Below are 63,959 nucleotides of genomic sequence, written 5' to 3' on the forward strand. Positions count from 1 at the left end.
GGATGTTTGTCTCTCGACATCCGTAACACAATCTACAAACTTGCAAAGCTGGTGCAATGGATCTCACAAAAGGAGATCAACGTAGACTCCATACCATTCGCCAAACTAAATGCTGCGGAGCTTGTGTGCATGTTTGAGAAACATTTTCCTACTACAATGCTAACCATTCAGGTGCATCTTCTTGTTCACATAGTTGATGAGGTGGAAATAGCTAGCACAGTTCATTCCAGATGGATGTTCTTCTTAGAGCGTTTCATGAAAACGCTTAAGGGATATGTGCGTCAAAAGGCACGTCCGGAGGGTAGCATGGCAGAAGGTTGGTTGGTATCAGAGTCCCTAGTGTACATTGGAGAGTGGCTAGACGGATTTGATAAATCCCGGGACACGCTATGGAGAACCATAGATGATGAGCGCATATCTGGGATTGTCATGTGCAATCTCGGTGTTGAGAAGAAGATGACGGAAGATCTAGAGGCTAAAATCAACCGATTTTGCATGCTTCAGAATCCAGTGATGCAAAAGTGGATTTCACAATATGAGGATGCAAAGCAAGAGCGACAAAGGGCACGAATTGAGTGGAGACGGGGAAGACGACCACCGATGCACTATCCAGCGGTTCTGGAGAGCCTACCAACCTTCATGAGCTTAAGATGGTTGCACAACCAATTGAAAAGCGCACAACAATGCGGTGACGAAGTGACTGAAGAAGAGTGGGAGTACTCTCGGGGTTGCGCAACCAAGGTAAGTTTGCAATGTACGACTAGCAAGTGACTTTATTTATAAACGTTTGAACGGCCACTCATAATCTTTGTTCGTTGTAGTATAAATCATACACAGCAGCATGGTGTAAAGGTCGACATTTTAGGGTGGAACGAATCGACAAAAAGTGTTTTACTCAAGATTGTGGAATCATGGCAAAATTTGAATAGTTTAGTCGACGACGTTCCTCTGATGCAGATCCTGTGGTGGCGGAACTCACTTACTTCGGCACGCTGCAAGAGATTTTGAGGATCGATTACAGAGGATTTTTTGTCAACTTGTTCGACGTGCAATGGTTCAAGATAATCATGGAGGGTCGCAACGCTACTGTGCGTAGAGGAGAGTCTGGTTTTCTTGAGGTGGATTCTACTAAGAAATGGACTAACCTAAGAGACACTTTCGTACTACCCGAGCATTGTGAACAAGTAAGTATGTAAATAGTTAACATCCCCCTTTTACAAGTTATGTGCTTGAAAGCTCTCATGTAAGTTATGTGGCTCTGGCAGGTAATATTTCATCCTACAAAGTCTACATCAAATTGGTAGTACGTCATAGAGGTAGCCCCTCGTAGTGCAAGGACGTATGAAGGCTACCATGTGCCAATCACAACGACATCAATGGAGGAGATCAGAGAAGATGCTCAATCAAAAGCCGCTGCGGTGGTGCCAGACGAGCATCAAGATGCTACTACTCTATATGGGGTGCATGCAGAGGAGCTACAAAATGAAACAGAGGATATGTGTTTAAACGGAGAGCTCTATATAGATATAGGAAGTTATGCTGAGTTATGCGAGGATGAGAGAGAGATCTCTTAAAGCCACAAATATTGTATTTGAACAATTTTGCTCCGTGTTGTAAAAGCTCTGGCTCTCTAAGTACCTTCCATGGTGTATAACGCTCTTTTCTACTCGCGCTCACATCTTTTGATTGAAAATTCTGAGTTTTCGACTTTCCTCTTCTATCACTCAATTCATTGCGTCATTGTATTTATATGCGTCATTACGTCATTGTATTTAATGGTCTTTGCGTCATTGTCTACTCTATTCATTCAATATTAAGTTTAAATATTCGTGTCTTTAATGCAGGTATGGATGATGAGGAGTTTCTTTCTTCTTTGTCACCGCAGCAGAGACAGTGGTACGTGGAGTGTCATCGCTCTGGCGCATCATCGCGCGTTCCTACTCCATCCGCATCTCCCTCTCTTTCGGAGCATTCGGCGCGCTTCGAAGCTTCGGCGTCGACGAGACGAGCTTCACACTCGTCTAGACACGGGCACTCTAGTGGTGGCGGTGGTGGTTGTTGTGGGGATTCCGCCACCGATGCCTCCACACCGCCTCGTGCTCAACGAGGCTCTTTACCCTCCCCTTCTTTGCCCGCCCCCACACCAGCCATAGCATCGCCATCTACGCCAGGTTTTGCAGGGCTGACTGTTCCTAGAAGCTACACACCTCTACCTACTCCGCCAGGAGCCACCCCACTCGACACTCCTCGCTTCGGGGCCCAGACGCCGGTGGAGACACCTGACGTCCGTACCCCCATCGACACACCGCTAGAGACCCCTGCCGGGACACCCAGGTTCATGCGTCACCGGCCAGAGGGCTTGCCTTACTCTGTCGACATCAGCGGCGGCATCATCATGGATGATGACGGCAAGAAGGTGATCTCGCACATGCGTGGTCTTTGCTCTCAGCTGTTGAGACACTACATACTAAACAAATGGAGTGAAGTACCAAGTGATTTAAAAAACAGAGTCATCAGCATACTTCATGATGAGTTTCCCGTTCCAACACGGGATCAGCGCTTCAATGAAGACCTGATGAAGATTCGAATGCGTAAATACTGCAAACACAAGCGTTCCGAAGTGCAAAAAGCAATCAAGAATGGGTGGAACAGGCCAGATTGGCTGGCCAAAGAAGATTGGAAGAATGCGAAGAAAGCAGCGCGGGAGAATCCCGACAAGTGGAAGTAACAAAAGGATGCAGCCAGAGCGCGAGTAGAGGCAGGGAGCTCGCACCACTTGGGGAGCGGTGGATGGGCATCATTTGAGGCCGATTTTGTAAGTGTTTTCACATTGCTCTTTATGTTCGATAGTTTAGGGTTTATGAGTTTTTTAATTCTAACATAATGAAATCTTTGTATGTTTTGACAGTGGTCGATGACAGGACGTGATCCCACACCGTACGAGCGCGAGTACGCAGGCAGGAAGGGCTTAAACGCCCTGATGGACATTCTCAGTTCTCGCGGCGGCATGGTTAGTATTAGGGTTTACTCTTTTTTATTTTTTGTATTGTTTTATAAATGTCGTTATATGTTTATACTTACTGAAAGCTGTCTTATTGTCTTTTTTTACAGAATCCGACAGATACGCCGCTTGGACGCGATGAGACGTCTGACTAGACGACGTCAGTTTAGTCGTAGCTAGATAGCATTAGTTTAGGGTTTCTCATAGCTTATGTATCATGAGACGGATTTTATACATCTTTTTGAACCATGTATATTATTACATTTGTCACCGCAGTTCCTTTTGCCAATCAATTCTTTATGCCTATGATGTTGTACAATTCTCATTATTACATTTGCCAATCAATTCATTTTGCGTATGATGTGTACAATTGTCAATTTTGCAAACAATGCGTCTTGTGGGTGACTATTTTGGGTCTATTATCTACCCTTGCACTTTTTTTAAAAAGTGAATCAAGTACAATATGGTTGATGGGTGGCAGGGCATTCAATGCCCTGCCACCAAAAAAAAATTCTCTCGGGCGTCGCTATAAGCGTCGCTATTTATAGCTCTGTAGCGTCGCTATAGTCTTTTGTGTAAACGTCGCTATAAGCGTCGCTATGAGCGTCGCTATATAGCGATGCATATAGAGACGCCTATAGCGACGTATATAGCGACGCTCTCGTAGCGACGCTCGTAGCGACGGTTTTAGCGACGCCGGGGGTTATTAAAACCCAGTGTATTTCCGTCGCTAACAGCGTCACAAGAGCACACAACCTCTTGTAGTGTTCCAGGAGTCAACAAACTCTGATGCAAACATTGACTCTAATGGCTCAACTAACCTCGGATCCCAGACCAGTGACCCTTTTTATGGAAATGAAAGCACTCCATATTCTGAGAATTTCTATCCTTGCTTGGAGCCCTGTCTTTGCTGGACCTAAGTCTCAGAAAGGTCTTTCACTTCCTCCATTGTGCCATCAATTGAAGCAAGACACTTCACAAATGCTCTTTATCATCAATGAAGGAAAGTTGAAATTGACATAGAGGTTTTTTTTTTGCACTATATTAAGCTCACTCTTCAAATATAGCTTGCTTTGCTTTTTGTTGTTCTCATCCAGTGATAGCAAGGTATCCCAAACATCCTTAGTATTCCGAGCATGCCCAATTATAGTGTCATGTACGCTCACAAAAACCCAATACATAATTTTGCAAGCTTCGTGATTCCAATCCTCGCAATCCTTTATCTGCACAATTGTAGCACTAATTTTTGCTAGCGTTCTTGTTGCTCTCCATCTTTGTAGTCCCAATAATTTTTACCCATTAGGACATTGATCATTCTAAATTTTCAAGCGTAAAACTTGTTCTCGTTAAACTTCTCCTTTACAATTGTTGGACGTCATCTTAGCTCTGTATGAGAAGCTTGCCAAAAGTACTAGCTACCACCTATAATGGCAGTGTGTGTACATATACTCGTTTCACACTAGTAATTGATATCTGTGAACTACGTAGCCAATCTAGACCTTTCTTTTACACACAAAACAAAATATCTGCAAAAACCATAAAACTCAAATTGCCTTTCCATGTGGACACTTTCTCAAAAGCGAAGGTTGAAACACACACAAAATGCAAATTAGGCCGCACAAGTCTAGTACATAGTAGTAATGCAAAATGTTGAGACACACAAACTACCAAACGAAGCACCTCAATCAAAGGCCATTGCCACATTGCTCCTCCTTGCTGCTTCAAGCTATTCAAACACAACCCAACTTTGATTCCATGTTGAGAGATAAAGAAGGAGAGAGCTTGAACCCTTGCAAGCACACACCCACACACAACGGAGAGCACACATAAGATGCAGCTTGAACCTTCTTCTGCTTGTTCTTCTTCTTCACTAAAGATAAGAAGCATACAAAATCCATAAGAGAGAAATAGTACATTAGGGAAAACCTAATACGTCTTATGCGAACCATTGGTGATTGAGCCCTTGTCAAAGTACATTTTTCTTGCATTAGGTTTTAAGGGAGCCCGCTTATTTGATTGAGCTTAAATGTGAGATAAGTGTGCGTGTGCAGTCCGCCGACCACCCTCCGAATGTTGTTGTAGTGCCCGTGTTGGCCATCTACAGGAACGCCCTTGAGCAACGCCCTCAGCTACGCTCCTTGTCCACAGGCCGCCAAGCGTGAACCCTCTGGCCGCCCACGTCCAAGAGCAGCGCCCACCTGCAATCAACGAACAATACAAGGACACCGCAGCAGCGTTTCCCTTCAGTGGCTGTCCAGCCCATCACCGCCGTTCGGCCCTCCGTCAATCAGGGTACTAAACACTCGTCCTACCGCCTCCCGTCGACAACCTACCCGTCCGTGTTCGCGTGCTGCTCTGCAACAGTCCGCCCACTCCAGCCACAGCCCTCCTCGCTCTACCGTGCAGCAGTCCGCTCTACTCTACAGCAGCCCGTCGTTCCGCCGGCCACAGCCCTCAGCGCCCTGCGCCTCTCGTTGACAACCGTCCGCTCTCATCCTCTGCATCGCTTGACAACAGCAGCAGCAGCGCCGCAGAGCGCTGACCAGCACGACCAGGAGCTTACGACGGCGGTGCTATCGTGCACCCTCCACAGCCCGCCTCCTTTTTCCCTCCACAACCTGCCTCTGTGCGCCCTCTACAGCTCGCAAACGCTGTCCATCAAAGTCGAAGCATTCCGTACCCGTTTTCGGCACTTTTGAGTTTTTAGTGATGCCATTTGGGCTAACCAATGCTCCAGTGACATTTATGATGCTGATGGACAGTGTTTTACGTCCTTAGTTGGGAAAATTCGTTGTAGTTTTCCTAGACGATATACTTGTGTATAGTAAACACGAAAAGAACACCTCGAGCATTTGCATCTAGTATGCGATTTGCTGCAAGAACATAACTTATTTGCAAAAAAAAGCAATTGTGAATTTTTTGAAGAAGAAACTCATTACTTAGGGCACATTATATCCACCGATGGTACGCAGATGGAACCTGAGAAAGTAGAATCTATTCTCAAGTGGCCCGCACCAAAAAATCTCAAGGAACTCCATATTTTTCTTGGTTTGTCAGTTTTTACCGACAATATGTGAAGGATTACACGAAGATCGAAGTCCCGCGGACTAATCAGCTACGCACAAAAAGCAAGTTTATAAGTTGGGGGAATCCCAACAGAAAAGCTTTGATAAGCTTAAAGTGGCCGTAGCAGCTGCACCTATTTTAACGATCATTGATCCTAATGAGCCGTTTGTCTTAGAAACAGACGCTAGCAATGAGGCTATTGGAGCCGTGCTTATGCAGAGGGGACGCCCAATCGCATTTGAAAGTAAGAAACTTGATCGTGCTTAGCGTAACTACTCAGCTTATGAGCGAGAGTTACTGGCTATTATACACACACTTAAAAAGTGGAGACACTATTTGTATGGTGCAACTTTTGAGGTCCATACTGACCATGAAAGTCTAAAATGGCTTTCTACTCAAAATGAATTGAAGGGTAGGAAAGCTCGATGGGCAGAGATCCTCCAGGAGTTTGACCTTCAGATTCGTTACCAGAGGGGTAAGTTTATTGTAGTGGCAGATGCGCCGAGTCGCATGCCACAAATAAATGAACTTAGTTTCACAATTTTCAAGAATGAATTCTTGGAATCCTTCCGTGGTTTATGTGAGCATGATCCTTCATTTATTGAGGTCTAGCGCATTGTATGTGATCGCACTCTTTTACACACACGACCACCTTCGTCATCCACACGTAGAGCTAGTCCGAAGAGACTGGCCATAGATGCGATGACTAGCGGAGCGAGAGTTAGTCCGAAGAGACTAACCGAGACTTCGGTGTATAGTTTGGGACCGCGCAGAGTCCGGACGTAGACCCTTCATCACCTGTGAGAGATCTTCTTTCAGAGGGGGGTAATAAACTTCTTCGGGGGGAGAAGTTTGCGAACTACTTCATAGACAATGGGTACTTGCTTTACAAGGGTAGAGTTTGTGTACCATCTATTGGTGATTTTTGAGCATGCATTCTTAGAGAAAGTCACGATAGCCCGAGTGCAGGTCATCCCGAGATACAAAAGACCTATGCACTAGTGAAGAGACAGTTCTATTGGCCAAGTTTGTTTAAGGATATCTAGACTTATGTGCTAAAATGCAATAAGTGTCAGGTCAATAAACACGAATGTCTCAAAGTAGGAGGATTACTCCATCCGTTGGATATTCCTAAAGGGAAATGGGAAAGCATTTCCATGGATTTTATTACCGGATTGCCCAGGACTAGTCGAGGAAATGACTTAGTATGGGTGGTAGTGGATAGGTTAACCAAAATGGACAAATTTATTGCCACAAAAAAAAATAGTTAAAACGCCAGAGTTGGCAAAACTCTTTATTGAACATCTCTATAAACTATATGGCCTACTCGCGCAGATATAGTATCAGATAGAGATAGAAAGTTCAACAGTCATTTTTGGAGGGAAGTCTTCAAAAAGTTGGACACTACTCTGAGTATGAGTACAGTGGATCATCCGGAGTGTGATGGTCAAACTGAAAGGGTTAAACAAATTCTTGAAGATATGTTGTGTTCTTAAGTAAGTAAGAAGCAATCAAATTGGGAAGAGTACTTGACAATATTGGAGTTTGCTTATAACAGCTCCAAACACTCAGCAACTGGGTTTAGACCATTCATGTTGATGTATGGTTTCCAGTCGAGATCTCCTATGGCTTTAGGCCTTGAGAAGGAGAAGATTCAATCTGTCAAGGATTTCCTTGAAGATATGAATGATATGCTCAAAGCACCACGCGAGAGCATACGCAGCGCACATGACCGCATTAAATCCTATGGGGATAAAAAACGCAGAAACGTGACCTTTGTGGAAGGTGACTTTGTTTTTCTGAGGGTCCTTGTGCGTCAGAAACCATAAAAACGGGAAAGTGTAATAAACTTTCACCGAGATTTTGTGGTCCTTTCAAAATCCTTAAGAAGATTTTGGATGTAGCATATAGACTTGAGTTACCAGAGAGTTCTCAAGTTCACCTGAAAAAGTCAGTGCACAGGTTAGAGAACTTAGTTTCTCTAGACATTATGGTGTATCTAATTGAACCACCAAAGATACCGCATGAACCGAAAAGGATTCTTGGATATCGGGACATACATACCCGTCATAAAGTGTACCAAGAGGTACTAGTTAAGTGGACAGACATAGAGGATGAGGATGCTACTTGGGAATGCCGTAGCGCGATCGCCAAAAGATTTTGCTAGGTTGTCTTCGAGGACGAAAACTCTTCTTAAGGGGGGGGGGGGGGGGGATAATTTCACGTAGCCTGTAACGGTGGTGACCTAGGTCGACCGCCTCCTTGTTGTAGAGAGAGGAGGGCGGGGTTCACGGGGAGAACGCCCTGGGCCAGAGTGCCCGGGTGGCCGAACTCGTGTGGACAGGCAGGCCACACACATCTATATGAGTCCGGGTGATGAGCATAGACTCATCACTCTCATGGCTACTGGGTGGAGAGCTTACGACCTACCCCTCTTTTGTGGATGCCCGTAGAGGTATCTAGTGTGTCAGTAGACGCCCGTAGCGGTGTCGGGAGCCCGTGCTAGCCGTAGTGCTACACAGGCTCTAACATTGGGGTAATGTCATGTAGCCTATAATGGCGGTGACCTAGGTTGATCGCCTCCTTGCTGTAGAGCGAGGAGGGCGGAGTTCAGGGGGAGAACGCCTAGGGCCGGAGTGCCCGAGCGGTCGGACTCGTGTGGACAGGCAGGCCACACACATCTATATGAGTCTGGGTGATGAGCATAGACTCATCACTCTCATGGTTGGGTGGAGAGCTTACGACCTACCCCTCTTTTGTGGATGCCCGTAGAGGTATCTAGTGTGTGAGTAGACGCCCGTAGCGGTGTCGGGAGCACCGTGCTAGCCATAGGCCACACGGGCTTAGAGAGAGAGAGAGAGAGAGAGAGAGAGAGAGAGAGAGAGAGAGAGAGAGAGAGAGAGAGAGAGAGAGAGAGAGAGAGAGAGAGAGAGAGAGAGATCGCAAACCACTTCTATGTGTTGAAACACATTCAATACATGCACCCCTTGGACATAGTCTCTTTGCTTTTGGACCAACGTTTTAGGATGTATCAAAACCACCGAAGGGCTAATACCAAGCCATTTCTAGAATAGGGCAACAATTTTGGGGACAATAGGGCAGCAATTTTGGGGACTTTGAAACCTTGTATGCAAGACAAAGTGTGGAGTACGTTAGATTTTCAAAATTATTGTTCAGATGCTAGTAAAGGTGCCACCAAGTAGATGAGCTCCAAAGCAAGCTCCCTGCTACCCCTAGCGGAAACAAATTGAATGAGTATTAATGAGGTGCATTTTCAACCAGTATGTGACACCTTTCCAACCTTCTTTAGAAAGGCTACAAATGTAAGCCTTGCTATTAAGATTTCTAGCCTTGATTTTCTTCTGTGCATACTTTTGTTACATAGTAATTGCTTTCATGCTTTCATAGGGGCATTTCAGTGTGTGTGTGTGTGTGTGTGTGTGTGTGTGTGTGTGTGTGTGTGTGTGTGTGTGTGTGTGTGTGTGTGTGTGAGAGAGAGAGAGAGAGAGAGAGAGAGAGAGAGAGAGAGCTCTAGGTGAAGAGATAGAAGAAGAGGATGATGGGCAGCACGACCAAGAAGAAGAGAGGGGCAATGAGGCAGGCGTATACACAAGAGAAGACTGAGAGCAACGCGATGGCTAGCATGACAAAGCTCACTAGCAAAATTCCTGTCAGTAAGGCCATGAGAGAGAGAGAGAGAGAGAGAGAGAGAGAGAGAGAGAGCAAGCAATAAATACTAAACACTGGGAAATGAATAATCTCCATAAATTTGCATGCCTGTGATGTAAACAGGCGGCCTAATGTTGTGTGATGTGATGTCCTTCTTGTGTTCGCACTAACCTCCCATGTTACACGCAATCAGGACCCATGCTAAGCTCCTTGCATGCCATCTCATTAACCTTCTATACTCTTTATAATGGAGCTTAAAATTTTCAAGGAAGGAGAGACCCTCCACATGTCACACTCTGTTTCATTTCAAAGATAGCCTTTAAAAGAAATTAATTTGAAATCCAAAAGTGAAGGGTAAGTACTAAAATAGTAGAAAATGAAAAGACTTTTCAGTCCTGTCAATGTAAAGTCAAAAGAACTTATATACTATATATTAAAGAGATTAAATGATGATTGGACAATGGAGGTATCCACTTGTGGAAGCTAACCGTACTGAACCTGAATGTGACATGAAGAGAAAAAAGGTGGAATAGACAGAGCCAATTTTCCAAGGATCCCCAAAATATAGTATAGAAGAATAAAAGCAAGGTGACTCAATGACTCTGTCCGGCCGTAGGTGATGCACCAAGCAGGGATTCAAGGAAGAGGCAGCACTGTCGCTGTCTCCAAAAAGCAAGGTGGCATTGGACTTGCCAACAAGGACAGGATTGAGTGCTACGATCGTGAAATTTTGACTTCCGCAAGGACAGGATTCAAGACGATCGAGAGCGTTCATAGGCAGCACTCACAAAAAAAATGGGATTTAGTGAAATTTTAACAAGCTAAAATTATAAAATCTCCACCGCTAGATTCTGAGCTTACCTTTAAGAAAACTCGCAAAGTTTTACAAATTTTAGTGCAAGTATCGACAAATGCTTCAAATTTTGACCTAGCAATCGAAATATTCTATAGGTGTCCTTATTTTTTTCAATATGAAAAATTATTCTTGGCAAGCCCTCCTCATAGCCAGCACAAAGTTCGCTCTTCACCCTATTTCTCTGTATCTACAAACCAATGCTACATGCGACGGAATGGGACAGACCGACCGATAGTCCGGTTTAGAAATCTACTTTCTCATTTTGAAGGCCTTAACAAACTCCCCTTTTAATCATACCATGGGTTGTGCGAACTTTTCATCCTACCATGAATGGACAACATCCCTTCAATTCGAAGGGTGATAGCTATCTGAAGCAGATTTTGAAAACCCAAAACCTTCATGTCTTGGAAAGAACCATCATGGTAGCTCAATTCAATCATATTGTGCATGAAATTTAAAGCAGTGAGATTATATATTCAATAGGTTCAAGACTAGGGTCAACCGTACAAGTGGAAGAACGAAAACATGCACTAAGTTACATCAAATGCTTGGGTGGTACATTCTAGGGAGAAGCAAATCACCCATCTTTGGTTGGAATTTCTATATAAGGAACAATCAAGGTCTCTTGCTTGGGAATTGTACAACCCCATTTTGGAAATTATTTGTCCTCAAGGCACATGTAGTGTGTGAGGCTGATTGTACAACCTTTGCTAAGTTAATATAGCGTCTCCACTCACAATTGTGAGTATGGGGATAAAAAATATTATACTGTTTGAAAGTCTACTTTTCATTTTGAAGGCCTTAAAGACAGTCCCCCTTTTCATCCTACTTATTGATGTTGTTTTAAACAAAATGGGTAAAAGCATGTAATGGCGTCTACATAGCTGGTGTCCATGGACACCAGCTATAAAACATGTTGCCATGTTTTCTATACAAGGCTACATTGACTCTCCATCATCTTATATATAAATGGATAGGACTTTAAGAGCATAATGTAAAAATGAAAGCTTTAATAAATTTTATACATTTGTAGAAAAAATTATCATGCCTCCATTTTCATGCTATGCTATATGATAGCAGAAATAACTTTCCACCATTAGATGCTTTTACCCAAATATATTACATCTAAGACCCCCCCTTGCTTTTGACTTCCTTGCAACAACCATGTTGGGCATATCTTGCAATCAACACATTTCAAGAGCTAGCCTTTTGGACATACACACTTGCTATCTTGCTTGCTCATGGCATACACATATGCATAAGGCCACATGCCAACAAGGTGAAAGCAAATGTGATTGCATCTGCATAAAGGACTTCCATTTAGTTCATCTATGCACGAGAGAGAGAGAGAGAGAGAGAGAGAGAGAGAGAGAGAGAGAGAGAGAGAGAGAGAGATTTGGAGACAGGGGGGTATGGAGCATGTGCAACATGGGGAAAGCCACACTTGCAACTTGGATAGTTATGCGAAACATGGAATACAACATGCTTATAATAGAGGGGAAGGCAAGACAATAGAAGAAGAGGGTCATGGCCCAGGTGGAGGACCATGCAAGAAAGTGAAGATGTGAGAACAAGGCAAGAGAAAGACTTAATGAATAGCTATGTCTTTTAAAGGCATGTCGATTGACCCACACACACATATACACGCATACACATTAAAGAGAGAGAGAGAGAGAGAGAGAGAGAGAGAGAGAGTGCAAGTCAGTGTTCCATTGACAAAGGAGAGAAGAAGAAAAAGGGGGAATTATGACATTGTAAGAGCAATCCTAAGAGACCTCCAAGATTAAAAATGATCCTAGAGAGAGAAAGAGAGAGAGAGAGAGAGAGAGAGAGAGAGAGAGATTTTCATGCCTTGATTGGAAAGAGCGCGTTGTAGCTTGGCATGGAAAAGCGGGTACCTAGCATGGAAACCACAAAGGATGATTATATCTTGGTAGATTCAGGAGCAAGCAGAGAGTAGAATGAGAGTAGCTACATATCATGAGTTGGAAAATCATGCGAAAATCATGCCCTTAGGGGGTCTACTATGTAATCATGTTAATGTATAACTTGAGTTCGATAGGAGGGGTTTTAAAATGCAAAAATTTTAGGCAATTGAATAGATATACATTAAAATAAAGGGATTCTATATTTAATTCTAGAAAAAATCCTAAAATAAAGGGTCATTTCATTCATTCAAACATGTTAAAAGAGGGGTTTTTTTAATACCCCGTGAACGCACATTATATAGGGGGGTACTGAACGATGAACCCCCTGAAATCATGCGGGCTTAGAAAAAGTAGATAGAGTGCTAATCCAAAAAGAAGATTTACACTCAATTTGATTATAAGAATATGAGGAGTAGCTACATTGTATGAGTTGTTTGTCTCATCCATGGAGTAAGTAGCTAGCACAATGATTGATGCATGATGCATGTATCAAAAAGATCCAAAATCTCACAAGAGAATCACATATATTTACATGTCATTGTGAAATGAAACAGAGCGAGGCTACCATGATTGATGTGTTCCCATGATTGACGTGTTCCTTGACTGTGGCAACGCGTGGGTCACATACTAGTTTAACATCATTAGTCCCCTCAAACCATCACCTCTACAAGCCTTAATCTTTAAAAAACAATGGTTTTGTGCTTGCTTGCACTCCAAAAAGCCGTGTTCATTCACGAGGAATATTAAGTTCTTCCTGCCTTGTCACACAATGAACGTTTAAAGACCAATCCATCTAGACAAGGCCGTCGCTATGCCGACAGCGTAAGATCACTTTCACATGAGAAAAAGTGGGACATAAGAGGTCTCTAAATAGATCAAAAAATGTAGAATAGGGGGTTTTATAAACTGCCCCAAACACGAGGTCAAATTCATCACACTCTATCTGCATCTCATGGTTTTAAAAACTTTAGGAATTTGTGAGATGTTTTTGGCCTACATAAGGCCATAGAGGGAATCTTGGAAACTTGGAGTAAGTTTTAGTCCACTAAATCAACTCCACCGATGCTTGACAAGTGGATAGGACTCTGACACCTTTAACTAAGACCATTTTATGAAAGAATATTCCATAAAATATAGACTTACTTATATTGTTAATACCCATCATTCGCTTTTGTAACTTACTTGCGACCTTATGTAGGCCTTAGTGAGTCCTCACCTTGTTTCCAATGTGAACATTTTGGCAAGCCTTTGAGTCATTATTAGATCTAACACCCTCTACCCCTCCTATATATAGCTCTTACCTTCTACCTCTCAAACTGCTTGGGAGCATCTTCATTGTTTAGTATGAGCTTCTGTTGAAATCGCGACTTATATAATTTCTTTGCACCTTCTTGTAATAAGGCAAGTCTTTTTTGATATTCATGTACATCTGTGTGCACATCATATATACATAGGCAAGGGTCATCACTTAGGCATATTTATAGGTGAAGGAGTATGAGCGGAAGTGCGACGCGAGAGAGAGTGCGAGAAGAAGAGCACGACGATATGGTGAACTCGCTCTACTGTAATGTGTAGAGCATACTGAGTTCTTATTAGGTTTTTACAAAAGAATATGTGTACATACCTGGCAGCCCGCCCACTTACCTGGGCGACCACATTGGGATTTATACCCCAACAACCTCCCACTTAAAGTCCAATGTGGTACTTTAAGTGTGAGAGAAGCTACTATACAAGCTAATATACAAGAGATGTAGAGAAGTGATGTACTACCCTACACCTAACTGCTTGCGAAAATGTGCAAAGCTCTCTGAGGGAAGTCCTTTTGTAAGTAGATCAGCAGGATTTTCTGTGGTGTGAACTTTGACAAGCTGAAGTTGCTTATCCTCGAGCATTTCCCTGATGAAATGATACTTCACTTCCACATGCTTTGTCTTTGAGTGATAAACTGGATTGCGAGCCAATTGTATAGCACTTTGACTATCACAATATAACACAGGCATCTCTTCTTTGATTCCCAAATCTGTTACTAGTCGATTAAGCCAAATTGATTCTTTGCATGCCTCTGATGCTGCAACATATTCATCCTCTGTAGTAGACTGAGTAACACAATCTTGTAATCTAGAACGCCATGATACTGCTCCACCAGCCAATGTAAAGACATACCCTGACGTAGACCTTCGTTGTCTAAGTCACCTGCATAATCTGAGTCTGTAAAACCCTTTACACTTAGCTCCTGACTCCCATAGCATATACGCATACTCTTTGTAGCTTTCAGGTATCTCAATATTCCTTTCACTGCCTCCCAATGTTTCTTGCCTGGGTTTGACATGTATCGACTTACTACTCCCACTGCAAATGCAATGTCTGGGCGAGTAGCAATCATTGCATACATCAAACTACCCACTGCAGACGCATATGGAATCTTATCCATTTCAGCCTGTTCTTCCTCAGACACAGGACAATCTTGTTTGCTAAGTTTCACATATGGTGGCAATGGAACACTCAGTGCCTTTCCCTTCTCCATATTGAAACGTTGCAAAACCTTGTCAATATACTCTGTTTGAGATAACCAAATCAACTTCTTTGATCTGTCTCTCTCAATGCGCATACCAAGTATATGACTTGCCTCACCCATGTCTTTCATGTCAAACGATTTTGCCATCTTTGACTTCAAAGCTGAAATTTCTTCCAAGTGCTTGCCAGCAATCAACATGTCATCCACATACAAAATAAGGATCAGCCAACTACCATCCTTACCTTCTTTGTATATAGACAGTGATCGAACTCACTACGTTTGTAGCCTTGAGAAAGCATAAACTTGTGGAATTTATGGTACCATGCCCTCGGTGATTGTTTTAAGCCATAAAGACTCTTTAACAACTGGCATACCCAATCTTCCTTGCCTTTCTCAACAAACCCTTCTAGCTGCTGCATGTAAATTTCCACATCTAAATCACCATGCAAGAACGTTGTCTTGACATCCATTTGGTGCAACACCAAATCTAATATGGCAACCAATGCAAGAAAGCATCTCAATGTAGTCATCTTGACCACCGGAGAGAAGACTTCATCAAAGTCAATGCCTTGTTCTTGCTTAAAGCCCTTGGCAACAAGCCTTGCTTTGTACTTTGGCTGACTATCATGAGCGGTGATCTTATACCTGTAAACCCATTTACAAGGTAGAGCCTTTTTGCCCTGTGGTAATTTAACTAGCTTCCATGTCTTGTTTTTATGCAGAGTTGTCATCTCTGACTGCATGGCCAATTGCCAATTCCCGGAGTCCTTCATTTGCACTGCTTCCTTGTAACATGAAGGCTCATTGCAACCAGTCAACATGAAGGCTCATTGCAACCAGTCAACATGACATAGTTCATAGATGGAACAAACCTATCAGGAGGTCGCGTGACACGTCCAGATCTACGCACAATACGTGGCTCAAGCTCAGCCACAACCTGTGGTTCCACTCTATCCTGTCCTTGCTCCTCTTGAGCCCTCATATTTTGTCTTGCACGTGCAGGTCCATCTTCTTGGAAGACAACTCTTCTAATCTCCTCAACCCTCTCTGGTTTAGAATGATATTTGGATTCATTAAAGTGAACATCATTGCTGCGGACAACCTTTTTGGATTCGGGATCCCAAAGTCTGTACCCCATCTCACCAGAATTACCATAGCCTAGAAAGATGCACTTTCTACTCTTTGGCTCAAGTCTGTTCCTAAATTCCTTTGGAACGTGAGTATATGCCTCACAGCCAAAGACTCTGAGATGCTTGTATGAGGGCATTTTGCCTGACCATACCATCTCTGGCACGGAATCCTTCTGCAAAACCTTGCTAGGAGATCTATTTACAAGATGAACAGCTGTTGATACAACTTCAGCCCAAAACCCATTTGGCAGTTGTGCATTAGACAACATACTTCTGACCTTCTCTTGTATGGTCCTATTCATCCTCTCAGCAACACCATTTTGAGGAGGATTGTAAGGAGCAGTAAGTTCACGTTTTATACCTTTTGACTCACAAAAGTCCTGAAAGGCCTTTGAAACATACTCTCCACCATTGTCAGTGCGTAAGCATTTAAGCTTCTTGCCACTCTGATTCTCCACAAGTGTCACAAACGTTTTGAAAACACTAAACGCTTCATCCTTGTGCTTGAGAAAGTAAACCCATACTTTCCTCGAGTAATCATCTATAAATGTCATAAAGTAAGAAGCTCCCCCTAGAGATAGGTTAGGCATAGGTCCACACAAATCACTATGAACAAGTGCCAACTGTGTATCTCTTCTACTGCTTCTATGCTTATGTGGCTGCTGTGTTTGCTTACCATACAGACAATGTTCACAGAATTCAAAATCATTAAATGAAAAGCCAGGAAATAACCAGAACGAGACAAGATTTCCATTCCCTTCTTGGACATATGTCCTAACCGGCTATGCCACAAAGAAACGTTCGGCTGCTCGGTTACATTGATTACATTTTTAGAGACATTTGATACATAAATCATGTAAAGTCCTCCAGACTTTACTCCATGTGCTACTGTCATAGAACCCTTGGATATCTTCCACATGTTCTGTCCAAAAGTGGTGACGTAGCCAGCATCATCAAGTAAACCTGTGCTGATCAAGCTCTTTGTAATTGCGGGAACATGTCTCACATTCTTCAGCGTGAAAGAAGAGCCATTCTGAAACTTCAATTGAACATCTCCAACACCTAAGATCTCACATGTCTGCCCATTGCCTAGCCGAACATGATCTTTAGTGGTCACATAAGAGGTAAACCACTCCTTGTTTGGAGACACATGAAGTGATGCCCCTGAGTCTATAATCCAGTCACTCAGTGCATTTCCATCAGATGCTGTAAGAAGAGCTGAGTCCATTGTATTCTTCAAGAAGTAGATGTCTCCTGACACTAGACTGTCATCCTCTGCAACAGTGTTTGTCACATTTATTTCTTGAATCTTCACTGAGGACTTGTTCTTCTCACCATGGTCTTCAGCTTTCTCTTTGCCTTTTTCTGCTTTCCATTCTCTGCAGTCTCTTTTCATGTGACCCTTCTTGCCACAATGGTAGCATTCTATGTCACTCTTGCCTTTAGCACTGCGGGACTTGCTACGAGACTGATTCCTCTTTCCACCTTTGTACTTTTCTTTGGTCCTTCCCCTGACAACTAAGGATGTTCCTTTGCCTTTGTCCATTGTCTTTCTATTGGTTTCTTCAGTAAGCAGACTTCCTTCTACACCTGCTATGTTCAAACCATCTGGAGGTGCAGAATTACTCAAAGCTGTGCGAAAAGTGTCCCAACTTTCCGGCAATGTGATCAACAGGAACATAGCTCTAACAGGTTCATCAAACTTGACACCTTGAGCTGACAACTGACTATAGATTGTGTTGAATTCATTCAGATGATTGGACATAGGTGTCCCTTCTTTCATCTTCAAGTCAACAAGCTTCTTAAGCCAGTATACCTGTGAAGCTGCACTCTGCTTCTCATAAAGATCACTCAGCTTTAACCATGCTTGATAAGCCGACATCTCGTCTGCTACATTGAAGTAAACGCTTTCTGCCAAAGTCAGCATAATGGTAGAAAGTGCCAATTCATCCATTTCGCTCCATTCATCTTCGTCCATATCTTCTGGTTTTATCCCCTTGAGCTTTATAGGTTTTATCTGCTTCTTTTGTACCAACACGTGCCAAATCTGCTTCTTCCACAATGGGAAATTGGTTCCATCCAGCTTCTTGATATTGTAAAGAGCAGTGTCCTGTGATCCAGCCATAGCTACGCTTCACAGTAGTTTACTTTCCTGGGAAAAATTCGGCAGAGTTTCCCCTGTAAACTGACCTCTGAACCAATATCAACCTGTCAAATGAACCAAGAAAGCTTCAGATTTTGCAGAAATTTTGGCAGAGTCTCCTTTGTAAAATGGCTCTGTTGTACTAAAAACAGACCAAAAAACTGCTCCAAAAACCACTATCTCTCTAACACTGTAAGCTGTGGGTAAACCTGTCCTGCACCTGTACTGTCTCTGACTGTCCTGTCACTATCCTGTAAGCATAGACTGCGACAATGCCTCAACGGCAGTAAAGCAAAGATTCAATCCCAACTGTCTAACTCACAATCAATACATCCTAGCTGCCTATCTAAGGGTGCTCGAGGGATCGCTCCAAGACCTGTATCACCGAAAGGATCTCAACATTCGAGAATCCCCCAGCTCAATAAAACCTCACTCGACCCTCAACAAAGGCTGCAGTAAATCTGACAGTACATAGACTTCCCACAAAGTCATACATCCACAAATTTCCCACTATATGCTGTAACTGCTGTGACGGTTGTTTGCTGCGTGACTCACAGCCAGGAAACCCTCAACAAACATACATCATCTCTGACAATACATCCCATGTGGAAGTACCTGCAATGTCAGGATGAAATCTGGAATATCAAGCAGCAAACACAAGCTACCTGATGAACTAGTGGATGTCGCCTACAATCTGTGTGTAGATGCGCCCGTGTCGTATGTGACACGCCTCCAAGAACTGTGCGCCGTCCTTCGATGTGTAGACAGCCACAAATCAACACTCTGGGAGTGTCGATATCCTCAGCACCTGCAGTCGTAGGCCGAAAAACCCCAAATTTGCAGAGTCGGATCTGCACCCATCGAGACCACGTAGTCGAAAATGGCTTGCGCAGACCTTTGTCGAAGCCGAACGGTGGCCGAGATGACCTCAGAATGAAATTCTGACAACACCAAGTCCTTCGGGCTTTCCTACGAGATTTGGGGCCATGTCTTCGCCTGTGGAATTTCACTCCAATCTGAGTTGGTGACTCTAGCCTCCTGCAGTGCTGCCCCGAGCCTCGATCTGAGCTCTGATACCAGTTGAAGGAGTACGAGCGGAAGTGCGACGCGAGAGAGAGTGCGAGAAGAAGAGCACGACGATATGGTGAACTCGCTCTACTGTAATGTGTAGAGCATAGTGAGTTCTTATTAGGTTTTTACAAAAGAATATGTGTACATACCTGGCGGCCCGCCCACTTACCTGGGCGACCACATTGGGCTTTATACCCCAACAATAGGTTGCTTTGTTCATATTTGATGCCAATGGTACACATGCGCTAATATTTTGCTAAAAGGGTGTGCCTCAATCTCTACATATTCGGACAACTAAGCTTTCAAGCTTTGTTTCATTGATAAAATCAACAAAATTTATAATTGTTCATCCTTATGTTAATATTTTCTTGTTGTTGTGATTGTATATTTTTATGTAGCCTGTAATGGTTATGATCTAGACCGGCCACCCTCTAGCCATAGAGCTAGGAGGGTGGAGTTCAAGAATAGACTGTTCGGACCAGAGTGCCTGAGCAGTAGTCGGGGGCCATTGTGGACATCAGACCACACTTACAAAAAGGTCTAGGGTGAGGGGCAACCTCACCAGTCTCATGGTTGGGTGGAGAGTATACGGTCTACCCCTCTCATGTGTAGTGTGTGTTGAGTGGTGGCCCATAGTAACTCCTCCTTCTCCCACAAGACAAGTTATTGTCAAGATGGACGGAGACAAGCATACTTTGAAGGTGTTGCAACTGCCTTCTTTAATTTTTGGTGACGTTGAGAAAAAAACTCCACGTTCAATGTTGTTGTGTCGATGCATCAGGACTGTGTATCAAATTTAACTTACAAAATGCACTTTCCCGCATACTCAAGAAAGTCCTTCACCATTATGGAGTAAGAGAGATATAAATACTCGGGGGGGGGGGGGGAGAGAGAGAGAGAGAGATAAATTTAGATGATACCAGATGGCATGCCAATCACCCTATTAAGATTCCCCTTATTCTGTTTCCAGAGTGGTATTTTGTTTATAATGCATAAATCTAACTAAAATGGTACAAAGCTACCTAGATGCTTTTCAATGTGTGAGAATCATGAACTTATGACGAGGTTGTTTGCAATTCAACTTTTAAAAGATGAGGTTACTTATAATGTTGATAGATTTTTGAGGCGAACCTTGCCGACAAAGACTAGACCTAGGGGGGAGAGGATGCCAAGTGGATGCTAGATGATGAAAAGGCTAGCCAAGGGATCATTGAGTTGAGAATGCTAAATGATGAATTCAAGGCTAGCCGAGGGATTACGGAGTCCCTATAGTAGGGGTGCTATGGATGCTAAGGATGCTGAGCATGCTGAGAAAATGCAGCCAATGAAGACGAGAGAAGAGCCATTAAGAGGGAAATGCAGTCATACATGATAGGGATAAGGGTGGTTGGCCAAGCACGCTCAAAAGCCACGGTTCGTTTTGTAGGCTGAAAACAATTATAAAGTGGCTTTATGCAACCTTGTGGGTTAAATATCTCCTAGATGCCTAATCTGCTGGGTATGGAAACTAGGGATCCCCTTTCCCATATAGAGAGCTCCATGATGACTAATTGGATGCCCTTAAATAGTGTAATAAGACCCCCAACTCAGCCCCATGCAATCAAAGGGTTTTGCAGCTTAACTAATTAACTTTGTAGTTATGCAAGTTCCATGAGCAGGCTCACAAAGGTGCCAGATCTAGTTCCCTAGGATAGATTGAGCCTAACTAAGCCCTAAAAATAGGAGTAGCATGTCCACAAGCACATAGGGTTATGTATGCATGCTACACTATTAGCGCCTCAACTTTGCAAAAAGATCTCTCAAAATTATTTCCTCAAAACGTCACTTTAAAGCATTTGTTGTGAAGTGTCTCAACCGCCTTCATATACTCATTGACCTTGAGAATACCAACATGAACATCAACAGGAAAATTCCTTGTTGACTGTTGCCCTATCGATTCGGAGACTAACACACACGCACACACTGAATGAGAGAGAGAGAGAGAGAGAGAGAGAGAGAGAGAGACAGAGAGAGAGAGAGAGAGAGAGAGAGAGTGAGAGAGAGAGAGAGAGAGAGAGAGAGAGAGAGAGAGAGAGAGAGACTCCAAAGGCATGGGCTTGGTGAGGGAGGCCATTTCATTTGCATGCTCAATGCTAACTTTGTAGCATAGGTAGGCATTAGAGTGTCCATTTTGGCTCATTTTGTGAAAACTACCATGAAAAATGCGTACTGATTTTGTACCAATGGTCCATTGTGTGCGTGGGGTATATTTCCCTAGAAGGAAAAAATGTTGTGTGGCTTTGAAATCCAACTTTGTCACTATAGAGATGATGTACTGTTGTCCCAAATGAGTTAGTCAAGTGATAAAAGCTTTTGGCTTATAACTTTGATCTTATGAGTTCAAGCCGTACTAGGCGAACTCATTTTAAAAGGGACACCTATGCTCACTTGGTGTGTTGTGTTGCTCGGGCTCCTGCCCCTTGAACACTTGACTCCTCCTCCCAGGGAGGTGGATCACCTGAGATAAGATGATACATATGAGACCCCTCCGTTGTTCTAGCACTCAGCTCATTGAGGTGGTCATGGGGGATGTCCCCTTCGTGGCTCTTGCCCTATGGTATGTGGCCCTTGCCCGCCAACCATGCTAAATGGCTAATAGTTGTAGGGGGAAATCGGCTCCACGTCCCACTTGAGTGGGTCCCGCGTCTGCTAGGGAAAAACGATGAGTGAATTTAAGCATGATGATGGACCAAATCAAAACATGTTCATTGGCTCTAGATAACATGACTATGCGGTCTTGCAAATATTTGAAATGGCTCACAAATTTTTGTGACAAGCAAATTCTTTTGATCTAAAACAAAAAACTGTCAAGAGAAAGATAAAAAGCTGCAAACACTCCAGTGTCTTTTAATATCCCAGTTCTAGTAGCAGGTTAGCTTCTAATTCCTTACCAAATTATGATTTGAGGTGTAGAAATGACCTATGAATCTTCTTCAGTTTTAGGGCATTATGCAGTTTAGAGTACATTACAATATCCATGTACATATATATGCTAGGGGTAATTTTCTTTCAACGGAGCTCTACTGGTCCTTTATATGATGAAATGTAAGTTTTTGCGACAAGTTTGACTTGAGAATGTCTTTATTTTAAGAAAAACAAGAGAATTTATATGAGAGAGATAGAAAACCAGGTTACATGGGGATGTCAGCCAGTATAGGCATACCAATGGTAGTACCTAGAAACAAGGTGAGGACTAACGAGGGCCTACATATGGTAGTACCTAGAAACAAGGTGAGGACTGACGAGGGCCTACATATGGTAGTACCTAGAAACAAGGTGAGGACTCACGAAGGCCTACATAAGGTCAAGAGTTGGAAAAGGGAATGATGAGTATAATATAATATAAGTAAGCCTATATTCTACGTAGCACTGCAGCTAGCTAGTATTCTTATATAAAGCTGTCTTCATTAAAGGTGCACAATCCTTTCCACTTGTCAACAAGGATAAGGATATGTGGAGTTGATCTAGTGGACCAAATTTTGCTCCAAGTTTCCAAGCTTCCCTCTATGGCCTCCTTATGTAGGCCAAAAAGTTATCTACATTCATTATACTAGTTCAAGATGGTTAAGAGAGTGTTTCAATGACATTTACCCTCGTATCCGTAGAGGTCGCTGGCACAATGTTTTTGAAACAATTGTGAAATTGGTTAGTTTTGAGAGATGTTATTGGAATTGGACAAGGCCATCATAGATGATTAAGAGGGTTTTAATTTGTGGAGCTCAAGTATGTACATACATGTGGCTATTGAGATGTAGCATATAACTTGCAGCTTGAGTGAGTCCTATGTAATGGAGAGGTCCACCCTCAATCACTCATATAGCCTCAAAGCCATGATTTGGTTCATTCTATCCGACGAATGGAAGCTAACCCAGAATGCATAGGCATGTGCATCTTCGCAGGTGCCTATCATCAGCTTGTTGCAAAATAGAGCCACTTCCAACTTTCCACTTCCACAACATGCCTTCTCTGTTTGCTTCAAGCCTGCAGGTAGACACACATCTCTCTCTCAATCTTAGTTAGGACACACTACACACTTACCAAAGTGTTGAGCATTGTAAAGGACATCTACTAGCACTTCATAGCTATCCATATAGGCTAAGTTTAATCCAAACTGACTCCTTTGCCACGAGTCCAAATTCCTCTTGAGCTTTATGTTGAACTCAATAGCTTGTTTATTCAGATGGTCAACACATCCATTGCCATTGCGCATGTAGAGTGTCATCATCGTTGGTAAACATCCGAATGGGGGGAGGGAAACCACGCCGATTCTTCTAGCTCCCAAGCCATAAAGCTCCTATATGCCAGCAATTAATTCAACTTCTATTAATGTAATGAAGTGATGATCAAGAGCGATGCGCATTAGAACGGCATGTTTTGTATAGGCGATGGAAAACATGAGGATAATTATTAGGAGTGGTGAAAAACTAAGGGTTATCATAAATGACATTGTGGAAAAATGACATGGAATAACTTATGATAGGGCTTGAAAACAACACATTGAGATAATGGAAATAGCATAATTTGATGAATATTGTGGTTTTCAACATGATTGCAGACCTTTATTTAACAATTATTACCCTTATAAATGAGCCAAGTAGCTCAAGTAGCATGGCTTGAAACTCCTCGTGGTTGTATTTTGCCCTTAGGTACGGATTGAGAAGATAATTGTTGAGAAAGTCATTTGTTCCCGTGCTTACAATAAAGACTGCCTTCCTCAGAATCTCCATAGCCCAACTCTTGCCCATCATGCTCATCAACATTCCTCGGTACTCTTTGAAATGCTATAGTTGTTCGGTTAGGGATAACACGTTCTACAAATACGATCTTGACCGAATGTTAGAAAACTAGCTAAAACAAAATGAATCTCATCGGGGCTCAAAAACAAATACTAGTATGCAAACTACCAAGCAACAAATGGTATTAAGCATCTGCGATCAAGAGGTATCTATATAACCCTTAATCTACATTTGCCAATCTATTTATGAGGGACCCCTTATGTACTAGTATTTTCATAAAAGAACTCCTTATGTGCCAAATTTTTTACTTTTCAAATTAAAAGTACCCTTATGAATGTGCTTTTTAAAGGAAATAGACCCCTTCTGTTGATCTCACATGCTATCTTACATATTTCAGAGTGTGACCCCATGATCTCTACAATCAACCGGAAATACACCCCTTGTGTTGACCTCACGTGCTATCTTACATATTTTTGAGAGAGGGAGGGAGGAGGGGAGAGAGGCAGAGAGACAAAGGAAGGGAGAAAGAGGGAGTGAGAGAGAGAGGGGAGAAAGAGAGAGAGAGGGAGAGAGAGATACAAACACACACACACACACACACAGAGGAAAGAGGGGAGAGAGAGAGGGCGAGGGATAGAGAGAGAGGACGAGATAGAGTGAGCGAGAGATGGCGGGACAGAGAGGGTGGGAGAGAGAGGGAGACAGAGAGAGGGATGGAGGGAGGGGGAGAGAGAGAGAGAGAGAGAGAGAGAGAGAGAGAGAGAGAGAGAGAGAGAGAGAGAGAGAGAGAGAGAGAGAGAGAGAGAGAGGGACAGGGAGAGGGAGAGAGAGAGAGAGAGAGAGAGAGAGAGCAGAGAGAGAGAGAGAGAGAGAGACACACACACACACACACACACACAGAGAGAGATAGTTCTATTATCGTCCTCTGAGGTCAAATATGACCTATGGGACCAAATGAACATGTCACGTGGTGTGAGTGGAGGTCATAAGAGACTCTTGATGCTCAAAAATGGCTCAAATGAGCGTCGCAATAGAGAGTGCACATCGTGGTTGGGAGAGGAAGGTATGTAGGGAGAGCTCATGGCTGAATATATGGGGAAAAGAGGACCTAATGTGGTCAAAAGCTGAGCACTCAAGTAGTGTGTCGTACTCACTCTCTCGCACTTGATGAGGGCATAAGGTGCAAAGTCGATGACACTCCTCGCCAGTGCCCCAACGTCCTGTCTCGTAGCGTAGAGAATGGGAGCTAAGACAAATGGAGGCAATGGTGCGGATTGCACTCAACGGGATGGGCTCAAGGATGTAGGGATGGGTTCAATTACCTCGTTCGGAGAAGAAGAAGAGATTTGTAGTTTGGGGCAACGTGTGTGGTGTAATGGCTGAAGCGAGAACCTCCGGATTTCTCCCAAGCTGTGATACATTGGCGTTGTAAGAAGGCTTCATTAACTTGGGAGTCGATCGACGCATCCTTGACCAAGTGACATGCATCCCATCTTCCAAACCATTTCTTGATGTCAAGCATCCACCCCGAACTTAGTATTTTGCTCTTTCATGTCTTTTGAACCTTTTGACTTGCATCATATGCGATTCTAGGAATTCGATGCAAAGGGCTACGTTGTGTCTTACGCATGTACTCCGCAATCTTTGCATGCCCAAGACCTCAATGGGAAGCGATCCGGACTCAAGAAGTAAGAGCATGTAGGGTGTTTGTGTCTTGACTTGGAGAAAGTTGGTGAGAAAACGCTTTTGGACATTCTCAAACTCTTTCCAAGTAGACTTCTCGATGCTTCCACCCCACACCTCCACTCCATAAAGAAGCACCGGTGTCACCAATGTGTCAAAGAGGTACTTTTTGAGAGCCCAACACTTGATCTCTCCAGCATTGCACATGTTCTCAAATGCATAATAAGCCCTCTTTCCGGCTTCCAAGCGACGCATTGCACAATCCTTCCATTTATGATTGGATGGAACCTTAAGGCCAAGGTACTTGAAGTGATCTACCACTTCAAGTTGCTCATTGTTGTATACAATGCATGGATTTTCATCATTGAGGGGCATAACCTTGGTTTTGGATCCATTCACGATCAGCTCGCTATGTAGACAATGGACTCAGCTCTTCTTACAGCATCTGATGGAAATACACTGAGTGACTGGATTATAGACTAAGGGGCATTACTTCATGTTTCTCCAAACAAGGAGTGGTTTACCTCTTATGTGACCACTAAAGATCATGTTCAGCTAGGCAATGGGCAGACATGTGAGATCTTAGGTGTTGGAGATGTTCAATTGAAGTTTCAGAATGGCTCTTCTTTCACGCTGAAGAATGTGAGACATGTTCCCGCAATTACAAAGAGCTTGATCAGCACAAGTTTACTTGATGATGTTGGCTACGTCACCACTTTTGGACAGAACATGTGGAAGATATCCAAGGGTTCTATGACAGTAGCACATGGAGTAAAGTCTGGAGGACTTTACATGATTTATGTATCAAATGTCTCTAAAAATGTAATCAATGTAACTGAGCAGCCGAACGTTTCTTTGTGGCATAGCCGGTTAGGACATATGTCCAAGAAGGGGATGGAAATCTTGTCTCGTTCTGGTTATTTGCCTGGATTTTCATTTAATGATTTTGATTTATGTGAACATTGTCTGTATGGTAAGCAAACACAGCAGCCACATAAGCATAGAAGCAGTAGAAGAGATACACAGTTGGCACTTATTCATAGTGATTTGTGTGGACCTATGCCTAACCTATCTCTAGGGGGAGCTTCTTACTTTATGACATTTATAGATGATTACTCGAGGAAAGTATGGGTTTACTTTCTCAAGCACAAGGATGAAGCGTTTAGTGTTTTCAAAACGTTTGTGACACTTGTGGAGAATCAGAGTGGCAAGAAGCTTAAATGCTTACGCACTGACAATGGTGGAGAGTATGTTTCAAAGGCCTTTCAGGACTTTTGTGAGTCAAAAGGTATAAAACGTGAACTTACTGCTCCTTACAATCCTCCTCAAAATGGTGTTGCTGAGAGGATGAATAGGACCATACAAGAGAAGGTCAGAAGTATGTTGTCTAATGCACAGTTGCCAAATGGGTTTTGGGCTGAAGCTGTATCAACAGCTGTTCATCTTGTAAATAGAACTCCTAGCAACGTTTTGCAGAAGGATTCAGTGCCAGAGATGGTTTAATCAGGCAAAATGCCCTCATACAAGCATCTCGGAGTCTTTGGCTATGAGGCATATACTCACGTTCCAAAGGAATTTAGGAACAAACTTGAGCCAAAGAGTAGAAAGTGCATCTTTCTAGGCTATGGTAATTCTGGTGAGATGGGGTACAGACTTTTGGGATCCCGAATCCAGAAAGGTTATCCGCAGCAATGATGTTCACTTTAATGAAGCCAAATATCATTCTAAACCAGAGAGGGTTGAGGATATTAGAAGAGTTGTCTTCCAAGAAGATGGACGTGCACGTGCAAGACAAAATGTCAGGGAGAGAGAGAGAGAGAGAGAGAGAGAGAGAGAGAGAGAGAGAGAGAGAGAGAGAGAGAGAGAGGGCGGGGAGACAGAGAGACGGTGAAAGACAGAGAGAGGGGAGGGGGGGGGAGAGAGAGAGAGAGAGAGAGAGAGAGAGAGAGAGAGAGAGAGAGAGATAGAAAGACAGAGGGAGAGAGAGAGAGAGAGAGAGAGAGAGAGAGAGAGAGAGAAAGAGAGAGAGAGAATGAGAGACAGAGAGAGACGAGAGAGAGAGAGAGAGAGAGAGAGAGAGAGAGAGAGAGAGCGAGCGAGGGAGAGAGAGGGAGAAAGGGAGAGAGAGAGAGAGAGAGAGAGAGAGAGAGAGAGAGAGAGAGAGAGAGAGAGAGAGAGAGAGAGAGAGAGAGAGAGAGAGAGAGAGAGAGGAGGGAGGAGGGGACAGAGTTAGAAAGACAAAGGGAGGGAGAAAGAGGGAATGAGAGAGAGAGGGGAGAGAGAGAGAGAGAGAGAGAGAGAGAGAGAGAGAGAGAAAGAGAGGGAGAGAGAGAGACAAAGACAGAGAGAGATACATAGAGAGAGAGAGAGAGAGAGACAAAGATAGATAGATAGTTCTATTATCGTCCTCGGAGGTCAAATATGACCTATGGGACCAAATGAACATGTCATGTGGTGTGAGTGGAGGTCATAAGTGACTCTCAATGCTCAAAAATGGATGAAATGAGTGTCGCAATAGGGAGTCCACATCGTGGTTGGGAGAGGAAGGTATGTAGGGAGAGCTCATGGCTGAATATATGGGGAAAAGAGGACCTAATGTGGTCAAAAGCTGAGCACTCAAGTAGTGTGTGGTACTCACTCTCTCGCACTTGACGAGGGCATAAGGTGCAAAGTCGATGACACTCCTCGCCCAGTGCCCCAACGTCCTGTCTCACAGCGTAGAGAATGGGAGCTAAGACGAATGGAGGCAATGGTGCGGATTGCACTCAACGGGATGGGCTCAAGGATGTAGGGATGGGTTCGGTTACCTCGTTCGGAGAAGAAGAGAGATTTGTAGTTTGGGGCAACGTGTGTGGTGTAACGGCTAAAGCGAGAACCTCCGGTTTTCTCCCAAGCTGGATACATTGGCGTTGTAAGAAGGCCTCATTAACTTGGGAGTCAATCGACACATCCTTGACCAAGTGACATGCATCCCATCTTCCAAACCATTTCTTGATGTCAAGCATCCACCCCAAACTTAGTATTTTGCTCTTGCATGTCTTTTGATATGCGATTCTAGGAAGTCGATGCAAAGGGCTATGTTGTGTCTTACGCATGTACTCCATAACCCTTTGCATGCCCAAGACCTCAATGGGAAGCGATCCGGACTCAAGAAGTAAGAGCATGTAGGGTGTTTGTGTCTTGACTTGGAGAAAGTTGGTGAGAAAACGCTTTTGGACATTCTCAAACTCTTTCCAAGTAGCCTTCCCGATGCTTCCACCCCACACCTCCACTCCATAAAGAAGCACCGGTGTCACCAATGTGTCAAAGAGGTACTTTTTGAGAGCCCAACACTTGATCTCTCCAGCATTGCACATGCTCTCAAATGCATAATAAGCCCTCTTTCCGGCTTCCAAGCGACGCATTGCACAATCCTTCCATTTATGATTGGATGGAACCTCAAGGCCAAGGTACTTGAAGTGATCTACCACTTCAAGTTGCTCATTGTTGTATACAATGCATGGATTTTCGTCATTGAGGGGCATAACCTTGGTTTTGGATCCATTCACGATCAGCCCGCTATGTAGGCAAAAGCGTTCCAAGACACTCATAAGCTTTTGTGCATCTTCTAAGGTATGTGCCAAGAGCACTATGTCATCGGCATAAAGCAAAAGCATGATCACCGCATTTCCGATCTTAACCTCTTCTATGCCTTCTTGCTGCATAAAATCAAGAACCATGCATTCCAATTCATCAATGAGTAGCCCAAAGAGGGTTGGGAAAAGTGGGCATCCTTGTTTGACAGAATGGTGCTTGCAAAAAAATTCTGAAATTCCATCTCCCATACGTAATCGACATATCACTTTTTGGTAGATGCGAAAGACTGCATGCATAAATTCTCTGGGCACTTGAAGGCTTTGCATACGTCTCCAAAGATTTCTTCGCGGTACCATGTCAAAAGCTTTCTTGAAATCCACAAAGCAACAATACAACTTTTTTCCTTTCAATCGAGACGCTTCCATAAGAACTCGAAGAGTGACAAGGTGATCAATAGTGCTATGATGCTTTTGAAAACCTGCTTGGCCAAGTGCACGTTTGCCATTCTTTTCAGCCCATTCACTTATCTTCATCTCCATGATACTACACGCAATGAGAGTAGGATTGCAGCCACCAGTTACACCAACCTTTACGCCACAAATACCACCCATGATGAAACAAAATATACCGGAGAGGCCACCTCTTGTGGACCTAGATAGAGTATTTGGGGCACAAATGCCAAGAGGTCAGAGAGAACCAAGGGATGTGGGGTTTGTAATATTCGGCCAAGAGCGTAAATTCAGACCTTCACAAGTAGCAAAATGGGTAGGAAAAGAGTTTTCAGGCTCAGGAGATCCACATTCCCATTTAGCAAGTTATGCACAAGTATTAGAAGCCGAGGGAGTGGAAGAATTTAGGACTCAATTCCAAGGATTTGGGTTAACCCTAGAAGGCAATACAGCTGATTGGTTTCAATCGTTAAGATTCACAGATTTCTTGGAGATGGATACTTTTTATGAGGAATTCACTCAGGAATTCTCCAAGAGAGGTATTAAACATAATACACTCTCATTAATCTATGATTTTAAATAGGAACCAAAAGAATCAGCCAGAGATGTCGTAAGAAGACTAAAAAGATATGTGAAACAATGCCCAGTAGAGGAGCTACCAACAGAAGAACGGTGAGTAAGTCGATTCATAGAGGGCATAAGAGATGGGATGTTGAGAAAGGACCTGTACATGAGAGCATGTAGAACCCTAGAAGAGGTCACTAAGGCTGCTATTGAGTTAGTAGACAACTGTGACATCTACAAAGAGATTGCCTTAGATACGGGATCAGATAGGAAGAGTGAAAGATCCACGGAGGTACCGTCTGTCAAAACCAAACCCAAGGCAGTTGGTGTGGATTTCAACTACGAATGAATAACGAAGGAAATACTCAAAAGAGTAGGCCAAAAGGAAGAGAAACCGTTGAAGTGGTGTGACGTGGAAAAGAAAATGACCAACCACACAATGGAAGAGTGCTATTATAACAAGAGGTATGTACGAGAGCGGCCATACAATCAACCTAGGCCAACAATGCAACCTCCACCACCTAGGTATGTACCAGGAAATTATCAAGGGGAAGCTGAAAGGCCATTACCAGTATTGGGGGCTCAACCTCTGCTACCAAGTGATAAGAAAATAGCTGTTAGATAAGCTCAAGGGAGTGAAGAACATGATGAGAGGCCTCTAGTACCAACAGCTAGTTATTACGAGGAACCTAGCCATCAAATGAGTTACTACGGATTGCAAACGGCTGATGCAGCAGTGTCACAAGATCATTGGAATAACATTATGAATGTACATCCAGGGAAAATCACAACCATGGGAGAAGATAAGGTTGCTCTAGACTTCCAAACATTAATGTTTATAGCCCAACAGGGTGGAGCAATGAGGAAACCCTATCCTCCTAGACAACCTTATGGAGCGGGAAATGCAACAGCACCACCCACAAGAGGACCTTGTTTCAAATGTGGCGGTGACCATTTGGAGAAAGATTGTCCTAGGATTGATATCGCTAGAGTACAGTTAAATGGCTTTTGCCAAGACTACAAAGTGGCACACATCATAGCAGATTGTCCCCATAATCCGGACAAAAAATCCAATGTAACTTTAAATGTGGTATCTACAATTCCATCAAGTGGATCAAAAAATGATCAAAAAGTTCCAGTAGAAGTGATCACAAAAGCTCAAAGAAAGAAGCTGAACCAATCTGATTTGGAAAATAACGAGAAGAGCCACAAGACTGTCAATGAAATGTGGAAAGAACGTAGAACATTAGCCAAACAGAGACGCGAGAAAAAACTTAGATCAATTTTTTACAAGCTAGAAGAAGCAGAGGAGAAATTGAGACAATAGAAAAAAGATATCACACAAAAGCGAGCGAGCAAAACAAAGAGCACAATATCAGGAGGATCGGTGCTTATGGACAAAGTTTTTGAACCATTGGATGGAATTATGAGAGCATGCTCAGCTCGATTGCAAAACTAGCAAACACAGGAGCAAAAATGGCTAACTTACCCTTACGCAGAGCTAGAAAAGCAAAGGTTTGAGATGTGCAAACAGCTCATAGAGACATCGCAGGCATTGATAGAAAAGCCGCCTGCACATTTTCCTGAAAGAATAGTGAGACCACCAACACCTCAATAAGAGAAAACGAGTTCAAAGAAATCGCAAAAGTTGAGTGTAGCATCGGAATTAATGAGGGCGGTTGTTCCTAGTTCCATGAGCTCACCTATGAGTGTTGAACCAATGAGAGAGTCAATCAAAAACAATGATTGGCACACACAACTATGGGATGCCGTAAGGAGAGCTAATGATAAATATGATGACGTGAAAGCGGCACCAATAAGTGTGGTGGGTGATGACAATTTACGGTTAGATCATGGGATTGAATCCTTGTATGGGGATCAAGGGTCTGAAACAACCCAAGACAACAGGCCACCTGAATATTTAGGGGATCATGAGACAACCTCTGAAGTGAAAAGGGTTACAACAAACTGTCTCAAGAAGAAAGAAACAATAAACGTCACAGCAGTGATAGATATATTGGAGACTCCAATCCAATGCACCATAAAGATTGCAGAATTACTTAAACTTCGACCACGCCTATGGTAGAAGGTGGGTAAATGTCTGGATGCCATGGTACAAGGGGACTTTTCCAATAGAAATCACTGAGTTAACTCCACAAGAGTTTCAGAAAACATTATCACAACCAGTACCTGTTAACAAGGTAGGTGAATATTGCGAGGGTGACGAGGGAAACACAACCCTTCCAGTGGAGTACAATGGAATTGAAACAAAGGCAATCTTGGATAGTGGTGCAGGAATTGCCATAGCAACTAAAGAGATTTGGGAGAAATGGGAACGACTAGCCATTAGACAACCCAGAATGAAATTGCAATTGGCTGACGGATATGTCGAGAGACCGTTGGGATTACTTGAAAAAGTAATAGTTCAGTCGTGCCACATAGAATACGAACATACTTTTGTGATAGTGGATTTTGGAAAGAAAGGCAATTATGACATTATTCTTGCACGATCATTCATGCGACAATTGAAAAATGGTCCAAGACTCGGGTTATAACCACATTTATCTCAGACATCTCAATACCACTACAAGGATTAGTATGAAAGATCACAATTATCGGGATCTAGTACGCATTCCGGTAGGGGAATTTGATTCGACAACACAGAGAAATTCTGACGCCTTGGTCTTTGGAACAAGGGCTAAAGAAATTTGGATGTGTGGAGCCTCAGAATGCGAGAGTCTCGTAAGAGAAGAATGCATTTTAGAACGTGCGATTGAGGATCCATTTTACATGCCAGAACCATTTCCTGAAGAAATTTTTGAACCATTTGAATGGGGACAAATTCTAGCGACATTAGACGTAAGTCTAAATGAAACGACCCCAACCAAATTTTGTGATGAACATGGGAATAGAGTGCATCCAATTTACATGATCAGTATTGTGAAAGATCAAGAAACTGAACAACTTGATGAGGAAGCTCAAGAAATTACAATGCCAAGCAATGACGGGGAAACAACTTGAAATTGCTTCAAAATAAGAAATGAAATCACCATGGATGATGAAACAGCAACACATGCAGATGATGAGATCTTTTATGACTCATCAGAAAATGGATGGGAACCATTAGATGAAGAAAAGTGGGAAGGGCAAGAAAAGTTTTATGATTTTCCTAACCAGAAGCCATGTAGACAGCGTAGATATTTGCAGAGATGAAAGGTGGTACCACAATTAAGAAAGTGCGGGAAATGCCAAAATATGAGGGTAAAACACACTTCTTAATGATGGTTAATGCAACAAACTGCATAAAGATAAAATCTTAGGGCATTTCATTGCAATGATACCAAAACCGAGAGAAAAGTCAAAAAGAAAGTCTACCCGGGGCAAAACAGAAGAACAAAAGACAACCAAGAAACAACCAAAAGTGGGCTTGGGAATGAGTACAACGGAACAAAAAGGAAATATCAAGAACTCGGGCAAAAATTGAAGAATGTATGGACCACTAAAATGGAAAGTGATGCTGACGCCAAGAATAATCCAAGAATAGATGTGCCATCACATTACTGCAAGTATACCTTGTAGGATAGGGACGTTGGTGGTACAACAACCTATGAGGGACCCAAAACACCAGGACTCATATGATGGGCCAGAGGGAGAGCATATGTTTTCTGTAGGCTTATCTGTGCACATTTTGACCCAACTTTTGACATAAGCCTAATCATCTAATGTATATGAGCTACCCTATGTGGTTAAACCATCACTTAGAACCAATTTTGTCAAGATTGACCATTTTCTTGGCCAACCCAAACCTAAATGGTCAAAACCTATCTTGAATGCATAAATACATGCAAAAGTAGTCTTAACCTACTTACTAAAGACCTATGCATATGTCCCAAGCCTTACATCAACCTCAGAAGTTATTATTTAGCATAGAAAACATACGCGTATGTTTGCAGGCATGTGAGAAAGGGGGAGGTCATGCCAAATTTTCATGGGAATGTGTCTAAGGACATAAGGGAACATCAAATCCAAAGAAAAGATTGCTAGAACACCCAATCCAAGCCATATTTAGCCAATTTCCAACTTGAAGCCAGAATTTGACCTAATCTTGGATTTGGAAAATTGACATATGATTTTAGGGGTTCTACAACCTTCAGTAGACCTCTAGAAGTCTCTACAAGATTTATATCCAAGAAATCTTCAAAATATAGCCAGTAGAAAACATACGTGTATGTTTTTTATCTCTTATTTTTTACATATACCAATGCCAAACCTCTCCACAGAAGTAATCCATGGCACTATCCAAGCTCAATCAACAAATCTCAAGTTGATTGAACCACCAAAACCCAACTTATATCCCAAATTCACTCAAGGGAGCCAGATACAGACCTAAAGGGACAAAATTCTCTTTTACCCTCAAAAGGATAGCTAGAGACGGGTCAAACAAGTCAAGTCACTGAATTTGCGGAGATGGATGTACAGGAACCTCCTGTTCAAAGAAGATCTGCAGCAGATGGATTTAAGATTGATCCAACTCAAAGTCTCTTACAGAATACTCAGAGGCTGACAGACCTAATGATACAAGATTTGAGGGCTAATATGAATACAGAAGAAGACATCCACTGGCAACATGCCATGGAGTGGGAGGTGAGAATATTACATTCCGTGAATATTCAAATCTTACAGCCCTCTCAAGTCAATGAAGATTGGTATACCAGGCAATTGCCATTGCCTCTCATCAAGTATGAATGCCTGCAACGAAGAATAACCATAATGACAAATACAGGTGAGGAGCAAGAAACAGAGCAGAGGTGTCCTAAAGTATGGCTGGAAACCCATCCTTCTTACAAGATCCATCTACTCAGGGCACCTCAAGAGTGCAAGGATGATATGAGCTTTTGTCCAGTAGCCAAGGTCAGAACGTGGCAGCAACATGACGATGTAGTGAAGCACCACAAGACGTTGTTAAATTACCCAGCACTCCCAGGACCACCAAGAGGGGAACAGCCCACTGAAGCATATATGATGAAGACGCTGGAAGAAGTTGACACTATTTTTGAAGGATTACCAGATCTATCCTACCAAATGACAAGGAAAATATGCAGGATGATGGCAGCGTGCATAGGAATGTACCGCAGGCCCACAATCACAAATACCCCGTGGATGTCTTACCACGAAGGGAACAGAGGACTGGCCTATGATTTGAGCAAGCAACTTGATGAGTTTATACTCCATGGGCTCTTTGCTCGCTTGATGTTCATGCCGTCGTACTACATAAATACCTTTGAGGAAGCATTCTATACAGGTTTCTTCACATTAAAGACAAAGATCTTCACCCCAAAGATTGATGATCTCCGTGGGAGATTTGTGAGCTACCATGCGATGGAGAGACAAGCAAAATTATATGCACAAATCTCCATGGCAGCAAAGAAGATGCAAGGGAATATCAATAAGGCCTGCAACTATTGGCCCACAAAGGGACACTCCGACAAACTCAAGTCAAGGACGAGTTGATCTAGGAGGGGGGGAGTCCTCGTCACTATGTGGCACGGCTGAATTCCAGAGGGGATCAAGGGCTGGGGGAGTAGGGGGGATGAGAGCCGTCCGATTGGGGGGGAACCTCGGTTCAGGGGATGGCGGCGTACTAAATGAAGGGGGAGTGTGAGCATTCAATGCTCTGGTGAACTACGCCTCGGTGAACTGCGAGCCTGCTGCTTTCCGCCTTGCGTGCCTCCCTGCGTTCTCCTCCCCTACGCTCCCTGTGTGCTCCTCGTTCCCTCAGTGCATGCCCCTGCCAAGGCAATTCACGCCTGCAGCGCTAGTTGTATCCTAGGTCCTCCTCGACCGCCAGCTTGAGCCCCTGCCACCCCAGTTCACTCTGCAGCGCCTGGTTGAGCAAGTGTGCACCAGGTGGTTTAGCCCCAGCACGACCTTGCACGCGTAGTTTAAAAACCAGGCTTTCCTCCTGCTCTCCATCCCGAGGGATTCACCATGGAAAACTTATCGCACCACGTAAGTGCAAGGGAGGGGGTTTTTTTACAAGTTACATAAGCGTATAAGTTAGGGGCAGACCCCCAATAATTTATCTCCTAAGCTTAAAAATAAGGGAGGGGGCATCATATTTATTGGCTTTGGGGGGGGAGGGGGAGTGAGAAAAGGAAAAAATGAGAGGAATTTTTTGTGTTTTGAAATCATTGCTTCTTAAAAGAGTTTGCCCTTGAACTTTTGAGTCAAAAGCTACAAAGATCCATGCAAGAACTAACACTGCTTTGTATCAATTGCTTGTTTTGTGATTATAGTTCATTTGTTGAGAGATGAAAGCTATAAATAGTTTGTATAGATGCAAATTTACACGAAGAACCTAGCACAACTATATGACCATGTTTTTTGAGTAATTTAGATGGGGCAAAATTGGATGAGTATTTAAAGTGCAAGCTCAACGTGTACATAGTTTGAAAGTCAAACTAAAACACATCGATAGTACATCTAGTTATCAACATAAGTGGTTCCTTAGTACGTTGCCGTCACTATGCTACACACTCTTTGACTAGTTTTACTCAGTTAGATCATGTGAGACCTAAATTTTATATGTAAGATAGGGGTATGATAATTTTCTGCATTGATTGTCGTATAAGCGTAGAAAGGGGGGTCATATTTCCTAACATGAGTCGTATATAGGGGTTTTATCAAAGTTGTCCGCTCGCATGTGGCGTCCCGTTTTATATATAGAGTGAATCCCCCGGGCTCTCCATACTCCCGCCTTCGATGCTGCAAGCCTCGCTTCATGCGCCCATGCTTATTACTTGCTTATTACCTTATGTAAGCTTTAATTTATTGAGCATTGAAGCATTGCAAATCATACCATAGTTTCATATGCTCAGGGAGACCGTGAAGCTTTGATTGCAGGATAGGTTTACAATAGCCTTATACCCTCAGCTCTGTGCATTAAGCCTAATACCATGCCTTAAGCTTTAGGAGGAGAGCAATCGATTAAGCGTCCCGCTTCAAGAAGCTCGCAAATAAACAATCATGAGAGATGGAAGATGCGAGGCCGCTCTACATCAAAATTGTGCGTGACAATGGGAGAAAAACTCGGCAACGCATTGCAATGGAAGAGTGCCGGGCTAACAAAATATGTTATGAGAAGAGGGTCGACATGATGAAACATCTTTAAGATGATCATGGCACCGAATGTGATATCCCGCTACGCAAGGGTGGTCGACCTCGAGGCATGATGAATCGGACTTCGTCAAGGGCAAACACATACAAGAAGCAATCAAAGGTGCGCTTCAAGGATGCGGCTTATAAGTTCGAGAGAAACAAATCAAAGTTTCTACAAGGGAGGGAGACGTCCTTGCTTCGAAAATGGAATGCTTTCGATGAGAGTGAGAAGCTAGCAAAGGGATCGAAAGAAGCTTTTGTAGAAAGAGAAATGGCCAATGCATTAGGGGACTACATGAGCACAAAAGATGCACGCATGGCGGCTATACAAAAACGGATTGATGGTGGCTTCGAAATGAATGTAAGCATATATATCGCAATCATCAATTTTTATTTGTTATAAGGATTAAGTTTTTTTGGCTCTACGCTCTCGACTCTTTTTAGAAGCGTAACCCCGGTGGAAAAATACATAAGGAAGAGGAAAACGTAGAGGACAAAAAGGTAGAGGAGAAAGTTGATATTGAGCAAGCATGTACTTCAGTATGTCGCATGTAGTGTCGTTATTTAAATGACTAATTGTATGGTATGATGTTTTGGTGTTAAATGAGTTGCATGTCTTGTAGCCAAATCTCAAATTGGATGATGGTCATGGTCCTTTGCTTGCACCAGGAAAAAAAATGAAATTCATAGAGGGTACTCCCATACCGCTAGGTGCTTCCTTGCTTGAAAATTCGTTGTCCATTCAAAGAGGAAAACGGGTAAAACTTTGTTCATGTATGTTACCATATACATGTGGTAGTGATGTGTGTGAACACACTAGGACCGTCGGGGCATTTTTTCCCTCTTTAGGAGGTTTTTTCCCCCGTGCATTGTATATACGCCCATCACTCTAGGGCTATCTATCTTTCCATTGCACACTAAGTAACATACTCTCTATTGTGTGCCTTGAGCTTCCTTCGTCTTCTCCAAGCTGTGTGTCTTTCTCTGCAACCCTAATTCCAACAATTGGTATCAGAGCAGGTCACGTCCTCCCGGGCTTAGTCGCCAGCTACTCCAGCACACGCCTGCTCACTTTCTCCGATTTCAGTGAGCTTTGGCGAGCGTTCGCAGGTCGACAAATATTTTGGGGAAGCTCGAGGAGCTTGGTCTGCTCGGAATTTTGATTTGGGCTCATTTCGGCCTCCGTTTCCACTACAGGCAGTACTGCACAGGCTATTTCGTCATTTTGTGCAGATTTTTTGTCAGTGCCGTTTTCTGCATAACAGGTGCCTTATAGTCTTCTACGGTTTGTGCTATATAGCACAAGTTGTTCCCGCTCCATTTCTCCTATTTTCGGGCAGTTTTCACATCAGGTGCAGCATTTACCATGGCTGACAACAACAACACAGATGTGTTCAAGATGTTTGCTGTTGAGGACAGGTTGGATGGGGACAACTACCCTATGTGGGCTTATATGATGCAACATGTTCTTGTGTCAAAAGGTGTCTGGAACATTGTGCAGGGCATTGATGTACGTCCTAGTTCTGAAGATGTAGGCGATATTGAGGATGTTGCATGTCTTGCTGCAAGGATTGCAGCTGTTAGAGTTGTTTTGCCTACGGCAGAACAAGCTCGTTGGGATGTTAAGGATGCGCAGGCTCATGCATTGATTGCGTTGTCTGTGAAGCGCACCATTATTCCCCACATCCGTTCAGCAAAATCTGCAAAACAGGCTTGGGATATTCTAGCAGGTCTTTATGCAAGCCGCAATGAGGCTAAAATTGCTTTGCTGCGTAAAGAGCTAGAGTCGAAGATTATGCATGAGGAAGATGATATGGACACTTTCCTTGCTAGTGTCAAGGATATCAATGAGCAACTCATTTCTGCAAGTGAAGTCATTTCGGACAGTTCCCTTGTGCAGACTGTTCTTGATGCCTTACCAGATTCCTACCAGACTTTTGCTAGTACTTGGAGACTGATGACCCAAGGAAATCCTGAAGTTGTCAAGTTTGATGCATTATGCACATTGCTGTTGCAAGAGTCACTTTCTAGAAAAAACAGGACTAGGCAGCGTGCAGTTGAACAGGCTTTTATTGCTTCTCAAAGAAAGGGTGGTAACAGTAATGCAGCCACTTCTTATGGTTCTGTTGTGAGTGGCAAAAATTTTGTTCCTAATGCTTCTGGTGGCAGCACTTCGTCTGGCAATTCTGGTGATAAGGGCAAAAAGAAGATGCGTTGCCATTATTGTAAAGCCAATGATCACTTGATCAAGTCGTGTCCTAAGTTGAAGGCCAAAGAGGCTAAGAAGAAAGAGGGTGGTTCCACTGCAAATGCTGGTTCCACTACAAATGCAGCCATTGTTGAGTCTTCTGTGAAAGGAGATTGTGATGCTGATGTTGATGCAGAATGGGCTTTTAGCGCAGAGTGCACTTACAATCCTGCTGTCCATGATGCATGCTTGTCAGTTGCTGCAGATTCACATGTGTGGTATTTCGACAGTGGTGCTACAAAGCACATTACCTCACATCGTGAATTGTTTACCTCTCTCGAGTCTGTCCCTCATGGGAATTCAGTCACTTGTGCCAACAACGCCTCTTATCCAGTTCAGGGAGTTGGAAAGATTGTGCTCACTGCTGCTAATGGCAGTTCCTTCACACTTGTTGATGCACTTTATGTACCTGGGATCAAGAAGAATCTCTTGTCTGTATCCGCACTTGCTAGACTTGGACTTGTAGTCAAATTTGTGGATGACAGATGTACAGTTCATGATCTCAGTTTTGGTGATGAAATTGTTGAATCTGGGCTTTTGTGCCGTGGGCTGTATAAGCTCACTTTGTATGACAAGTGTGGACAAAATTTTGCAAATGCTGTTGCAGATTCAAGGGCTATTTCAGATGCAAAACTTTGGCATGCACGTTTTGGTCATCTGAATTTTGCCAGTTTGCTCCGTTTGCAGAAATCTGATATGGTTGCTTCTTTGCCGCCTCTTGAAGCACCTGTCAAACATGTTTGTGAAGGCTGTATTCTGGGTAAAATGCAGCGTTCTAAGTTTCCAAAGGATGGTTCAGTTAGGGCCACATGCAGGTTGCAGCTTGTACATAGTGATGTTTGTGGGCCCATGCAAACTCCGTCCTTGGGCAATTACCTGTACTTCGTGACTTTCATTGATGATTACTCCAGGCATGCATGGGTATTTCTGCTTAAAGCGAAGTCCGAAGTTTTTATGTGCTTCAAACAATTTTTGGCTATGGCTGAAAATGTCTCAAAATGTACTATGGGCACCCTCCGTTCCGATCGAGGGGGGGAGTATATGTCTCATGAATTTAATGCATTTCTGGCTAGTCGTGGGATAAAACACCAATGTACAGTGCCTTATACACCTCAGCAAAATGGTGTTGCTGAGAGGAAAAACAGGTCACTAACGGAAATGGCACGATGTATGGTCAAAAGTCAAGCTTTGCCGCATTCTTTTTGGCTTGAGGCCATCATGTGTGCCACTTATGTACTTAACAGGTGTCCTACGAAAGCTTTGCAGTCTATTACTCCATATGAAGCATGGCATGATAGAAAGCCTTCTATTGAGCACATACGTGTTTTTGGCTGTTTGGCATATGCTTTGGTGCCACAAGTGCAGCGCAGAAAATTGGATGATAAGTCTGTCAAATGTATTTTTGTTGGTTATAGTGCTGAAAGCAAAGGTTACAGGTTGTATCATCCACAAACAAAACGTATTCTGGTTTCACGGGATGTAGTGTTTGTGGAAGATTCTGTTCAGCCCTTGCTATCATGTACTAGAGACAGTAATGTAAGCTCACAGGACATTTATGACACTTTGTTGCCTCTTTTCAGTGGTGGAAATACGAATGTAAGTTCCAATGAGGCAAATGTACAGCCTATCGGGGTTTCTGAAAATGTTTTAGAACAGCCTATTACTGATGCAGATGTACATGATGTACTTGATGAGGAAAGGGCTGAAAATGAGCAGGCTAGAGGTATGCCAAAATGGCTGGTGCACACTTTGTGTGACAGTAAATTGGATCCACCTTTATCTAGTCGTACTCGTTCAGGCTCTCGCCATGCATCTTATGCATCAGATTGTTATGCTTTGGCTGTGTCTAGTTTACATGATGTTGAGGAGCCTCTGTCTTTTGATGAAGCACAGAATCCAGAAAATTGGATTGCTGCCATGAAATCAGAATATGATGCACTTATAGAGAATGACACATGGACTTTATGTGATTTGCCTCCTGGCAAAAAGGCCATTGGTACGAAGTGGGTTTACAAGTTGAAATGCAAGCCGGATGGTGAGATCGATCGCCATAAGGCTCGACTTGTTGCAAAGGGTTATGCACAACAAAAAGGCATAGATTATGAAGAGACTTTTGCTCCCACTTGTCGTATGACTACTGTACGTTTTCTATGTGCATTGGCAGCTCATTTTGGTTGGGATGTACATCAATCAGACATTGTTACTACTTTCTTGAATGGTGACATATTTGAGGAAGTTTATGTAACGCAGCCTCGCGGTTTTGTCATAAAAGGACAAGAGGACAAAGTGTGCAAATGTAAGAAGGCTTTGTATGGGTTGAAGCAATCTCCTCGTGCTTGGTATGAGAAAGCTGACACTCATTTGGTTAAACGAGGCTTTCGTAACAGTCCAACAGAAAGCACATTGTATGTAAAGCGTGAGGATGATGTATTTCTCATTGTGGTTCTTTATGTTGATGATTTGCTGATCACTGGACCAAATGAGAGACATATTGCTGAATTTAAGGCTGATTTGAATGCTACTTTCAAGATGAAAGATTTGGGGCTGTTGCATCATTACTTGGGTATACAGTTTAAGCAGTGTGATGGTGGTATTGCCTTGTGTCAGAAAAGTTACATAGAGACATTGCTATGTAAGTTTGGACTTGAGGATTGCAAACCTATTGCCACTCCCATGGAAACAGGTTTGAAGTTGAGTCTACATGATGCTGGCGATCCTGCTGATGTCACTCTTTACGAAACTGCTGTTGGCTGCCTCATTTATGTATGCAACACGAGGCCAGATATTCAGTTTGCAGTCTCGCAGGTCAGCAGATTTATGCATAGCCCAGGGTCTAAGCATTGGTAGGCTGTCAAGAGGATTTTCCGCTACCTTAGTGGCACTTTACATCTTGGCTTGTTTTATCCCAAGGGGGGATCATTGCCGCCAGACTTACATGCTTTTTCGGACTCAGATTGGGCTGGTTGTTTTGACACGCGAGTGTCCACAAGTGGTTTTTGTTTCATGCTTGGCAGTTCATGTATATCATGGTTGAGCAAGAAGCAACCTACTGTGGCCACTTCGAGTTGTGAGGCTGAGTACAGGACAGTCTTCACAGCTACGGTTGAGTGTGTATGGCTCAGACGCCTTATGGCTGACTTGGGTGTTGGACAGGACACTGCCAACACTATCTACACTGACAGTCAGAGCGCATTGGCAGTTGCGAGGAACCCAGTTTTTCATGCTCGCACAAAGCACATTGACGTGCATTACCACTATGTCAGGGAGAGGCTCTCAGCAGGAGAGATCAGCTTGGCTTATGTGCCAACATAGGACAACCTTGCAGATCTTTTCACAAAGGCATTGTCTCGTGAGAAGCTTGAAGCTTTCCGCAAAGCTTTGGGCTTACTCCCCTTTGTGGACTGATCCTGTCCTCAGGGCATGGCACTTCCCTTTACTCATGTGCCAGCTCTCATTCACCGCATCACTCCAGGGGGGATTTGTTACCATATACATGTGGTAGTGATGTGTGTGAACACACTAGGACCGCCGGGGCATTTTTTCCCTCTTTAGGAGGTTTTTTCCCCCGTGCATTGTATATACGCCCATCACTCTAGGGCTATCTATCTTTCCATTGCACACTAAGTAACATACTCTCTATTGTGTGCCTTGAGCTTCCTTCGTCTTCTCCAAGCTGTGTGTGTTTCTCTGCAACCCTAATTCCAACAATGTAGTCATATAAATCATGCATATAGTAAATAATGTTACTTAGTTTCTCTTGATCTTGTCAATATACTTTAGATTCGGATGACCATTGGTTCGTCAAAGCAAATCCAAATTAGTGACTCTCCTCTTTGCAAAGGCGACATGCCAATTTCTTTGGTGATAAACAACGGGGGAATTAACTTGGAAGCAAGTAGTAGTACTGGCAACGACTCCATAAAAGCAAGGTGAATATTACTATCCTCTAAAGGTTTGACATTCTCTATCATTTGTTAATGTTTGAATTTGCTTTGACATATAGTTTTGAAAGTGGATCATCGATTCACTTTAGATCTCATCGATCTAATATAATTTCGGAAGTGGACATGAAAATGCTTGAAGATATTTCTCATGCCAAAGCTTCCACAAAAACAATGAACTTGTTTATGATGTAAGTATAGCTTAAAGCTCATTTCTATGCTTTCAAAAATATTTCGTGTATTATATAAGTTTTCAACGCAATGTCTTTGTTTTTTATGGTGATAGTTGGATAGAAAACACATTGCCTAAAGAGATTTTAGACAAAGTCTGGTTCATGGATAGTTTATGGTATGACTATGTTACACTACATCACCATGAAGACATTGGAGTTATCAAGAATTACTTGCAAGGTTTAGATATGTCTCAACATTGGTTCCTTTTTCTACCAATAGTTAGTAGGTATGCTTTATTCACTTTCTTTTAGCTTGAAAGTGATGTGATGTACCTTTGGTTTTCATGCTTAATTTGTTGCATATTTATGTCTTGTTTAAGGAACCATTGGGTCCTTTATGTCATCTTCAACAATCACTTCAAAAAGCTTGACAAATTTCCATGGGATTCACATGCTATCATGTACTTCAATTCATTGCCGGATTCTAATGGCACAACCTATCTTGCTAGTGTTTATAGGTATGTATGTGGTAAGGAATATAGAGGTTATTGGGTGAGAGTTGGATCTAAGAGCTTTCCTTGTAGGGTTCTTGAGATTCTATCTCACAATTGTTCGAACAAGGGTTTGAAAGAGTTCATGGCAAAACCAAGAAAAGGACTTTCACCACTAGAAATACATAAGGTGTGTCAATGGCTCAAGTGTTGTACGCATGTGTTGTCATGTTGATAAGATCAATTTATATGATTTTTCACTATTGAAAATTGATGCATGTCTTTAGGTTCCTCGTCAACCAAATGCCCATGATTGTGGGTTTTATGTCATGTCTTATATGAAGCATCTTATTACTGGGGCCTTTGGAAAATGATCAAAGAGCTGGGTATGTAAATGTTTTTCATTGGAAAAACACTTAACTTTATGTGATGGTCTATTTTTTAGTGATTTACATGGTTCACTAACTCTCTATGTTTGATGTACAGCTCACAAAGACTTGGTTCAAGCACCAATCCATTCAAAAGCTAAAAGAGGAGCTTATTGTTGAGATGTCGAGCTCTACACCTTGAGCTGGCATCCAGAGCTGGCATCCACTACGGGTCTTGGCCGCTTACGGCATTTACTCACTGGCGCGTTAGGTGACCGACACGGAGGATCTCTGCCAGTGATTCTGCAGCTGGACTACACTTATAGTGCCAGCCTAGTACGCTTCTAGCGAGTTCAGACTTAGTGACCACATGTACATATGTGCTACTTTTCAGCTTTAGCACCTAGTCATTTTGTACTCTCTTTTCTGTGAAGAAGAAGAAGAAGCTTTCCATCTTTGTGTGCTTTGTGCTTGTCTTGAGTAGCTCTCTTGCATCCTCATTCTTTACATGGTATCAGAGCCTGGTGTAGGCAAGAGAGGCTAAGAGAGCAAGAGCATCACAATCCCTTCGTTCGCAATCCACGACCAGATGATTTTCGCATAAGTTTCTGAACAGGTCTCCAAATTGCAGTATACAGATATTTACTGTACAAGTACAGTGGTTGTATGTACGCTTGATTGTGGACACTCGTTGAGTGTAGAAAGCGTTACAGGTACCACGATAGCAGGTTCAGCAGATTTGCAGATTGCAGCTATTTTGTCTTAGTGCTTCAAGATGTCTAACGGTTTCAGTCAGATTGTTACTGAGAAGCTTGAGAAAAATAACTACCCTACATGGAAGTTCAGAATAATAAATTTCCTAAAAGGAAAAGGTTATTGGGACTATGTAGAAGGAGACAATGAAAAGGAACCAGAGATTCCCGAGGCAAATGCTACAGCAGAACAAAGGAAAGCTTTGAGGGACTGGCAACAAGGCCAGAGCAAAGTGATGTATTGACTTTCTATGAGCATTACAGATGGCATGATGGGTTATCTAATGGATGCTGAAACCCCCGCCATTGCATGGAGAAACTTAGGCAGAGTGTTCGAGGTGAGCACCAAGGCCAGGAAGCTTCGACTAAAGTCGGAGCTAAATCAAGTTAAGAGGAACAACCTCTCAATCAATGATTATGCCTTGAAGATCAAGAGTATCATTGAGGCTCTTGGATCTATTAAAGTCTCAGTGGAAGACGATGACATTGTCCGTGCATGCTTGGATGGTCTAGGAGATGAGTATGTACATTTAAGGTCTTCCATGAATACAAGAGACGACATCCCCGTGTTCCAAGATTTGATTTCTATGCTTATTCTTGAGGAGAAGAACCTTGACACATCTTCTTCTCATGGCAGAAATAATTCTGAACAGGCCTTCTATTCTAACTCCAACAGAGGTAGAGGTAGAGGTCGTGGTCGAGGCCCAAGGGGTTGCAGGGGCCAATTTCTGGAAGGTCAATCAAATCAAAACAATACAGGTGGCAGGGGAAACCAGTCTCAAGGTAGGGGGAGTCAAAGAGGACGTGGTGCAGGATCAAGCAGGAAGCAACATACTCCAGATAGCAGAGAATGTTGGACTTGTGGTGAAAGAGGTCACATGTCACGTGACTGTCCAAAGGGAAAAGCAAGTGGAAAGAGAGAACAAAGCAACTATGCATCTACTAGCAGAGATGCAGATGACAGCAAAAACGAGCGCATGTTTGTATGCAGCATGTAATGAATACAATGACTGCAGAGAACTCCACCCAAGATGATGTTTGGTATGTGGATTCAGGTGCCTCTAATCACATGACGTCTCGTGGAGAGTGGTTTAGAGATATGCGCAAACCAGATGTGTCAGGCTATGTGCAGACAGAAGATGACACAACTCACCCCATTGCTCATGTAGGGGACATACCTCTAAATACGAAGAGTGGGAAATCAAAGTACTTAGCAGATGTACTTCATGTCCCAAACATTACAAAGAATCTTGTTTCTGTTGGACAAATGGTTGAGCAAGGTTTACATGTTCGCTTCAATCCAAATGGCTGTTATGTAGAAGATTTCTAGGATGGCTGTAAGCTGATCACAGAGGGCAAATGTGTGGGCAGAATGTTTACGCTGAATGTAGACATGCCTGAGATAAAAGCTGCATTATTTGCACAGGGCATAGGTGTTGTGGCTGATGTTGACATTTGGCACAAACGCATTGGCCATGTCAATGAGCAAAGATTGCGCAGCATGCAATCAAAACAGATTGTAAAAGGTTTGCCCAAATTCAAGGTGGATGGTATGCATAAAGTGTGTGCAACATGCCAGTTTGGAAAACAGTCAAAGGGCTCATTTCCACATGAGCGCAATGTATGTAAAAAGCCACTTGAGGGGGTGCACACAGATGTTTGGGGTCCAACCGATACTGCAAGTATATATGGTTGCAAGTATTATGTCTCTTTCATTGATGACCATACAAGGAAAGTATGGGTCTACTTCATGCGTAACAAAAGTGAAGTGTTTGGTCACTTTCAAGACTTCAAAGTCATGATTGAGAAGGAGACAGATATGCAAATCAAGACATTGAGGTCAGATGGAGGGGGAGAGTACTTCTCCAATGATTTTTCAGATTTTTTGCGAATGCATGGTATACGCAGGCAGTTTACATGCAGATATACTCCACAATAGAATGGGGTCGCAGAAAGAAAAAACAGGCACATTGCAGAGGTTGCACGTGCATTGATGAATGAGAAGAACATGCCTCATCATTTCTCGGCTGAAGCCGTAAATACAGCTGTGTACATTATGAACAGGACACCTACAGCTGCGGTGCATGATGTAACACCTGAGGAAAAGTTTACAGGTACAAAGCCTGATTTGGCACACTTGAAAGTGTTTGGCTGCATAGCTTACGTGCATGTACCAGATGAGTTGCGTAGGAAATTGGATCCTAAAGCAGAGAAATGTATTCTTGTGGGATATTCCCTTGAACAAAAGGGGTACAGGTGCTACAATCCTACTACACGAGAATTACGAGTGAGCAGAGATGTAGTCTTTGATGAGATGAGCAGCTCGTACAGTAATGCACATGGCACTATTGGGGCTGATGTAAAAGATGATGTGGTTGTACAAAATGTGAGGCCATAGTCACAGGTTTTGAGTGGACCACAAGAGTCCTCTTCTCGTGGCTCTGTTGAGAAACCATGGAATGGTAGACTACGTACGCAGGTTACTCCACCAACAGGTACAGGGAATGTATCACGAAAAGGAAAGGAAAAGGTTGATGAACCTCCCTTTATGGCTGATGTATCATCAGGTTTTTCACATGTAGACATGGATTCAGATGGTTCTGAACAAAGTCTTGATGAGGAATTTGGAATTCCGGCTGTCAGGACACCCGGTGTAAGGAAAGTACAAGAAGATGCTAAAGGGCAAAGGAGTGACCCAGGACCGCGCAGATCTAATAGAGTCAGAAATCCAGTTCAGAAATTGACTTATGATGGGTATCTAGCGCATCACCAAGCCTACATGGCTAAGGCGATACAGGTTGTGGAGCCCACATGTTTTGAGGATGCAGTTGGAAATGTGCATTGGGATGATGCAATGAATGAAGAGATGGCTGCATTGGAAGCAAACGACACATGGGAGTTGGTGCCATTGCCAAGTGGCAAGAAAGCTATTGGCTATAAATGGGTGTATAAAACCAAGCATAAGGCTGATGGTAACATTGAGCGTCACAAGGCAAGGCTGGTTGCAAAGGGTTATGCACAGATTTATGGCATAGACTATGAGGAGACCTTTGCTCCAGTGGCAAAGATGACGACTGTGAGAGCTGTCATAGCAGTGGCTGCATCTAGAGGATGGATTATGCATCAAATGGATGTAAAGAATGCCTTCTTGAATGGTGAGTTGCAAGAGGAAGTGTATATGGATCAGACACCTGGTTATGTCGATCCAGGTTACCTAGATTATGTATGCAGACTTCTCAAAGATTTGTATGGTTTGAAGCAGGGCTCTAGAGCATGGTATGACACGATTGCCAAGTATCTTGTCAGTATTGGTTTTAGGAGAGCTCATGCTGATCATTCACTCTATGTACGTGAGAGTGATGTGGGGATTGTGGTCATTACCATATATGTAGATGACCTTATTATTGTTGGTGACAATGCTATGGAGATTGACCATGTGAAGGGTCTTCTCAAACAGGAGTTTGAAATGAAAGATTTAGGCGAGTTGCGCTACTTTCTTGGCATTGAGGTGATCAAGACTCCAGAGGGTGTATGGCTATCACAGAGACAGTATGCTTTGGACATGTTGTCAAAGTATGGTATGGTTGATTGTAAGCCAATTTCTATTCCCTTGGATGTGAATGCAAAGCTGAGTGTAGAGAAGGGTGATGTTGTTGAGGATGTCAACATGTACAGGAAGATTGTGGGTAGTCTAATCTACTTGACTATCATGAGGTCAGACTTGAGCTACACAGTAGGCTTGGAGAGTCAGTTCATGCAGCTTCCGAGGAAGCCACATTTGGATGGAGTACGATGCACACTTAGGTATGTGCAAGGTACTCTTGACTACGCATTGTTCTATGCAGCAGATGCACCATTAGCATTGTATGGGTATACAGATGCAGATTGGGCAGGTAGCATTGTTGATAGGAGATCTACGAGTGGCTTCATGTTCTCTTTTGGGAGTGCTGCTGTTACTTGGAGCAGCAAAAAGCAGCCTACGGTTGCTTTATCGAGCACAAAGGCCGAGTACAGAGGTGCAGCAGTTGCGGTGTGTGAGGTAGCTTGGCTACGCACATTACTTGAGGACTTGGGAGTGCAGGTGGACCAGCAGATTTTCATCCATTGTGACAACCTCAGCAGCATGCAGTTGGCTAGGAACCCAGTGTTCCATGCAAGGACCAAACACATAGAGGTCCATTACCACTACATTCGAGAGCGAGTGTTGGCGAGCGATAGCGACTTGGTCTACGTCAGCACAGAGGAGCAGATAGCAGATATCTTTACCAAGGCCCTCGGAGCTAAGAAGCTTCGACGTTTTCGGACTATGCTTGGACTTTGCGACATGCAGAGCTCGAGGGGGAGTGTTGAGATGTCGAGCTCTACACCTTGAGCTGGCATCCACTACGGGTCTTGGCCGCTTACGGCATTTACTCACTGGCGCGTTAGGTGACCGACACGGAGGATCTCTGCCAGTGATTCTATAGCTGGACTACACTTATAGTGCCAGCCTAGTACTCTTCTAGCGAGTTCACACTTAGTGACCGCATGTACATATGTGCTACTTTTCAGCTTTAGCACCTAGTCATTTTGTACTCTCTTTTCTGTGAAGAAGAAGAAGAAGCTTTCCATCTCTGTGTGCTTTGTGCTTGTCTTGAGTAGCTCTCTTGCATCCTCATTCTTTACACTTATAGCATGGAGCAAAAACTCTCTAGGACTTGATGGAGTGCAAGGATGATGTGTTTTGGACACCCCATACTAAGATATCTATGTAGCATCTCTTTTTATCCCATGCGTTGGAAATCACGTTATTATATGAAAAACTTTTGTGATGATACTTTTGAGAGCATAGTGCAATATAATCCATCTTGGTTCCTCCAATATGTCTCTCTGTGCATCTACTCTTGCTATGTGAGAAATGATGTGTTATGATGTGAGAAATGAATGATGTGTTACGATGTGAGAAATGATGTCTTCTGATGTAAAAAATAATGTGTGAGCATGTAAGAAATGATGTGTTAAGATCGATTCTAATTCTCTAAGAGTGAAGATCAACCTTGCGAGAAATGGGGTGATCAACACAAAATGATAGACCGATTATTGTAGGGGTAAAAGGCTCAAATGGTAACAAAGAATTGCTACAAATTATAATGAGCCGAGTCTTGAACTAAGGTAATGCAAATTACATGACAACGATAGACCAATTATTATAGGGGTTAAAGGCTCAAATGGTAACGAGGAATTGCTACAAAATATAAGGAGCTGAGTCTTGAACTAAGGTAATGCAAATTACATGACAACGAAGCCTCCATTTGTGATACAAACTAGGGATAAGGGGTGACCCAGGGGTGAGCTAAGAGTGCACAAAGGGTGAACTAGGGGTGATTTAACTGTGAACTAGGGGTGAACTACGGACCAGATCAAACTATAGTAAGGTGAACTAGGGGTGGACTAGTGGTGAACTAGGGGTGAACTAGGGAGGAAATCTGAGAATAATTCCCGAGAGGATGGTTTTGGGCCTAGCAGTGGTGAACTAAGGGTTGAACTAGGGGTGACCTAGTCTAATTGCAGTATGGTGAACTAGGGGTGAACTAGGGAGGAAATCTGAGAATGATTCTTGAGAAGATGGTTTTGGGCCTTGCAATGGTGAATTAAGGGTGAACTAGGGGTGAACTAGTCTAATTGCAGTATGGTGAACTAGGGGTGAACTAGAGGTGAACTAGGGGTGAACTAGGGAGGAAATCTGAGAATGATTCCCAAGAGGATGGTTTTGGTCATGCAGTGGTGAACTAAGGGTGAACTAGGGGTGAACTAGGAACCTAATCTGAGAATGATTCCCGAGAGCATGAGTTTTTTCCCTACAGTGGTGAACTAAGGGTGATGAGCATTGTTTTTGGCCTGACAAGGGTGAACTAGGGATTGATTTGGTGTGAGCACCACAAAAATTCCTAGAGCATACCATATTGCAAACCAAATGTAAATTCATATATTGAATGGAAGAGTATCAAGACAAGTGTAACTAGAAGTGAAATAGACATAAACCTTGATTAAACCAAATAATATACATGACCAAAATGGATCCATCATACGAGCACAAGCCTCCATTGGGATGCAAACACATTACGGAGAACTTCACCATTGTCTTGAACCATTGTAAAGTCTCTCTCATCTGTTGGGGTTTCTCTCGATGTACAAGAAATAATCTTACATACTACATTTGTTGGGATATCACATATTCTCACATGTTTATCTATTAGGTAGGTCTCTCCATCCGGAAGGGTATGTTGTGACAATAAAGGCAATAATGCATGGCAAGTTGCACATGTAATGGTAACCCTAGGGTCAACCATGAATGTTTTGGTGCAACAATGTGGACACCAAATTCGTGGTGTCTCATGAAATCGGACTCGAGACCTGCCATGTTGATGTTTCCTTCGCAATATACCAGTCATGTGAGCTCGCTTTGTTGGTTGGGATGTCCCTGCTTCATAAACCTCTATATTTGGCTCCACTTCTTGTGGCCTCTTCCCATGCCCAAGTCTTGTTTGAGTCACATGTGCTTGTATTTGCCGTATACTTCCTCTCATAGGCATCTCAATCACCTTCGGTGGCGAGGTCTTTAGTAAGGTATCCTTGCAATTGTTGAGTTCACGTAACAAGACTGCTTTTTGAGCCGGATCATTGTCCTTCAAGCCTTCTTCAATCCTTGTAAGTATGCTTCTGACCTCACTTACACATTTCAAGACCTCATTATCATCAACCCCATCCTCAATTGAGTTGCCTGCGAAATATTCATTGATATCTTCTGTGTTCTGGAGATCTTAATCAACGGCATGCTCATTATCCATAGTTGGAATGAAGGGATACAAGTGTGGAAAGTACTTTTTTATGATTAGGTGAAGTGCATATAGGTGTTTACACCCCCTTGCCCAATCTGGGCAATCACAGTAGTTGCATTGCATGCTCACATGATGCCAGTGGTTTGTATTACAAATACTTCGAACCTTGAATAATAGTGTCATCTCATTCACAATTTCCAACGTGGAAGGATCACCCGCATACAGTTGTAGTATTTTCTCCCCACCATGTAATCGCATAGTGTGTTGCTTTGAAGAGCCCCGGATGTTGTAGCGGCCCAAGTCAACTAGAGTAACAATACCAAATCAAGTTTAGGGTTCCTCTTTCATAACAAAGAGAGAAATCAATCCATGAGGGCTAGTCTTACCTATTTCTTGTTTTTGTTTGAAGAACTCTAATAAAGTACCACCCATTCTAGTGCCAGTTGTTGAATCACCCACAATAGCATGCAAGAGATCCACAATCGATCTATTGATCCACGTCTAATAAGGTATACTTTATGTATTGCCACAATCTCTCCACTAAGTTGGTAGTGTCAACATTTCCATAGTTGAATAAACGACCAAAATTGGGCCATCTTTTGCGCCATGGGCAGTCACATCCACACCAACCATTTGTCACATACCTCTGCACATTAACATGAGCTGCATAGTGTTGAAGAAGTTCTTGGTAGTGATTCTCAAATTCTACCTCGTTGAAGGCATGCATAAGTGTTGTCATTGATGAATAAAGACGATCTTGGATCTCCTTTGGTACCTACATATACAAGAACAATTGGTTATCAAGGTGCACAGAGACCCACACATGCATTGCATTCACAAAGAAGAGTCCACAAACCTTTGGAAGAAGATTTTCCACCCATGCTTTCTTTGTGTGGAACCAACACACAATAATGTGGCAAAAACGTTGCTCTCGGGGTCCCGTTTCATAAGAATGCCAACAATATTCATCTCCATTGATGACCTTTGAGAATGCTTCAAGCTCTAAAGCAGATTTGTCAATGACAAGGGCGGTAGGTCTAACATTCCCCATTCTAGATAGGATTGTAGATAATGTTATCTCGAATGCTATCCTCTCATGGTCTGAGCTTGGGTCATTAGAGCACATCATAAACCAAATTGGAATACCCACACCATGTTGGTTTGGCAAGACAGCGGCATATAGTGGTAGCCCAAACGCATTCGTCTTAAAAGTGCTATCAATAGCCCATGAGTTATGCCGAGAGAATCGCATAGCCATTTCCAACATCCATTGGTCTTGAATGATAAGAATAAAGGGCTTTTCACTGCCATTTGTTGCATGAGGATTGTAAGGTTGGTAGTAGCACACCTACATGTTTTCACAAAAAAAAGCTTCAATAGGCATTATGCTCAAACAACTTTTGGTCACTACAACTCTCATAAACAAGCACAAAATATTATGGATACCTTTCCCTACTTCTTTAGCATTGTAGCCTCGGTCAACATACATGTCCAATCATCCCTATAAAGTTTTCCTTGGAGCACAAAATGAGAAGTATACCTAAAATGCATTAGTTTCACCACTAGAAATTACAAAGTGTACTTGAATCAAAGAGATAGCCCAGTAAATACCTTGATTTCGTATTTGAAATGACATCATTGAAACTTCCCTTTGTATCATAAAGAATCTGAAGGTCACTTGATCAACGGAAGAAGACCGTTCATAATGTAATTGCTCTTTTGATAAGGACATCTTTGCAACACTTCGTGCATTGCCAACATCAAAAAGATCTTCCATACAACACTCAATCACATTTGGGTGGACAGCTAAGTGGTATAAATCCTCATGACTACCAGGGGTATGTCCTTCATGAAGAGGAAACAACAAAATGGATGCCTTTTTGTTACCATCAAAATATTCTACTTTGACTTTGAAAGGGCATCCACACTTCTTTGTTTTTCTAAGCCACTTTTGGGTACCTTTATTATGGGGTTGTCCACCTCTATGACAAATGTAATCAATAGTGGTCTTAGAGATACCATGGTTCTTACTGGAACGGACCATAACAAGCCTCACTTTATGCTCAACCATAATATCCACCAAAGCTGCTTTTAGTTCTGATACATCTACACTTTTGTGCTGCGGAAAGCGCACATATGTATGCTTTCTTTTGGCACTATTGCATGCCTCTAAGTATTCCTTCCATCTGTTACACTCACAAGCACTGAGAAGGTCCTTCACATAGTCAAGTGGAATCCCATGTCTTCTAATGTCCACACACCACTCTAGCTTGATCGTTCTAATGGTATCTTCTATCCTCAAGTGATTTTGTTCATACCCCTTTGTGTGACAACCTTGGACAATGTTCCCCCATTCTTCGAGATAAGATATCTTGAGCTTTGAAGATGATGAGGGTAAACAAAGATAACTCATGCCATCTTCAGGTTGTCCCAAGCACAAACCTTCCTTCGTTTTTCTCCATCTACCCAAATCTAGCACCCCTCTAGTATCACAAGCTTTAAGAGCTACCAAGGTGATTAAAGTGTCATCCCTAATCACATTCTTCATCAACTCATAAGTACTCCTTTCAAAAGAATAGAAAATAGGAGAAACATATGCTAGTGGATCGAAGGAAGGTAACCTTGTTTGTGTCCTCCGTGATATGACTTCATCACCTTCAAAGGAGCTCGGAGAGTACTAGCTTGATCACATGTGTTGCTACTGCTTGAGTCACTCTCCCACTCTAGGTCCGATATAATCTCATTGCCCGCATGGTCTTCAAGTGATTCCATATTGTAGGAAGCTGAGTTTAGTTCACTCTTAGTTCATCCTTAGTTTACCTCTGTGAACCCACATTACAGGCGAGGCCCAGTTCACCACTAGTTTACCCTTAGTTCACCCCTAGTTCACTATGGTGAAGTACAAAAACCTTAGTTTACCTCTAGTTCACCCTAGTTTACTGTTAGTTCACTAATTTCAAAGCTCTCTCTCCTCACTATACATGCACATTAGAGTCCCCCTATGTGAAGGTTTGGCTTTTTAAAATGTGCCTTCTCAAAGTAATAATGATTGCCCTTTAACTATCCTTGGATTATGTGCAAATCTACTTTTCAAGCCTAGTTTACCCCAAGTTCACCTCCAATCATTAATCAATCTTCCTAAAAAGACGTGCAATTTTCTTTTCCACCCCAGTTCACCCCTAGTTCACCATATCCTAGTTCACCCCTAGTTCACCGATTCGCCGGACGGCTAGGATTACGTTTCGCTTCCCGCTTTCCTTTCCCACCATAGATCCCCTCTGGAATCCAGCCGTGCCACATAGTGACGAGGGGGGGGGGGGAGTGCTAGAAGATTCCAACCACAAACATTGACTTTATGAAATTATGTAAAATTCCCGTCTATTTGAAGAAGTCTTTTCAATTTTCGTACTATTTTGAGTAATCAGGCTCGTGGAGCTTCCAACTTGTATTAACTTCAGAGATGTGACGGCGTCTTGAGTGTCAAGCGCCTCAGAACTCATTAGGAGACTTGGTGACCTAAGTATAAAGGTCAAAGGCTTGTAATTTTGGAAGGAGGATTATTATTGTTAAGTGATAAGGTTTGGAGTGAAGAGAGTGTACGTACTTGCTTCCCTCTCTCTGTGTGTATCTTATCCACTCGCACCGCACCGCTCGCACATCACATTTGCAAACGAAGACCACCAGCGCATTAGCCTCGCCCAGAGCTACGCATCCATACCGAGCATCACCAACATCACGAAGGAACGAGAGCGGTCGCCTACAAGCTTCCAGGTGAGTTTCTGACCAAACCGTAGGTCGCAATCGGCTGCCATCAGATGCTGTAGGATCCCCTCGCTTAGGAGCATCTATTAGGTGCGTGCGGCACTGATTTTGATGACCTGCATTTTTAGCTACTGTAGAAAATCGCTTTTTCTGCACAAAGTAATTTTTGTGATTTGATGATATGATTGTGTTTCCAGTAGTTGTGGGATATATGTCTTCAAGTTTGGTGCAATTCCAACATCGTTTGCTTCCAGTAGTTGTGGGATATATGTCTTCAAGTTTGGTGCAATCCAACATCGTTTGCTTGAGATTTAGGGTGGATTAGTGTGTGAAGACCTAGTGGGAAAACCGGAGATAGAGCGTGATTTAGGAAACGATTCAACTTTAGACTAGCAAAACATTGTGGCAACCTCTTGGCGTGCCTCCATGCCCTAGCCGTACTCACCAGCACCTTGGATAGACATTTTGTTTGATTTTCGACCTTAGGGAGTGATAGGTTGTGATAAGGGAATACCCGCGTAAAGCATGAAACAGTGCGGTTTCCCCTGTGCTTGAGTGGAGTCGGGAGGACCCTTGCTTGTGAAGAACAAGCCAGGCGGGAGGACTCTTGGCGTGCCTCCATGGTAGGTGAGGTGTAGAGGCCACCCCGCCTGGCTTGTTCTTTCCGAGCTTCATTTCTTGATGCTCCCACGGAGGACCCTTCCTTGTAACCTTTAGTTTACATGCTGATCTTGTCAATGTGTGTAAATGGATGAATGGCTCCAGGAGTTTGCTAACTAGACCACGGAGGCTGAAGATTTGCGGGCCCCGACTAAGTGCGTTGCGGAACCGCATTCAAGTGCTCCTACCAAGCCACTCCTACAGAACCTGGGATGTGTGCACTCCACCCGACTAACCAAAGACAACGGTCTACATCGCAGTCCTAACATGTCTGATGAGTGGTAAACTCATAATCTAGGACTGAATCGGAGTGTTCAGCGGAGGTTTTCCCCTAGACGAGCTTGAGGTGAGCTAGCACATACCTCTGGACAAGCTCTTCACACCAAATGATTGTTTCAGTTTGGCTGTGAAATTGCATAAAAGCATGAACTTCACGGAGTTGAAGTATGATGTTGGTGACTTTAGGGCCCATATTTCTTTACGAAGTCACCAACTTGTGTGATTTGGTCAGCCGAGCCTCCACATGACCTTTACACTAGTGATATTTGACCTTAAATTTAGGATCCAGAATTTGGTAGTAGACACCAAATGGTTGGTGTTGGAATGCACACCATAGAGGTCAAATTTGTTACTTAGGAAAGGTAACAGGAACATTATACATGACATATGTTTATATAATGTTTTTATACCAAACCTACTCGGAGGTTGAGGTTATTAGGTACGTAGATACCTATACAAGCCTTTAAAAACTAGTGAAACTCCAAAGTATCAGTTACTCTATATAAATTGGTTGCTTAAGAGGTTTTTGTATACATCCGTCATGGTGAAACGTCCATCTTTAATGTACAATGACGACATTTTTCAGATTAACTTAATCCATAGAGATTAAGTGTTAATCCGTAGAGATTAAGCATAATGTTCACATGAAACATGCGTATGACTTGTATGTGTGTTGATGTTTGCTAGTTACCAATCATAGTTAGGTAGAGATTGCCACTTGCGCAGACAAGTAGGTAGTTTGTGCCATATGATTAGGAGGTAGCAAAATACAACGGTAGGTACTCTTCATAGCATATCCACGGGAACGTTCTTATGGTGTGGTCATCACGAGGTACTGTGATGAATCTAACCACCATGAATTTATCTGCAAATTTGTACACTTGATTACTTTGTGTGGTTTCAAGCAACTTAGCAGCTTTGTAAAAAGCTATATCACTATCCGTAGTTTGATAGTGATGGAGTTAGTAGATTGGCTTGGATGTATGTAATTGCACTGGAATTAAAAACCACAGTATTATGCATTACACATATATATGTTGTGCGTAGACACAAGTTACTACAGATTTCCGTGTAGCACGTAGCTTGCTAGACCTCATGTTTTTTAGGACAAAAACCTTTTTGAAAAGGAGGAGAAACGGGAACAAGGCATTTGACTCGCACAAGATTGACACATGGTATGGTGTCACTAGAGATCTCTAGAGTTGTATGAGTTGGTAGGCAGGTACAACGTGATATAGAGATGAGGTTATGGTTGGATAACCTATCATAGTGTATATGTTGCCTTTCGTCATAGGATACATTACTAAATAGGGTGTAGTCTCTAATTATGTATCTGTAGTGACCTACTTCCTGGTTAGCCGTAGAGCTAATGCAAAAGGTTATATTTGGAAGGCCAAGGTGCAAGAAGGTGTGCCAATACTTCCCGGTGCACTGAGTTGCACTAGGACTAATGCACAAAGTTGCATGTCCAGATATAGTGTTGCAATGCAGTAGGAGTAAATATGAGGATTAGTCCACATATATAATTGGATGTTCCTCAAGGGAAATGAAAAATCATTTCCATGAGATCCACTACCATATTACCCAATAAGTCGAGGAACTAACTTGATATGGGTGGTTATGGATAGAAATAAAATGACAAAGTTTATTGTCACAAAGAAATTGGTTAGATGCCATGATTGGCAGAAACTCTTTATTGCAAATCTCTATGAGCTATATGGCCTGCCCGCAGATATAGTAACAGATAGAGAAAGGATTAATAGTTCTTTTTGAAGGGAAATCTTCAAAGCTGGATACTACTCTGAGTATGAGTATTGTAGATCATCCGTAGTTCGATGATCAAACCATAAGAGTTAACCAAATTCTAGAGAACATGTTGCGTCCTTATTTCGTGACTGGATTTATACCATTTGATGGTGTCCAGTTGAAATCTCCTATGGTTGTAGGCCGTGATAAGGAGATGTATGCTCTGGGCGGCAAGCAAGAGCAGTGGTAGCGCAAAGGATCGCGCTAAAGGGAGTAGAAGTAACCATTGAAGGAGGTGAATTTGTGTTCTGAAACTTTCTATGTAGTCAGAAACCAATAAAATCCTTAAAGAGATTGGGAACGTAGCATATAAACTTGAGTTACCGTAGAGTTCTCAAGTATATCTCGTCTTTCACATTAGTAAACTAAGGAGGTCAGTTTACAGGTTGGAGAACGTAGTTTTCTCCATAGATTGGTGCATCTAATTGAATCAACATGGATACCACATGATCCGGAAGGGATCTAAGGTATTGAGATAGTACCTGGAGGTACTAGTTATGTGGACAGATGTAGACGCAAAACTTGCTACTTGGATACACCATAGTGCGTTTGCCTTTATGTTCCCCATTTGTTTCCAAGGAAGAAAACTCTTTTTAGGGGGGGGGGGGGGGGGGGGGGGGGGGGGGGGGGGGGTAATGTCACGTAGCCTGTAATGGTTGTGACCTAGACCACCCACCCTCTAGCCGTAGAGCTACGAGGGTGGAGTTTAGGGGGAGACCGCCCGGGCCGGAGTGCTTGGGCGGCCAGACCAATGTGGACGGCAGGCCACACTTATATATTGGTCCTCGGTGAAGGGAAACATCACCAGTCTCACGGTTGGGTGGAGAGCAGTCGGTCTACCTCTCTCATTTGTAGTGTGTGTTGAGTGCACGTCCGAAGCGGCGTGGCTATGCCCGTAGTGGTGTAGTGCAGATGCTCGTGTAGTTGTTACACGCATCTGACAATTCTAATGTAGAAGGAACCTTTAATCTAATACCTATGTTTTTGCTAGATCTTAAATTAATAGGTGCACATAATGCGCTCACTCTTTTCTCACTTGATTGCTCCTTTTTAGCTTGGAAGCTCTTTGATCACTTAGATGAGATTGGTTTTGATTTTTGATCTTTCATTTTGATATGATTGATGTTTACTTTGTTTAATTTTTTTTCATTCTTTTTAGATTGTAAGGATGATTGAAATTGCTTTACACCAGTATTGCAATTGAAGGGAATTATGTGCTTTACCTACTCTTTGGAGCACAGATTAACATTTCTCTGCAGCTCAGATTGACAACTCTCTACAGCTCAGATCAATAACATATGACTGCTCAATTTGAAAGTACAGAGTGCTCCACGGTATCCCCTTAGCCTCTAGAGTATGATTTTATCCTCTGATGTCAAATTCCTCATATTTTTACTTGTTGATATGAGATAACTAGGTCACTACTGATATGAGATAATGACAGTTGTATTCTACAATGTCAGATTTTGCAAGTCTGTCTGGACCAAAAAAACCTTAGTCCATTTAAGAGATGAGTATCTCTGATGATTCACATGGTTTTTTAATTTTAAAACAAATGGGGGGTCCTACTAGCATAAGAACACCCACACATACACGTGCAAGTTGAGATGCCTGGACTTTGGACATGGAGAGGGTGTGAAACTTGGAGACTTCCCTTTGATAGCTCATCAAGCCGTATTTCCCGTTCCAAAAGGGGACTTGTTGATGGCCCAAGTGCTCTTGGAGGGGTGGGGGGTTGTTCAATGTATCTTCAAAGGATTGGTTATTGATACTCCCATGTAGCAGGTCCTTTCACATACTCTTGACTCACAAGCTCTTTCTAACCGCTAGCTACTCGGATGGACACTTACCTGCTCCTTTACACATATATGTAGCGCATGTGACAGCCTTGGAAGCTTGCTAAAATTTAAAGTATTGTGATCCTTGTACTAGGATGATTAAAGTTTGAGTATCCCAAAATCAACTTCTCTCCCAATCCACACACAATCTTTCCCTCTCAATAAGTTGGCCCAATAGGCACACATCAAGGGCGTTTGATGTTTCAAGCAACCCACCTACACCTGCAAGCACTTGGGGTAGGGTTTGATTAATCGCTTGATTGAATTAAACCTCAATCGGTTTGGATATACAATTTGGTGCTTCTTTTTTGTGCTTGTTGTGACATTTGCAAGGCTTTCCACTCAAGGTACTAAGAGCTTCTTTGGGGTCAGGCAGTTGGGCCTAGTCTTTAATCCCCATTAATTGCTTGGTGATATCGCAAAAGTGAGCTAGTAATGGTTGAGACAGTGTCCCCCTCTTACCTCTGTTATGACTCTCAAGGTAAGCTTGTAACCTGGCTCATTGGCATCGGTGTTGATTGGGTGTGCGAACATGGAGGCTCATTGCCAACAGTCCCATCTTAGGTTGGTTTCACAAGGGGGCGGTGGAAGAAGCGCTTTAAAACACCATTTTCCAGGTGGAAGAAGGGTTTCTTGTGTGCTTCCACCACCCTCCTATTCACACAGAAGCGGAATGGGGGAGAGTGTAACCAACAACGAAAATAATAAAAAAATATCAAAAGTTAAACGCTGCCACAATGGGCTGGACACATGCGAACATGGAACTGGATCAGCTGATGTGGAGGGTGGAAGAAAGCATAGGCGAGGGGGCGGGGGTCGGAAGAGAAACAAAGGTTTTCTTCCGTGAGGTGGCACCCTTTTTCCTCTCTTCCGCCACCTCATGTGAATGCTTCTATCCAATTTCGCATGCACTGATTGGTTTAGTGTCACTTTTTGTTCACTTCTGCCGCGTCTTGTGAAACGGGCCTTAATGTACTTTGAGATAGCCCACGACCTCTCTTTCAAGAAACCCGTCTATGCTATCAAGAAACCCGTCGACAAGCTTGTCATTTGCATTGTAACTTTAAATTCTACTCTAATAAGGAAAAAAAGAAGAAAAACAAGGTGAGGGATCATGAGGGCCTGCCAATGGAAGGATTTGTGGAGATGATTTTAGGAAGTAGGAAGAGGGGAGCATTGGAATGTGTTTTTGGAGTTTAGTGGGAGCAGTAAGTAAATAATCGAGTGGTCTGACCAGAATGAAAAGTTAGTGCCTGTTGTTATGTTAGTGAAGGAATTTGTAGTCCAAATGTGATCCAAAGTTGAATTGTAGATTGTTGTGGTTTGGGTTATATGTTGTGGCATGTTGTGTGTGGAGAGAAGGTTAGAAAGTGCAAGGTATTCAGGTGTTTGGTATTTAGCATTGATGTTGAAGTCACCGAGTAAAATGGTAGGGGTGTGTTGGAGGTGAGGTGTGAGTAGTGTGGTCAATGTTTGCAGGAGCAAGGGAAGTGGAATTGAGGGTCTGCGTTACAATGTTATTAGGGTTATTGGTGGATTATGTGGCGTGCTGAGGAGCGCTATAATGCATTCTATTTCATTCGTGGAAATGATGTTGTGGTGTTGTAGATGTATGTTTTTTTTTAATGTGAAGAGGGATACTCCCATGGGGCCAGTTGTTTGAGTGTGAGTGTAACCGTTTATGGCCACTGTGTTAGGATGTCGTAGTTTTGTTTCTTGGAGACAAAGAATGTGGGAGGCCATTAAGCTATTATCATGAATAAGGTTGTTGTGGTGTTTCTTTAGGGACACAATGTTAAGAGATTGTATTATCAAGTGATTTCCGCGCAAAGAGTGGAGGTCAAGCTGTGTAGGTTGCCAAGTGGCATGTGTTTTGAGGCGGTGTAACTCAATTAGAACTGTTTGGTCTACTTTAATATGGTTGGAAGCTGTCCTGTACCACATATCCATACATCCACCTTCTTCCCATAGTCGTAAACGACATACGAGGTCTTTCGCGGGGCCAGTCGGGGGTTCGCTCCAGTACCTAATCCACCTTGCCAAGGTACCAAAGCTCCCAAGGCAAGGCTTCAAAAAACCTCACTCGACCCTCACAAAGGCTGCAATTTTCCAAAATACATTGACCGCATATCCATACATAACCACAAAGTACTCAATCTGACAATATAACCGCCTCAACTTCTTCCCACAACCTTTCTTACATAGGCGGCTATCCATAACGGACCCACAACAACCAAACATAATCTTCGATAACACAATATCATGATGCAAAAGCTCTATGTCGCTCTCCAAAACCTGTGTAAATGCAGAATTCTTCACCTGTAACCTGTAAATCTACTGCCGAGTGCAAAACTGGACATCTCCTATGCTTGTGTGAGCTGGCTGTTTGCTGCAAAAAATTGCAGATTTTGGAAAATCTAAGTATGCCAATGCGTCCGGAACGCCCAAAAACATAACGATAGACTCCTGGATCACTGTATTCCGAGTTCGGGTGAGGGAGTTATGACCAAAAAACCTCTCTTTTTTGTTGTTTTCCAGAGCTGCGGAAACCTGTGTATTGATTGTAGCTCCTCAAACTGAGCTTTGATACCACTTTGTAGAGTGCGCAGGTGATGGAGAAGGTAGGAAAGAAGACTACACACACACACCAACACACATCGAGACACACACACACAATTGTTACCTTGCAGCAGCCATTCAACGAGCTGCTCTTCTCTTCTTCTCTTTTGAACTATTATCCAAAGTATATTTACAACATAGTATAGTCAGTGTCCGGCCGCCCATAGCACAATGGACATATTTTTTAACATCATATTCTTTAACAATGATATGGCATTGAGCTGGGCAGGACATGTACAGTATTTGTCTATGCTTGTCTCGTAAAAGATTTCTGTGCTAGTCGGGTCTATGTTTTGTAGGAGGTGTTTTCGCTTGAGAAGCATTGTTCTCTCGTGGGGAGGGTTTGTGTTTATGAACATAAATTCTCGAGTTGCGTTGTAGAGAGGTAGAGAAAGTGCAATATATACTACTTGTTGTGAGCTTATTTGCTGTGTGTTTAGTATTGTGTTTTCTATTTTTCGAAGTCTATCGTAATTAGTTGCATTGTTTTCAATGCAAGAGTCAAATTGTTCTTTGAATGCTTTGATGAGTGTGTTATCAAATTTTGTTATATATAAGGTGCAATAGGTAGCTGCTCCGTGTGCATTTAAAATGTATTGTATATCTGAATTCGCATCCCA

The 63,959-nt window shown here is 42.9% G+C and overlaps 3 pseudogenes; 1 reads left to right on the forward strand and 2 right to left on the reverse strand.

The window, feature by feature from the left end:
* Positions 1 to 23,226: 23,226 nt before the first annotated feature.
* On the reverse strand, positions 23,227 to 24,145 carry LOC147453562 (GDSL esterase/lipase At5g22810 pseudogene; annotated as a pseudogene).
* A 13,314-nt stretch (positions 24,146 to 37,459) lies between these two features.
* LOC147453563 (uncharacterized) lies at positions 37,460 to 44,966 on the forward strand (annotated as a pseudogene).
* Positions 44,967 to 51,407: 6,441 nt separating this feature from the next.
* Positions 51,408 to 56,434, reverse strand: LOC147453564 (uncharacterized; annotated as a pseudogene).
* Between the last annotated feature and the right edge of the window lie 7,525 nt (positions 56,435 to 63,959).

This window comes from Adiantum capillus-veneris, chromosome 7 (genome assembly GCF_014529385.1).
Source record: "Adiantum capillus-veneris isolate H3 chromosome 7, ASM1452938v2, whole genome shotgun sequence".
Lineage (NCBI taxonomy): Eukaryota > Viridiplantae > Streptophyta > Polypodiopsida > Polypodiales > Pteridaceae > Adiantum > Adiantum capillus-veneris.